The 57,006-nt window shown below is 37.7% G+C and overlaps 1 long non-coding RNA gene across 2 annotated transcripts; it reads left to right on the forward strand.

Moving 5' to 3' along the window:
* Positions 1-19,571: 19,571 nt before the first annotated feature.
* LOC135443080 (uncharacterized) lies at positions 19,572-49,547 on the forward strand. 2 transcript variants are annotated; one of them, XR_010438802.1, is made up of 10 exons: positions 19,572-19,645; positions 20,072-20,154; positions 20,830-20,947; positions 21,882-22,121; positions 27,934-28,045; positions 28,814-28,953; positions 43,227-43,474; positions 45,052-45,221; positions 45,443-45,589; positions 49,354-49,547. It is a non-coding gene; the product is annotated as an uncharacterized LOC135443080 (long non-coding RNA). The 2 variants fall into 2 exon arrangements; XR_010438803.1 differs by lacking the exon at positions 49,354-49,547 and adding an exon at positions 47,970-48,026.
* The last annotated feature ends 7,459 nt before the right edge of the window (positions 49,548-57,006 follow it).

Genomic DNA, 57,006 nt, shown 5'->3' on the forward strand with positions numbered 1-57,006 from the left:
TACAAAATATACCACTTATGTTATGTGCATAAATTTATGCATACTTGGGTGGTTTTCACTTCAAAAGGTCGAGTCTTGGTTGCTACACCTTGAATAAACTATACAATGCAGTACATCTCTCCTTCATGGAGGCCACACTGGCCTATGAAGAGAGACAGAGAGAGCAGTGAGTTTTTGACCACCCAGCCCAGGCTGAGCTTAGTACTTCACAAACCTGATGGGTTTTAGATGTAGAAATGGCATCTGATAGGCTGAAAGAGAGCTTAGCAACAGCCCTGAAGGGTTGCCACAAGAAGCAGGTTTGGACATCTCCTTTTTGTTTAATTCACGGAAAGTAAATATAGCATAAAAATAGTCATATTAGTCTGGTTTACATATTAAATGTTAAACATATGAACATATTACTATAACACATTAAACAATACAGCACCTACTGAAAAAAGAAACATGGCTTTTTCTTCAATTTCTGCTACCTCATGGGCATCACATCTTAATTACTGGGGTTTGGAGGATTATTCTGAACTGAGACAAAAGCTAAAAGTGAACATACTGCCACAATGGTGTGCTAAGAACAGAGTATGCATTCAGTATGTGTGCATACAATTCAATACATATATACCCATAGATTAATGTAAGGAAGCCAAAACTAAAGGGTTTGTTTATGTCTAACTAAGCAGTTTACATCTATGTTTGGTTTTCAGAAGGATACCATGTGCCATTTCAGAAGGATACCTTGTACCATTTGATTTTTTGCTTTACCCTTTTTTACCTCAAACTTCTCCTAAATGTTTTTCTCCTGCTGTGAGTACTCTTTCTCTTTGTGAAAACTTTCAGTAGTTTTGGTTTTGTTTTCCAAAACAGAGTATCTGCTGAAGGGAAAGACAAAATAGGAAAGAGACCTTAAAGGGGTCATGAATATCTGACAGAACTATCTTAGTTTTCCCTGTAATAGAAAATGCATTTATATCTTTCTATGGATATTTTCATGCTTTTAAACTTTTGTCTCCTTTAAATTACAAGCAGTAGCTGACATTGGGGTTTCTCCCCCTTTTAATATGAAACCTGAATAATTCCATAGTCACTTTGCATTGCATAACTCTGTATAGTCATTTATATCGTATTTTGTATTCATCCCCTTATTGCTTTGTCTATTTTTAAAATGTCTCTGATCTTTCCTAAGGACTATTTTTAGTTTGCCAAAAAATGTTCTTGTACAATTAGTACAATTTCATAAAGTCTGGTACATATCTCTATGGAGATTATAACCACAGAATTTTCAATTCCATTTCATGTACAACTTCTTATCCATCCATTCCTCCTACCCTGCCTAGCTGACAATCTGCAGCATTTGTGCTCACCTGGATTGTTGTTGTTTTGGAGATGGTTCAAATTTCTGTTTAAACCAGGATTTCTTCTGGCATCTCATGTTGAATATCAGAAAATTTGTATCTACAAGCCTGTTTTTATGGTGAATTAGTTCATGATGTAGGCAGAACTAATTTCTAGTAATAATAATGTTAGCAGTACTGGAAGCCATCTGGTTTTAGAGGGTTACCTGAATCTTTTCAGGTCACTGAGCTAAATGCTCTTTATTACCATGCTGCTTGGAGAACTTTCCTTGAGTGATCATGAAAAAATCATTGCCATTTGTACCAAAGATGTTCATGGCAGAGAGGTATCAGCAAGCCTTCAAGCCCAGAGGGTGCATGTTTGAATCAGCTGTATTTTGCATTCACAGTTTGTTCTGCCTTCAGCAATTCACAGTGTTTTGCTTTCCTTTCAGAGGCATGTGCACCTCCAGAGCATCTCCTCTTCCTGTGGCGACTTTTTGTATGTGCAGACAACTGAAATAATGCATGTTTATTTAAAGCAAAGTGCTTACTCTATGTACAACTTTATTTCAGGTAAAACTAATGCTGTTGGTTTGAACGTCCAAAATGTTTCACTGGATTGGCATTGAAACAGGAAAGAATTCTTATTTTCCCCCTAAGCCTCAGAAATAAAATAGGCTTTTAATGTGGCATTCAGATAAGAGCAAACAAGACTTGAGGAGTAAAATGAAACTCATTGTGGTCAAGTAACGTCAGCTCCCTTGCAAAGACTGCATTGTTTGCATGGAGAGCCCTTGTGTTCTGCTGTAATAGCTCTATTAAAATGATGTTCTATTAAACTTGCATCTGTATAAAAGCACAAATGCCTCAAGGTACATCTAATCCTTTATAATAGATTGTGGTAGTTATTAGTCATAAGTGGCTAGGAATGAGTTGTGCGACCTGCTGATGACAGCTGCAGCTTTGTGATGGGTGGCATTTTTTCCACCTGAATAGCTCCTACCTGGCATCATGGCTCTTTGATGGCTCTTAGGTCTCCAGTTCCAGAGCTTTTGCTTGCTGTCACAGGTATGGCACAGATGGGCTGATGTCCAGAAACAGTTTTGCCAACATTTGTGATGCTCAGTTTCAGTACTTTTATGAGTACTTGGGAAATATCCCTTGGCAAGTTATTACACCTTTGACTGACAGGTAATAGCTGCTATAAATAGCAGTGCCTGCTTTATCTGTTTCAGGAATTAAAAGTTAAAAGTTTCTTAGAAGTTTAGAGTTCTTTCCTACCTCATAGGTATACTATGAGGTTATCAAGACACAATATATTTCAGAATCTATGTGCATGTAGGTGCACATAAGAAATGGTATGAGTTTAATGGTCACTACATTTATAAAAACTGAAATATTTTTTGCATAACTTAAGCTAACATATTTATTTTCTAGTCTGAAGGGGAATATGAGCAGAACTTTGCCAAAGTTAATCAGAATTTTTCAGCAATTTTTTGTATTCATTTATGAAAGTCCAAACTACTATTTTTTTATACCACGGACAGTGAATTTTTTTTTTTTCTCAGCATATTTTGGCTCCCATATGGAATTTGTTGTTAAAATAAGTGATCAAAAAAGATACAGTCAGGCATCCTGGCTAGCTTAATGCTTTCAACCCTCAGCTGGGAGGCCAAATTCAAGTCTTTGAAATAAGCAAAGCAGCAACTACACCCTCCTATTTCCTGTCCTCTGTGATCACTGATAGGATCTTCCTTCTTGATAAAAAATGTTGATGTGGTTAGCTTTCTTTTCTAAAATAAGCACTTTCCAAGTAGTACCACACCATGATTTTACATGAATGTGGAAGAGATACATTTGTGGTTTAGGACATTAAATTTTAATGAGAAAGTGGACTTGGAATAAATCATCCATGAAACATAAGAGTTATAAAAAAGCTCCTGATATTGTGGAAGTTCATTGCAATCCAAAAAAATCTTTTTTCATATGTTAAGGTGTTCTATTACTGCAACCCAGGCTCTCCACCTAGCAGTGAGTGGTGTTCCTGCAGAAGCAGCTGGCACAGAGAAGACAGAGACCATGGAAGATTTAGGTTGTGCCCTTGGTACGATGGTGAGAATTTTCAACTATTCAGAATACATGGATGATGAGGTGAGATGTTCTGTTAAGCAGTATGGAGATTGTTGTTTAGCTTCTTTTTCATGTGAATTACACTGGAAACTGCTGCTTTCAAGAAAAAGAAGTTAAATATTTTAATTTTAGTCTGTAGGGAGTATCTATAAAGGTTTGGTCCAGACAGGAGCTTTGAGGAATTCAGTCATCTCTTGGTGGATGTATAGTCAGTAGTGGCAGTACAATTAAAGCCTATCTACAATAAAATTGGGAAGAAAAAGAAGTTAGTGTGCTAGGAGTGCTTCTTTGTTCTTTGCAGTCTGTAAATACTGAACCAGTAATATCTTCCTCCAAAGTTCCTCTGAAACTATTTGTAAATAAAAAACTAGATGGCAACACAAAATCATCTGTGTAATGTACTACCCAAAAATAACTTTCTCTTCAAACTGCAGGAATAAATGTGAGTAAATTCTGGTCCTACCAGATTACAATTAAAGTTTTGCTATTGAAACCAGTTCAAGTCCTACCATGTGAGATCATGGCAGCCCTATGGGTGAGAAGTTTGGAGGGATTCAACTTTGCAAGAAGTCTCCATGGTTCCAGGACTTTCCAGTGCTTTTGAGACATGCCTTGTTTTCCCACTGTCCTATGTTCTCCATTTTGGGTTTTTTTACTCAATATTGTCTCCTGGCCTTTTCAAACCCTCTGCATCCCTACTAATCTCGTTTATTCTGTGTTTCCAAAGGTGATTCTTCCTATAGACATGCTTCAGCCACATGCGCTTTCTGGGGCTCTAGTAGTCCAGTGTTTCCTTTCTGAATTCAGTGCCAGGCAGATTGCTAAAAGCTAAAATACCTCTGCTTGCCGAGGTCTAGTGAGTTTTCCTCTTTTGTAAGTAATATCTTTCTTTTAAGTCTTCATTGTGTTATCTTTTTTTTTAACAGATTTGTATTTCTTGATGAAAACGCGACACTGAAATCCAGAGTTGGAATATTTTTATTACTGTGATCCCTGGATGTGCAGGTCAGACGGAATTAAATGAGAAGTTCCCCATTCATACTCAAATATGACAAAATTAAAACTGGTCATTTAGTTCAGCAGTATATTTCTGGATGGGGAAAAAGAAGAAATATTTGGTTTTTTTCAGTAGTAAGAAAGAGCTCTGAGGAATAAATTTGCTGGTTTGTAGCTGGCTTGAACACAAAATTCAAGATCTCCTTTTTGCTAGGATGTAAATTAAGTAAAGATTTTTAATGAGGAAACTGTGAAATTGTTTGGCAATAACATTATTACTTCATGTTCATTTAAAAATGAGATTTAATGAGATATTTTTCATTTGTGTCATTAAAATTTCTGGGTGTTTGTTCTAAAAGTTTAAGCAGTTATATTTGGAAAGAAACAATAAAACCTTTAAAGGTAACCAAGCCTTCATATCAAAGCACTAAAGCTCTCAAAAAAAAAAAACAAACTTTAAAGAAGGCTGGCATTTTTAGCAATGGTTGTGTTGCACTTGGCTTCCAGACCCTGCACAGCTGCTGGCTGTGCCCCCTTGGTCAGTGGCAAGTGCCACCACTGCAGCCTGTGCCTGCTCTGAGTTTGGGCAGTACCTGTCTGTGTTTCTCAGATGCCTCTTTTGTGCAGCAGTGTTATGGAATATTAACAATCACCGGTGCCTAATTAGCTCATTTTGCTTTGAACTCAGGTCCTTGTCAGCTTTGATTGACACTCTTAATTGTGACTCTCTTGAGCTCTGTTTTTAAAAATGTTTGCACACACCAGACATTTGATTTAGCTGACTTATTGTCACCATGTTTAAATACTAATCTGTGCATTTGGATTATGTTTTTTTCCTTCCTTAGAACCTATGCCATGGTCATCCCTGACATTGAACTGGTCTCTGAAATGATGTTGGCTGCTGAGGGGTTTATTGATGCCTGTCTGTTAGCCAGGAAGTTCATCACCTTCCAACCTCTCTGCAGGGAGCTGCTCCCTGAACAGGTGAGGGTTCTTTGGGCTTCTGGATTTAATGCACATCCATTTGCACACACTCCACACCAGTGCAGCTGAATATTGCATGATAGGAGGGATTTATGCATATTGTCTTATCTTGTATTTTAAAGACAGTCTAAATAATCGCGTGTCCATCCTTAATAAATTGTCAGACATTAATTTGGAAAATGTCCTTTCTTCTTACCTTTGGATGTTTGTAATGTGTTCATTTTGCATTAAACAACTGTATATCACCAATTGTATATCTTCATACCTGGGATGACTGACAACATTGTGCTGCTGTGTAACACCCATGTAAAAAACAATCTTCTGGAGAAGAGAATAACAGAATATAAATTATTTTGAAAAACACATAGAATATTGTAATGGAATGGACATGTCTTTAAACTTTCCCCAGTAAAAGAAGTGAAAAAAAGCTGGAAAAAAAGGAGTGGAAAAGCATTTCTGAATAATTTAATTATTATACTAGAAAGAATTCATAGTTAGAAATATTATCTTAAAAATGCAAACCCTAGAAACTGTACGATCTCTTTCCTGTATGCATGCTGTTTTAATAATCTCCAGCTGTATAATTTTTTGCAAGATATTCCTAATATTCATTTTTATCAATGGAATTATAACTTGAAGAACACTTCAACCTTAAACCATAAACAGGGCCTTTATGAAATAAAAAAATGACTTTATTTTCATGCCTGCATAATTTTGAAATTATGTATAAATTTCCTGAAGATTTCCTGGCACATTCTTGCAATTTTCTAGAGATAATGAAATAAAACACACGAGGCTGCTTTTAAGATGCATATCCAGCAACCAACCAACCAACCAAACAAAAACCCCAAAACCAAAACAACAACAGAAAAATAAAAAGAAAGAAAAAGCCAAAATACACCAAAAAAATCCTTGCCTAAATCTAACAAAAATCTTATTAAGCACAGTCCATTCCTAAACTTCCTGGTTTCATTATCAATTCTGTTTTAACTTCCTTGACCAGATGTACCATTTCTAAAGTGTGGAGAATCCTTTTCAATGCAGATAATAGATAAATAATAATTTACCTCCAAATTTTTTTTCTTACTGATCATGAACTGTCCTGAGTTTGGAAATTACTTTTTTTAAAATTACTTTTTGTGCTGTATTTAGTACATTTTATTCACTCTTAGAGTTACCACTGTCATGGAAGAGGATAGATGCACAGCATCTGTCAACTTAAAATTTTGTATTTTTAAGTTGTGAATTTGCTTCTTTGTTGTTGTTTTGGGGTTGGTTTGTTTGGGATTTTTTTTGGTGGCGGGGGGGATTGATAATACTAATAGGCTGTGTTTATACTGAATTCCTAGGTGTGGCTGCAGAATATGTTTTCAAACCTTACTCAGCTGGCAGCCAGTTAAGAATAGGGAATCAAATGGTGGAATACTGAAAATTAAGCAGATATACAGGTATATATATTTCAGCCTTTTATATATTTTAGTCAACCTTTAATGCTGACCAAAAACCACTGAAAGACTACAAGTGAATAAAAATGTCTTTTTTTACTCTGTGTGTAAAATTATTGTTTTCTTCATGAACATTACCACTTAGTTTTATTTCATGTGTTAACAGGATTAGTTAAAATGTCTTTGTAGGGCTGTTATGACTGGGGACTTCATGCTATCAAGTCTGTTCTGGTAATTTCTGAAACAGGGAGATAAGAACATCCCTGAGGACTAGGTAAAATATGTTTCTGGTGTTTTTCCTTTGAATAAAAAGAGACTCCTAAAAAAAATTATTTAATGTTCTTGTGATACATTGTTTACCTTCTTTTTCCATGTGCTTATGTGCATCTTAAGAGACTTCAATTTGCATAAAATTGTGACAGATGATATCCCAATTTTCACAGGCGTGATCAGTGACCTGTTTCCATCTCTGGATGTTCTGAGGATGGGGAACCTACAGTCTGAGCAGATGGTTAAACGGTCTACCCTGGAGCTGTACTTGCAGCCAGAAGAGAACTTTATTCTCAAAGTAAACAAATTCATTGTTGTTAATCATTCCCCTTAAGATTTTTTATCAAGATAATTGCCAATGAGTTGTTTGTATTAGACACAAAGATTATTTTTGAATATGTTAAAACATTGATAAAGTGTCTCTCAATGACTCAGTATTTCAAAGGCATTTCATCATGGCAGTAATATTCCTCAGTATGATAAATATGTCCATTAGGAAACATGTGTCCTGTTTGGAAAAGCTGTGTACAGTGACAATCTAGAGTGACAAAAACGTTTGTTTGTGCATGGTAAGAAGAATTTGTATTTTGTAGTAAATTCGTTTTTGGTCAGATATTTATAGTGAGGTAAGACTAAGGGAACAAAAACGCATAAATAAGAAGGTGCGGATTGGGAATGTGCATGGATACATATGACTTTTTGCTCTGGCTTTTAGGTATAGTATAGTCCATGTTGTGCTATAGACATTAAATACATGCAGGTACATATATGCATGCATGTATACTCACAATAATTAATTTCCCATAATCTAAATTTAGGCACTAATTTATTTTAATTACAGACAGAGTGAAAAGGTGAAACATAAAAACACTGGTTAGTACACAGACCAAATAAAAAGTGTATTTATTCCCACCTTTTTTCAAGGAACTTCCACATCTGCTGTACGTTTGTCCAAGGCAGCACATCCTTATCTTTATTGGAGTATATTGGAAATAACCAAGCTAGTTGAATGTTACTGATCAGAGGATTTATAAAGGATTTTCTACTCTTCTCTCCTATTCCATTATCCTGACAGAAGGGTGAAAAACAGTAAGGTATGCCTTGAGGTATTATGAACTCACAATCAGCCTTCTAACAGAGTATTTGTTTTCCTGCTAACTGAGTAAATCAGAAGACAAGCACTGAGGATCATGAACTTGTTCCTGTCAGACTTTGGAAAATCACAATGAATACTCTTCACTAAAACAGAAATCCACAAGCAGCCAAGCTATTTCTATTCTGTGACTTATACAACTATTTCTTTGGAAGCAATGTATTGCTTTAGGAGACTGATTTTGTATTTTTCTGAATTCCAGCTGTACAACTGATTGCAGAATCCACTCTGCCAAAGCAGTGGCAAAATTGTGGTAACTGTTCGGTGTCCTTGGGTTTCCACAGTCCTGCTGGACTGTGTGGCTGTCTGGCAGAATAGGATTTGTTCTCACTTGCTGAGGTAACTGCTTTGATTCCTTTGCACTAACTCTTACCATTTTCTGAGAGACCGTGTTGCTTGATGCAACATTAGCTTTGCTGAGGCGAATCTGCCAAGAAAGTGCAAGGGTTTTTTTCCTATTAAAGGGAATAAGAATGCAGAGAGGGAAAAAATCTTGTGAATGATTGTGTCTCTGTGATAAGAACCACAGCAGGAGAGGAGAGGTGCTCACTGTGTGTCCTTTCTGTGTGTAAGGATGTTCAGCTGGAGGAGCAGCCAGCAGTGTGTCACTCTGTGTTTGTTGGTGGAATTGCAGGGAATGGGAAGGGTAAGGTACCTGCCTGCCTATGCAGCATGTTTTCCATCTCACCTTGTAAAGAAACTGCCACGGCTCTTGCACAAAAAATTCTTCATGTTGCCTTTGCCTGAGGCTGCAGGATAATAACACACTGCTGAGGCCACTCGGTCAGCTGCATGATGAGCAATAGAAAGTGCAAATGTTGCAAGCAAATTCTACATTTTATGTGCTGTTTGCATGTCCCAAAGGACAGTTAATCATGGCATGAAGTAATGAACATTCAATTTGACAGATAGACTAAGTAATACTTTGTTCTGGAAGGAGAAGCAGGATGTTTTAATTAGACTCCTAGACAGACATCATGGAATGTCCTGCCAAAACACTAGACAAATAATTCTAATACATAATGCTTGCTTATTTATGCTACTAAATGTTGGCAGCTGCATAGATTTTCTTCTCCATTTAACACTTTCCATTAGAATTGAGTGCAGAATATAGGTATTTCAGACTGGGAATCTCCTTTTCTATCCTTAGGCTTAATGGAAATTTGGGGCTAAACTAGCACAGAGACAAGAATAAATTCATGTAAACTGTTGGCTGAGCACAGGGTTTCAGTCCAAGCTCCAGTTCAGAAAAAAGTGAACAATTCCTATTATATGAAAATGATGCTACTAACATTCACCCTGTTCCTTCCCTTCAGGTCCTGAAAGTTCTTCATCACATGTATGCGAACACAAATTCCCATTTGGAATTGACTTTTAATGCAGAAGTTCTGACAGCTGATGAACTGTGTGGTTGCATACACCAGGAAACCTGAGAGTGGAAGGATGGCAAGGAACACATGTGTTCTTGCCAGGATGTCATTCTCAGTCCAAAATGGACAATACCAGAATTCAGAGAAAATATAAGAGATAGAATTCTTCCATTTTTCAGAGGTTTTGATACAGCGGGACGTGGGTGCAGAGCACTGGTGGTTCTGGAAAGGCTTGAGGGCAGGGCAGGATGCTGGTAGACAGAAGATATTAGCCTGCACAGTTCTAATCCAGCTGCCTTGAAGGGCCTGTTATTTTCACCCCAGACCCACAGCACCTCCCTTATATCTCCTGTATCATGGAGACTAATGACCAACTCTCCTGTAATCAAAACAGATCATTATTACATAAAATGCAGTCATTTTGTTGTATTGAGTGTTCACTGAATTTTTTGTTATTTTAAATAACTACCTAATAAAAAAGCAAAGGAAGCAAACATGGGTTTGATGTTTCAAAAGCTTCTTGTTTCAGTGATGTGGTATCTTCTGAAGTTTTAATTGCAGTACAATGTTGTTGTTTGAGGACTTAAGGGATAAGATTCGATTGAAATATAATTTGCAGTTCTCCTGTCATCTTCTCTGAGAGGACAAGCCAATATTACCCATGAGGGGTAAAAAAGGTTTGTTTTAAATAGGGATACAGCTCCTATGTAGACTGAGTCACTCAACACTGTTATGGGTGCTAACAAGGTGAGCCATTGAGACACAATTACAGTGGATTTCCCTTTACCTGTTTTCCCATTTGCTTCTTCCTCTATTTTTCTGGAGACAGTTTTGCACTGTGCATGCCTTTTTCTTTTATTCTTATAATTTCTTTGATTTTCACTATTGCTAAGTAATATTTAATGCCTAATTTACACTTTACGTCTTGCCTATTTGGCATAGAAAAGAGCCTTAAATTAGCCTATGAATACTGTAATGCTGATTGTGCCTCCTAGATGTGAGCTGATGTAACTCGAGAAATCAATGATGAGATTATTGAAACTGGTATTTGGAAAGTCTCTCAGTAAAATAGCTTTAAGATTCCATTATTGAAGTCCTTGCATCACTGTACTATGGTAATGCCTTAAGTTTAGCTTTTATATTTTTCAGATTCTGTGCTGCTTTATTGTGTGGTTCTGAGCTTCATATTAAGTGATGGTAAGCTTTCTTCACAGAGTAGCTAGACAAAACAATTCCTTTTCTAGTCTGAGACCAAGGACAATCAATACAAATTTCAGGACCAAGAGCACAAACAATGGTGGAATGAAGAGAGAAAAACAAGAAGGATGGGACTCCATAACCTAAAGTTATAATTAAACAATTAATTCCAATATGCTAATGGACCAAAACCTTTAGAAATGTGACACCCCATTACCAGTTGTCCATTTGTGAGCATTTTGGGTCCATCTTGGGTGTAGGCCTGGCTGGGCTCTTGTACCACCCGAGATGTGTCCATTGAGGCCTTTTAATAAATACCTACTTTATTCTTAAACTCTATCTGGTCTCTGTTCTAGGTCAGTCTTCTCAAGGCATTGATGGGAGGTTAGTGTAGGAAATCTAAATCAGTCAGTCTAAGCACAGTAGGATACAGCCTTCTTTCCTTCTTATTAGTTATACAGCTAAGCCAGTTTTATGGGCTCTCTGAAATGCTGGAATGTAATGAAATACAAATCTAATATCTGAATGTAATCTTTGGAAAGTGATGAGAGTTTTATGCTTTCCTGTCTTAGAAACTTAAACCGTAGTAATCCTCTGGTTACTCAGCAAGGTGCCTGGAGGGTTGAGCCATATAATCTAACTTTTTTTTGAGAAACAGGAAGTGGCTTTTTCAAGAAACATTTTGGAGTCTAACCTAAATTTAGACTCCTGCTCTGAATTATCTTCTGATTATTTTCATTGACCTTGAGAGAGGTTTTCCCCTCCTCTGCATTTGTCTGCTTTCAGGAGAGCTCTCATTGGCAAAGCAGGCTAGTCATCTTTTAAATTAATTAAACTCTAATAAACTCATGCAAGGTCAAGTTAAACATTTTGAAATTGTCACCCTCTGTGATTCTGGTAAAAAAACTAAGGCATGTTCAAACAGAGTTTGTCTAGGTTGTTCAAGGAGCAGTATATGCATTGTGTTGCAGATAATCCTCTGTGGCACTGTAATAAACATGATTGATCATGTTCTTGTTAAACAACATATCTTAACTTTCTTTCCCTGAAAGGTTTACTGATAATTTCTAGGTTGTGACCCTGACAGAGTCATAGGCACACATTCATTGCTTGTAAATGTGGCTGCTGTTTGAGGTACAAGTTTAAGAGCTGCTGCCCCAGCTACAATATCCAGAGCTGGTATTCATCACCAGAAACCCCAGCGCCTGGAGTAGAACGTGTGAGTATCTGATGATCTTAGTTGGCATTTTTGACATCCAGTTTGAAGATTAATTGGATCAAACTCGATTATTTATTTAAAGCTTGCTTCTAATTTTTATTCTGTTAATTTATTATTCATGTGGTGGCCACATATATCCCCAAATAGGCATTCAGAGAATTTTGTCATCATTTAAGTGGAGTTTTTTATCTCTCTTATGTGTACTGCTTAATCAGAAGAGTAGTGTGGAGGGCTGACCATGGTTAAATGCCAGAAGCCCACCAAGCCACTATTACTCTCCTTCATCAGCTGGACAGTGGAGAAAAAATATGACTCTTGGGTCAAGATAAGGACAGGGGAATCAAATAGCACAGCACACTGTCGTAGGCACAACAGACTCAACCTGGGGAAATTAGTTTTATTTATTACCAATCAAATCGGAGTAGAGTAGAGTCAAAAAAACCCAAAATCTAAAAAATACCTTCTTTCCACTCCTCCCTCCTTCCCAGTTCAACTTCACTCCAAATTTTCTCTCCCTCTTCACTCCATTAGCACAGGGGGATGGGAAATGAGGTTGCAGTCAGCCCATCATTGTCTTTGCTCCTCCTTCCCTCTCAGGGGAAGTGCTCCTTACACTCTGCCCCTGCTCCATCACAGGGTCCTTCCCATGGCAGACAGGCCTCCATGAGCTTCTCCAGCTTGAGTCCTTTCTCCAGGCTGCAGTTCTTCACAAACTGCTCCATCATTGGTCCCCCATGGGGGTACGAGTCATGCCAGCAAACCTGCTCCAGTGTGGGCTCCTCTATGCAGGTTCACAGGTCCTCCCAGAAACCTGCCCTAGCACAGGCTTCCAGCATAGGATTCCAGCCTTTCTGGGCCAGCTGCCAACTTCTCTGTGGGCTACCTTTTATCCATAGGAAGAGAAATTCAGGCTCCAAGGTCATTTAAATCATTAAAAATAATGCTCACGGCAACCGTGCACCTCAAATTGAAGCCTTAACATTTTCCTATGGCCACATTTATGCACAGATAATATTTTTTTGCCAGCTAAATTAGCTTCACACAAACAAAGTGTATGAGATCTAGAGGAAGCAAATCACTTCATCATCTTTCTTCTGGGCTTTTGAACAATTTATAAAGTTAGAGTTGTATTTGTAGAAGACAACTCTTGAAGGCAGTATGATGTATACCTGTCAGTGGATGATTAGAAAGCATGAGCTGTTAGTTGTAATTGCCTCAGTTTGAAGGTATGGTTATTTTTGCACTTTTTTCAGTGTGTTCTGCATAGGATGTTCTCAAGTGATTAATTGTGTTTTGATTGCATTAATTTGTATTGTACAACTTTTTAATGCTTAGATGAGTAGGAATTTTCCTGGGGAGATTAGAAGACTATGGACACAGAAACATGGATTTGATGATCAAAAGATATAATCAATTATCAACTCTGTTGTTGTCTTTGAGGGTTAATATTTCATAAGAATACACAGAGCTTGGAAAAGAAATATTTATCAGACAATTGAAGAGCTTGGAAAAGAAAGATTTATCAGACAAGGAAGCTTTTATGTGCTCACAGTAAGTAAAGCTGTTTATTGCCAACTCTTTGTCCAAATGGTTTTAGGTAAGTTGAAAGCCAGGCCAAAAATTAATTGAAATAATTGATAAATTAAACCATCTTCATCTTTCACCAGTCTTTGCTTCTCTAACAGTTATAGGGAGACTGGTTCTGAAATGCCTGAGATGGAATGCACTCCAGATACAACCAGATTTCAAAAGCTTCCTATTAGAAGAAGTTGAATAAAATTTTTCAAGTAGAAATACTGTGTAAAAAGTAAAACAATTTATTTTAGCAATTCTTTGAGAATTAAAGGATGGTGTATCCTGCTTCATCACTTTTTAGAATTTAGTCCTAGCCAGAGAGAAAGACAGAAATTACAGTTTGCTTTTAAAAGTAAACTGTGATGTGCAAGTGTTTGATCGGGTTTTTTCTTTTCAATTTTAGTCAGTCTTTGTTCACACATTTTAGACTGTACATCTCCAGTACTCTACTGATTTACTAGCAATAAAAGGCAAAGCAGTCTTGCTTGTTGGAAATGCTGGAGTAGGAAAAATTGTGTTTATAGGTAATAGGCTTGGTGCTATCTCTGAAGGTAAGCTCCAGACCAACAATTCATTCAACTACCACGCAACATCAGCCGTCCTCCAGAGTAAGTTCCATACAGATGTTGGAAATTTATCTTCCCTCAACAGCAGTGATAAAATATATTCCACAGTTATTACAGTGTTATCACAACCATTGGCTACTACTTGTCTGGGCCTTGGCAAAATTCATTGCTTTGAGGACTGGAAAACTTTGAAAGTTGTGGCAGGCAAGGGGAAAGGAGGAGGATGAAACTGCTTGGTGCAAACTGGAACTGACACTGTGCTCCCACAAGTTGTTGTCTGATTGCAGATGAGAAAGTTCGGCTTAACCTCTGTTCACAAGAAGCCTTGAGCCAGCTTTGTCCTAGCCTGGGTGTCTCAGTATGGTGCCTGTAGGTGTACTGAAATGGACAGTCAGAAGTTGAGTTTACTTTTGCCAGGTACCACAAAACATTGAAGGAGGGTCAAACCCTGTCTGGTGGAGTTTGGAGTCTCTGTAGGTGAAATGGATGCAGATCAAAGGAAATTTTAATATAACACTCAAATGGAGAGGGCTGTATGTTGGTCAAAACTGTTATACTGGTGGTAGATTTTGCAACAAGAGGAGTCAGACAGTCAAAGCTAAAAAGGCTCATATAAGCTGTCTGTTTTGCTCTTTGTGAAGAACACGATCAAGGTAGAGCCCAGCTGTCAGTGGATATGCCCTCTTTACCATCCCTGTTTTTTATCCTTCCTGTAACTTGAACAGGAAACAACTATACAGAAAAAAATTGTGCCCTCTTTTTTCATGCCATGAAAAGCACTATAAGGTAATACACTGGCTTGTCCTTGTAAATGTGTGGAAGAAGATAGCAAAAAAGATTTTTCAGTTTTAAAAACTTTCTATGATTTTAGAAGTATTGAGATAAAATCTTTATAAGCATTTAAGTGTGTTTGATGTGTAATTTAACTGCTTTTCCAATCAGCTGTCTAATTTTCCAGCCAATCTACATCGCTGCTAATGGATCACATTTTCACCAGGTTTAAAAAAGTAGGTATAAATCCACAAATCTTAATTGAATAAGCTTTTACCCTGTTTTCTCTTTCACGTCTTGTGTTAATTTCTTCTGTATTCACATCAGATAAGCAAAGATCATTTTGTCTTCTTTATACCTTAGTTCATTCTTTGAAGTGTTTCCAAATTCATGTTGACATAGAATCCTGCATTAATAGAGCTCAATCGCCTTTTTGCCCATCAAAATGAATGGAAAGTTTAGGAAAAAAGAAATTTGCTGTGTGTCAGAGTGAGCTCATGACCTGTTGTAAACTGTCATAGCTCCTTTAATGGGGAATCAGCCTTAAAAGGCTTTCAGAAATTCCTCTGATCGAGAAGGGATTTTTCAGGTAATGATTGCCATTCCAGTAGCAACCACAGCTGTGGCTCTAGAGCACAAAAGCATAACACTTTCCATTGCAAAGAGAAGCTGATGAAAGAAGCTCCTGGGCAGCAAAGGTTATGTATTCTTTTTGCAGGAAACTTGTTAAATAAACCAAGGATGTGAAGTCAACATCACAGGGACTTGTTCTCCAAGTATGTTACAGACACCAACAGTCTCGTGGCATTAAATTTGAGAGTTTATGAACCTTTAAGGATTTGCTGTGAAATTTTAGTAGTATTCCTTCACATTTTAAGTCAGTACTGTAAACCATTCACTGGTCCTTCTAAGAAAAATTAAGGCATGTACAAGGCAGTGGCCCATTGTCTGTACCTCTTCCGTCTGTCCACTGCTCTTTAGCCAAGTTCCTCCTGTTAAATGCTCTTCTACCAAGTCCCTCCACTAATCCCAGCAGGTGAACTGCATGACAATCCAGAAAGAAGTAAATTGTGTTCCCTTTCCATTGCATTTACAGCATTGTCTCAGTGAACTGTGATGGAATGATTTTGTACTGTCATGTGTAGATCAAAATGATGGCCTCTTACATGATTTTTGTGTTTGTGTGTACCAATATTTCTTCCTGGTAAATGCATTCAAGTGCTATGCTGAAGTGCCTTCATGTGTCTTAAGCCATCACTCCAAGCAATTATCCGGAACAGTCAAATTGTGGATTGTTTTCATAATGGAAAGAATCATTCACAGCAAACTGCACAAATGAGCAATTTAAATTAAGTCTTAGTTCATAAAAAAGAGCTTAAGAGATGAACTTGTTAAAGTACAGTGATTCAACACTGTTCATTGCTATGTTCTTTCCATAGTTCAGAGGTTAAGATATTTTTCTTACAGATCATATTGCTTTTAATCTGCAGTGTTTTCTGTCAGTTCTCATCTTATCTGTAGCCACATAACATTTTTTGAGGTATCTGCTAGAGTGGGTGAGATTAGCATGTAGTGTAGGGTTTTATTTAGCATTCCCCAAGGCATATGACTCACCCTCTCTGCCTCTAGAACAGCAGAAAATTTGAAAATGTTGCTTGACGGAGGCACGTTTTGATGCAAACTAATATTGGTAGAATAATTTTGGGGTCCTCAATAGTATTTAAGTCTGGAACACTGCTATAAAGAACAAAAATATGCAAATGTTTATACTTGTGAGCATTATTTAAAATTTAGATCAAGAAAACTGGGGTTTAAAATTAGGGGTACACATTGAGCTAAAAGAACAAAATGGTCTTTTATGTAATTAAGAGACTTAAGGCCTTTCGTATGCACATAGTTTCTGCAAGAAGTTTTTCCTTCTGTGGTAAGAAAGAAGGGTAGGTGCAACCACAGCTTTTGCCCCCAGAATTTATGATCATCCAGTTAACAAATATGTTGAGGTTCTCCCTTTCTGTCCTGTCTTCTAGAACACCTCCACTCTTTATCTTCTTGTTTTACTTCTCCAGTCAATAACCATCCTTTCAGCTGACTGTGACTAGACAGAAATGGCCTTGGAAACATTTGTTACCTTCATTGAGCTCACCAGTCAAAATCACCACTGAGGTTTGCAGATGATTCATTTCACTGAAAAATCCATGACAATACTTCCACAGTCCTACTGGAAACTGCTTGCAGTGACGTATTTGCTTATTCTGCTTTGCCCAAGGCACTCATAAGTCTGCTGTGAGTCAGGTCTGTGCCAGTGCTGTGATGTCCAGTCTCCAGCTGTCCCTTTGCAAGTGCACTTTCCATTTCCTACAGGCTCTCATGAACATGTTGCCCAGTTTTTAAATAAGCAAGACAAGTTCAAAACCATATACTTATGTTTTATTCTTTTATTTTGCCTGACCCGAAGTATTTTAATACCCTGTGCGATAGAAAAAAAAACTAATTCTGTAGTCTGCACTTTTTCCTCTTCTATTATTATACATCTATCCTCTATCTATTATTATACATGGAACTCATAATTATTTTTTCATTTTTTAAAAATACATATAGGCATTTCTTATTGAAAAATACTCAAGTCTTATTAAATTCTGGTTTTCATAATCTCAAAATCAATAGCAGGTGTATCCCAAATGCATTACATTATTGACTGGACAAAAAAATTCTGGGTTAGATGTACAAAACTTTTGAGAAATCTTTTTCCTCTTGCTGAACAGTATTGAGTTTGCAGTACATTCTCTGCTGTGCTGTTAGGATTTTAACCACTGTATTCCCTAAATGTTTCAAATGTTTTTGAACCCTTTGGTTCAAATCCCAGCTCCAAGACAGAGAATTTAGGCTGCTTGTTGAAGATGAGAGTCTCAGTGGCTGTGACAATACTGAAGTTTTCCTTGAAGTACTATTACTTCCACCTATTACTGTGGTTTATTTTGTGCAGAATACTTTCTGTGATAATTTGAACAACAAAAATGTATGACCTAGTAAGGAAGATTGTTAGTTTTCCAGTCCTGCTTTAATAAATTCCTGGTAATTTCTGCAGGTTTTTGAAAGAGTGCTATTAGAAATCAAACTTCTGTGCATGATGAATCCTGTCATATATGGAATTTATTCCTGTGGAATACTTCACTAAGTGGCAAAATTGTGGATCACATCGTACCAGAGTTCAGCATCATAATAATGCTTAATGAATGTTGTTTTATTCTGTGTTTTCAACATGACTTAGCAGATTTCTGTAGCTATTTCTCCCTTACACATCTAAGGAAAGCAGTGCAGTTGGATAAAAATGGTATAAACTCAAAGTTTATGTCTCAATAATTTGCAGTTCTGATGAATACATAAGGGTCTTTGAGTTAATTTGTTCACTGTTGTAGTAAATTTGTAACCCAATGGTCTCCACTGACCATCGTGCAAGCACCTCATTTTGGGGAATAGGCTGAAATTTAGTACAATCACCTTAATATTCCTTTGTCTGGGAGATGATATTGCATTAGATTTGTGATTAAATGTCCTGATTAAATGAGATCTATCCTTCATATTTTTGCACTTTACATATTTTGGTAAAGATCTTGTTTAATCCTTCCCAAGAGGAGGAGAAAATAATCTACTCACTGATTAATTTGCTGAGTGTCTGGATACCTGGGGATTTCACATTCAAAGGATGCAGATGGATATGCTGTGAAACTTTCAAAAGCTGTGAAGTAGTCAATCAAGTAAATCAGCAAGACTTTTCTGGAATTCAGAATCCCAAGATGATATATTCTCAAAAACTATCTGTGAGTTTCACTGATTGCTAAAGACTTCAATAGTTTAAAAAAACCCAACCTTGTACATGGTGAAATGTTTCAGAAATTTTAGCCAGCATGATTTTGAATTCTTGATTTTATTAAATTTCAGGGTTGCTTCGTATGGTAATAATTTTTTATGCCTTTGTGATACATTTCAGGGATATTTGGAAAAAATCTGAAGAACATGGTCATACCTATGTTTCAGCAAAAGAATGAGAAACTTTTCTATTTCATTAGTGATTTGAATGTGCCTGAAGTAGATAGATATTAAATTGTTTATCCTCATGATTTTGCAGCATATTGATTATGGACACTGGTGAGCATTTTCTTCTTACTTAATGTTATGATATAATTTTTTTGCTGTGGTCCATGATGGCAACAATTAACAACAGAAAAAACCAGAAAGCTTCAAAATTAATTGATTAAAGAGAAAAGCATATGTTCCTGGGGGGTTATAAACTGTTTTAGAAAAGAGAAGCAGAAATTGAAGGGGCTATGGAGTTTTGGAAGGAAAATATCCTTCAGCTGTTTTTGATGTAGATGCCAGATGTTGGCCCCACTGATTGACTGTAGAGAGCAGGGATGGCTGAGACACAGAAGCTGATTCCTTAAATTGCAGGTGTTTAACCTCTAACCCTCCATGTTTTCTTCACCCGTAAAGACAACAATTTCTTCACCTGTAAAGACATCAGACAAAATCCACAGAAACTTTATGATGCTGCTTCCAATGAACAGTCTTTTTCTGCCATGAGAATAAAAGCATGGAAGATGACAACTGAAAGTAATTCAGTTGATTTGGGAAATTAAGGTAATTACAGAATCACAGAATCTCAGAATTGTTGGGGTTGGAAGGGACCTCTGGAGATCATCTAGTCCAAGACATCAAGGCAGTGCCACCTAGAGTAGGTGACAACCTTCTTACTTTCCAAATGACAATTTAATTTTTTGGCAATTAAAATATATTGTATTCCTTCACCAGAACCTGTGTAAATATAAAGTTTCCAGTCCAAAATCAACAGATTAGTGTTTTAGTTAATTTTTTTACAGGAATGCCAACATTCTGTGTAAATACTTCACTGTTATTATAAATACATATTAGATTCTTGTTCAGATGTCATGTCTTCATGTCATCTTATATGACACAAATACATGACTTACAAAGAAAACATTTTGAATTATCTTTACTGTTCTTGCATCTTTTAATGCAGATGAATTGTATAAATTTTTTCACTAGGTCATACTTCATCCCATGAAGGATTGACACCAGGCATCCGCTAAATATCTTGTTAAGGAACAAGCTCTAAAGATTTAAAAAAAGTAAGTGACTACTCAAATCTGAACCATCTCTGGCTTGGAAAAATTGGTCAGGTCTAACTTGGTGACATGCAAAGCTAACATCTCAATACTCTCCTGTTTTCTTCCCAAAACTATATTATTTTTGAGATAGGAAACATTTTATTCTTTCACAAAGATTTCAAAGTTAAGATCTCAAAATCCCTAGTGCTTTACAAGGGTTGTTGCTTCTTTCTTTTAAATGCTTTTGAATTCTTTTAAAACAAAATCTAGCCAAAATTTAAAATTTCCATTTTTATAAAACAGATCAAATCAAGAAAAGCGCTGACCAAGAAATTCAGGAATTTAATATAACTACTTAAGAATTCTAAAATAGAGTAAAATTCATTGCAAACACAAGGAAAGAAAGAGAATGCATTATTTTATGATGTTCTGGGAAGGGAAGACTTGTTGATTTGAGCAGGGAATAACTGCACTATTCATGAATTTTCCTTTTACAGTATTTCTTTTAAAGGCCTGCTTGTCGTAGTTGACATGTACACTAACATCTAAAGAAACAAGATTCCCTTCCTATTTGGACAAAAAGAATGCAAATTTCCAGCAACTCAGAGCCCTTTTAAAATTATTTTATTTTATTTTATTTAAAATTATTTTATTTTATTTTATTTTATTTTATTTTAATCTCTACCCACTTTTTAGGTGCCTTCCTTTTAATTCATCTGGACCGACCTGCGTCATCTGGAGAGCCAGAAAGAGTATTGGATAATGCAGTAAAGAGAGAAGCATGCCCCCTCATACTCCATGATGATATTTTCTGGTATTTTTCTTATTGAGATCAGCTAATTTTCCTCTAATCTGTGATGAGTGATGTTTGTGTGTATTCTCAAAATGATTTGAACTTATTTTGACCATGCTTTCCTCATCTCCAAGTGTGTTGGGAGCCAATTTCATTACCAAAAAACCCTTTATCATCAGAAACTTTGTAAAAATATGGTATCTTAATTGCAACAGAAATTCTGAACAAAATATTATATGTTAGAAAATGTGTGATTATTGTTAATTTTAAAATGTCAATCCTAATTTGATACTCCCATGGTTATTTGAATTCCAGATTTCCTGTAGGACAGAACTGTTGATTCTTCAACTGAGATTAAGCCTGGAAATGTACAGTGCTTCAGTATTTTGTCACTAGTTTTAATCAAGTTATGTTTTATTTCTCAATTATGATAGGCAGAATGTAACTCTTAAAGAAATTCATAATTTTCAGTATGTTGCCTTTATGAATCTAGCTGCTGGCAGCTTCATTATCAAGCCTAAGCTCCATCTAGGGTTTGAAGTGTCATATTATAGCAATCCTGTATTTAATACATGAAATAATTACTATTAAGCCTTCCACTACAATAGGTAGCAGATGAAAGGGAATAGGAGAAAATATAGTGCTTGAAATTTAGTGCAGGCTGAAAATCTTGCCGTTCTTATACCTAAATGGAAAGAGACACACTAGATTTATTATGACATTGAGAGTTCTCCGAATTGCAGGCTCATGTGGTCATCCACCTGTCAGATGTGCCCTTGGGGCTCATAACCAGACGTGCAACTGCTGTGGGACTGCATCAAGGATGAGGCTAGAAATGAAGTATTTTCTGTGACACACAAGTAGATGTATGCTCACCGGGCTGTCTCGTCATTTAACACTTCATTGACTCTTATCTGCTGAGAATCTTCATCTCTTTTCCCCTTTTTATTTTCAGCGATGTTTTGCAGTATTTGCCTCCAACTTTCTTTCTTCACTTTCCCTGATTACCATCTACAGAAAGATAGCTGGCTTCCACTTCCAGCAACAAGCTTTTGTTCCAGCAATAATCAAGAAGATTTGAACCACAGTACAAGCAGACATATATCTTCAACAGGCAAAGATTCAAAACTTCCCAGCAACTGATATGAGGTTCCACTGCATCCTAAATATGCAAGACCTCTCCAATGGCTTTCAGGTCTATATCATGGGCTAATGTACCTGACAACACACTATTATTGCTGATCTTTGCAATCTAATGATGGACATTGAGTTGTGGACTGGTGAAGAACAGATACTTTTTGTCCAAAATAGAAAGTCCCTTCCCTAAAGTGACCTAAAGATCAGATGGGTAGGAAGCTGAGATGGAAAATGTATTTAGTGGAAATAGAGCAGTGGTTTGCAAAGTTTGTTGTGCTTACTTTTTCAGTTGGTTGGTTGTTGAGAAGAGAAGGTCAACATTTCAAGGGTAAAACAGCTTTTGGAAGACTAAGTAGACCAAAACAGAGATTGAAAAAACTCTGAAACAATAATCATAAAATCACAAATCATTTAGGTAGCAAAAGACGTCTAAGACCAACAACACCAGCCATGTCCACCCTTAAACCACGTAACTAAGTGGCACATCTACACATCTTTTAAATATCTCCAGGCATGGTGACTCAACCACATCCCTCAGTATCTTGTTCCAGTGCTTGACAACCCTTTCCATGAATTAGAGTTTTCAAAGGGTAACTGAACACCAGAGTAGGGATTCAAGACTTCAGAGTAGGGATTCTCCCTTCAGAGAGGGAAGGAATTATAATAGGGTCAAATAATAATAAATAGGGTCAAATAAAAAATAATAGGGTCAGCAATCCTGCCCTCACTCGTAAAACCAAGTAAGTCTGATCCTGGTTTGTTTTTATCTGCTTTTCTGTTCCTTGGAGTGCAGCTCTGTTCTCTTACAGAATATTTTTTTGTCTGCCCAGCCCATGGATCACTGTGAAGGCAAGGAGGCAAGGGCTTGTCAGGTCCTCTTGTACACCACATACCTTGTTTTGGTGGGGTTGCACTGGCCCATCACCCATGTTTGCACCCCTCCTGTCATGGAAGTTTGGAAAAAATGAAGTTTGAGATGATGGTTGAGAAAGTGCTAATTTTGTTATGATAATCTCTGTCCTGTTTTCTTGAGCAGTACTGAAAAACAGGGTTAGTGACCATGGAAGGTCCTGGCAGTGCTGATGTTTCCGTGTGTCCTGTACTGCCCTGTAGCCTCAAGCCATAATGGCCCACCTAAGTGTGCCAGTCAGTGGAGAGCAGACATTTGTTTTAACTATATTTTGCATGTTCAACTGGCTGGACAACTTGCTAATTTTAGAGACATCCTGATTCATGTTCAAAAATATATGGATTCAAGCACTATGTCTACTGGATATCTACGAAGGATAACTAATGTCTTTGCAGAACATATCAGTTAGTCTTCCTTAAGACATCCTATTTTGATGCCAGATGACAATATTACAAAAGAAAATATTTTTTTATCTTTAGGGCATTTTGTTTGCTGCACCCAAATGCTTACAGCAACCAAATGGTATTCATTATCTCTGGTCATGAGTCAGCACATGTCTATGGGGATAAGCTAGTGGAAAGCAAAGATTGTAACTTCTGTTATAAAATGGTGATGGACACTACAGACAAGTATTTTGAGATTTGTTGGTACCTGGAAAGTATTTTGCCTTGTGCCAGCAAGTTAAAAACTGAGTGGTGACAGGTCTTGTTTATTGGAGCTCTACACAGCTGTGGGGAGCTACTTGAGGAGTTCCTGAGGAGCTACATTGACATGCCTGCTTCTGTGAGCCCAGCCTTGTCTGAGGCTGCCATGCAGTGGGTGTAACTGGAATATCTATAAAGGAAACATATAATCCATCGTGATGTTGTGCTTGCATGAAGTCATTGTTTTCTGCTGTTCAGGGCTTGCGGCAGTGCAAACTCGTAACACTCTTGATGGAAGGTTTATGCAGGGCACCATGCAGCAACAGAGCTGATAAATGGACTTTGTTGGTGCCCTCATGGAAGAGCAGATTGTGGCCCAGTGTTAAAAATAACCTCAATTTTGTTTGAACAGAGATTCACTGGGTTTTTTTGCACTCCACAGAAATTAACACCACTTATTTTCTGAGGCTGGAGAGATAATCTATAATGCTGTAGATAGTTTGCCTTATCTTTTAATTAGTTAATGATGTAGCAGGCCTTTCTAAGAAAAGCAATATTTGTCTTTTATTTCCAAGAAAGGGAAAATGCTTTTAAAATTAGATTAGTTCAAAGCAAGGACAATACCTTAAGCATACAGTAAATAATACCACTGCATAGCAGACCTGGAGTTGCTTTGCTGCCCAGCTGCTGTACCTTTTAAATTTAAACAAGCCAGAACTTCTAAGTGTCGTCATAGATTTATTTTATTTACCCATAACATTTTTTCATACATATGCTTACCTTTCCTCAGTTCAATGTAATTTGGTTTTTTCACGTCAGGCAATACCTTAGTACCCATCATGGCTCCAAATCTTAGCTTCTGCTTCTAAAATCTGATTTACTACATTTTCTTTGTTTTCCTGCCCAGAAGAAAACCAGCCAGTTTTCAGAAGATGAAGATTGTGCTGAGTAACTGAGGGACAGACTTCATTATTGTTCCTTGTCATTATTTGTGATCTTTCTTCAACAGATGCCATCACTGTGGTCATGTGTAATATCAGTGATTTCCAGAAAGAGACAGAGGCCCCTGCTGGCAGAGATTAGCTTTGTTGAAGCAGTTTGTATTATTTGCAGCGTCAAATGGTTTAACACACAAACTTTTCTTCTCAGTGAGCTGTACTAGGATTTCAGTGTCATCAGCTTTCACTTTGCACATTATCAGACAGGAGCTATATAAGAGACGGCACTCTTGACAAAGCAATCTATTGTAGGAGCTTTTCTCCAAGAGGATTAAAGAAATGCTTGAATTTCAAAGATAATCATGGGGACCTTTCATAGGGATTGTAGATTTATTTTTTTTTAGGCTGATTTGAAGGTTGATGTGATAATCATCAGACTGCAGAAAGAAGCCTTCTCAGGTATCACCAGTTTTGTCTGAAAATGTTGGTAAGCTATTATCTTCTCTCTAAAGTCTGGTGACTGACAGTGGGATCTCAGTTTGGCAAACAAAGTGGCAGGGTGTTTTAGGCTTACAGTTTGGCAGTCCTGGAAAAGTGGTTGTGAAATTAAATCCTGTAAGTGTTTTCTGCACCTTTTATGGGGTCTTTTGATGGATCCATTGTGAAATGATGAATAAGGCTGAAAAAGTTCTACAGTGAAGTCAAGGAGAATTTGCTTCCAGTAATGTTTTGGTTGCAGAGATTTTTAGCTCTTTATTAGATGTAACCAGATTAGACACATTATCTCTTTATTTCAGAAGGTTCTCATCAATGTTTTATTCAAGGCTTTTTTCAATAATTTTTTCAGTGACGTGAGACATACAGACAATGAAGGGGATATCTCAATGACGCATGTAGCAAAAATTAAGCAAAAAGTCCAACCTGCTGTCTCCAATCTCTGGTCTTTCATCCCTTAGAATCTGTATCTCATGTTAAGAAAAATAAATTTAGAAAATAATTTTAGATGCTTATATAAATCATTAGAATACAAACCACAAGAGATTTCTTTCAATGTCTCAAATGTCTCAAACATAGTTTTCTGTGGGAGAAAACACACATTTCAAAATTTTAGCAATTGGATCTCATCTAATTTTGGGCAAAGTCCTCATCTGGCCTCATTCTTCCCATGGTGTTCTATGATCAGCAAATAACAGCATGCTCTAATTAGTCTGGGAGAGATATTCCAAGAGTTAATAAAGCTTGATGCAAATTTGTCATTAAGTGGTTTATTGTCCTTTGGCCTTTGTGGTGCAAACTGCCACATGTGAAATTCTTATGTGCTCCAACAGCCCAGTCAACCTCCCTCCAAGTTCACTGAGTCTCTCTTCAGAGTTCAGTCAGGAGCCATCAGATTCCTGGTGGGATGCTTTGGAGCAGCTCAATGTAAAGAATGTGTAACCAGACAGCTCTGCTCCTTGGCAAACCTTCAATATTTGATAAAGGAAAAGAATGTTTCTTTCCACTTGCTCGAATATTGCAACCAATAGAGAATGCTGAGATGAAGATAATGTCCCTTTAGGTGTCAGGAGAACTTTATCTCAAAACAGACAAAAAAAAGGAAAGAGGGGAGGGATAGAAGGCTTGATGCAATTAAAAGGAATTTAGGAACTTCACTGAGAAAGTTATTGAAATTATTTTATGTTACTGTTACTTTATTATGTTTTGTCATCAGGCACTGAATCAATCCTATCCTATAAGCTTCTAGGGGTTATGAACTTCTGATTGGAGTAGGTGGTAAACAGAGCTTGTCTGGACTGGCAGGATACATCTGTTCCCTGGAGGTTTTCCAAATTATACAGAAGAAACCAGGGCCTCAGTGTAAACTAATAGATATTATTTTAGTCTGTTGAGTTCACCACTTCAAGAATGTGTTTTGTTGCTGCATAAGCTTGATAAAATCACAGGCAAAACAGTGGAATTTACACTAACAACTCCATGGTTCCTGTGGTTTCCAGCTGTACCTCTTTATTTTTGAAAACTAGGTGGTCAAAATGTATTTTAGTGTCTCTCCCCTTATATTCTTCACAGAATTTTAGTTGTTTCTCCACTTTTGCCAAGGTAGCTGCTTCATATTTTACAAAGATGTGGTTGGAGCTCTGGTGTTTATAGTTAGTGATTTAGTATAAATTTTTGTGCATCATTGAACATGTATTGGTTTAGGGATGTAAAGTTGAAGTGGGTGAACATAGGAAAAAATTTTGTCATTGTTGCATGTGAGCCCCTTAGTCACATAAACTGCCCATATGCAATGATTAGGAATGTAATTGATTGAGATGCTCTTATCAGGTTTACAGACCTTGCAAGGCTGAACCCTATGTGAGCACACAGAAAAGGATGGAACATTTTCGGTTTTGCTCTGTGTGGAAAAGCACCATTTCTGAATCTCAGATGTGGCTGAAGGAGGATCTGATTGTGGCCAAATTTGGTGGATGCCAGTCCCCAAAAAGCCCTTCTGTTTCCTTGGTCCAGGGCCAAACTACCACAGCGTGTGTAGCTCAAGGCTTTCTCAGTCTCTGGTTTTCAGGGGAAGGTAGATGCTGTTCCTGCTTTGAAAAAGGCAGATTGCTCTTCAGTGTGTTCATGGTGTCCAACTTCTTGCGCCCTCCTTCCCTGCTCACATGAGGTGCAGGGTAAGATGTGGATTTACTTAAGCAGTCATTTTCTCCCTGCTGTTTCCAAGCAGGAAAATTTGTAAGCCTCTGCTAAGGAGCCTAAAGATTTGCTTTGCTAGGTTTTGTGACAGCTTGGTCATAACAACCAGCATTGACCTTATTCTGTATTTGAAATGTGGTCACACTCGAATGCAACTGATGTGAGTTGGTTTCTTTCTGAAGACCCAAGCCAAAAAGCATTCCATGTTTATACCACATGATCCCACACCATGTCTCCCTCAGGGCAACAGTGCACACCTCAGTTTTGCTGGGGTTTTTTTGCAGATAAGAAAGATTTCCTAAATAAATTCACTAGGTCTTTCAGAAAAAAACCAGATTTTAAAATGGATCTGATTCTTCAATGCCATTCCCACACATTTTTTGGTATGGTAATGGCTATTCTTGATGGGAGCTTTCATGGTTGCAATATCCCTTTTTAGTACATTTGTGGGGAGAGTTCTTCAATCTTTACCACTAGATAATGTCAAAACTTCAGTGTCTGATACAGGGGAAAAAATGGCAAACTGCATTTCACTTTGGATGTTATACAGCAAATTAGTGATATGTAAATAAACTGAAAAAAAGTAAAGAGAAGTCAGCAATGTGTTGCCACCACAAACATGTATTTCACACTTTTTCTGTATCAACATTTTAACAGAATATGAGTGATTGCCTCCTTTCCTTACAGGTAGATCTTGCCAAGACGGGTGCCAAGAACATGCCCACAGTGTTTTTGCTGACAGATGCCCAGGTTCCAGATGAATGCTTTCTTGTGCTGATTAATGACTTGTTGGCATCAGGTGATTAAAGCAACAAATTTCTTGAAAGATTTTTTCCAATGACAAATGATCTGTGTTTTCATTGAACTTTAAAGAGATTATTTCTCTTGCAGGTATTTGCAGGGGGAGATTTTAGAGAGGCCATGTTAAGCCATCCAACCTGAGCATTGAGACAAACTTGGTTAAGAAAGCATGACCTGTTGAGGAGAAAAATTGCTAAGGTTTACCATGCAAAAGTGTATTGATCTGGGAGGAAATGAGAATGTTCCTTTGACTTAATGTCATTTTTGCTTTGGTGTGATTTCACTAACTTCAGGCAATGTTGCCATGACTGTACAAGTGTAGCATGTAGCAATGAAGCTTCACCCATGTTTCGAAGATTAGAGAATCTGGACTCTGAGTGTGGGGATAAAACGGAAGAAGAAACCACACCTCTGGACACCTGGAGTGCATCTTGAAAGATTTTTTATAAAGTTATATTTACTTTTGCAACCAGACTAGTAAACAATTTAAACAGCCTGTGACAAAAAGAATCATCATTCTGAGGGGAACATAATTTAGAAGTGAAGTTCCTATCAGGGAAAATTCAAAACAAAATTGTTTCTACCCCTTAAAAATTTTAAAAAATTCTTTTAGGAAAAAGACATAGGGAGAAGGAGGAGACTGTTTTGTTACTAGATATATGTAGCATCATACTGTAGCTCTTGTTATGTGCTTAAATCACATTGGGCTAAATACCATGTAGAAAATTATTTGTCACATGTTACCTAGCTCTTTATCTTTTCACAGGAGAGGCTCCAGATCTGTTCTGTGATGAAGACATGAAGGTCACAACTGCAGCAGTTAGAAAAGAAGTCTGAGCCCTGGGCCTGATGGACATCAGCAAACACTCCTGGAGGTGATTCCTGAGGCTGTGGCTGCAGCAGAAAGTAAGGCATATTTCAGGGGCAAGAAACAGTGATGAGCTGATCAAAATAGCAACATATTTCAGTTATCTCATAGCCCAGCATATGTTGGCATACTTCTCTTGAAAGCTTACTTGCTGACGTGTGGCACCGAATTTGCCTCTCCTCTGTCACCCCTGTAATAACCTGCCTCTGTGGAGGTTGGTGTACACCAAGTTTTGCTCCTAGATCTGCTGTTGACTTCCTGCCTGTTCATAGGAAAGTCACACAGCTGCTCTGTGTCTCAGTTTCATGTCTTGGACACTATGAGGCACTTCAGAGAGAAGGTGCTCATGAGGAGACTGTGGTGCTGTTAATGCAATTAGTAATTCTGTACATGTATACTCAACTCTCAAACTTTTGCACAAATTATTGGAAATTCATAGAAAATGTTAATTCTTTCTACTTTTCCTATGTCGTATAAAACTGCAAAAATTATAGTACATCTGTAAAATTGTTTAGCAATACACAATATGGTACCATAATTGCAGCAAGTGTCTCACCTAAACTCTCTTTCAGAGACATTGTTTTGGAGGGAAACTGTAGCTCTCTCCTAAGAGCTGGAGAGCAGTAGCTAGGAAAACTGGTTTTGCAGTGGCATCTTTAGGAACTTTCAAGTTGTGTAGGCTTCAATTCACTCATCATCTGAAATATCTGTGATAAGAAAATGAGAAGTCTGAAAACCATTAACCCTTAAGAATGAGAATGTTTTGGAAGGGATATCTGCCTCATGTCTTTGTATTAAAATTATCTACTTGATTGGGGATTAGAATAGCCTTCCCATAGCAGATTATTCCACAATGATCTTCTGTGCAGGCTCTGTTTTTCTGAGGTGCTTAACCATCACTGTTCTAAAGAGCATTCTGATTTGACTGAGTTTTTGCCAAGTTCTTGTACTTTGTAACATACCACTTTCTTTTTTTCCCCCTCCCTCCTCTTCTCTTTTTCCAATCCTGCTGAAGTTTCCCTCATAACTCTAATTTTGTTACCATTACTTCTTCATTACACAAAATTATTTTGCAACTTAAAGGTCAACGGAGACTCCCGAACAATCTAGTGTGACATATTCTGTATCATTTTCTATTTTACAGACTTCAGTGACATGTTCAGTAGTGGTGCTTACCTTCTGCATTTTTCTTTCTGACAGTGCTATTTGTCTCTGTTTCATTACTATTGTGTTTGCATTTTTTTAAAGAAAGGACGGGGAAAAAATTATTTCTAATATCTCTCTTCATTTTCTCCTTTCACATTTTTACCCTTTATGTTTTCCTTATTCCCACAGAAATTTCTTCTTTTATTTTCTTTTCTTTTCTTTCCTTTTTTTTTTCCTTTTCTTTTTAAGGGCCTTTTGAAAGCCAGGTTTCAAACTCCTTTTACTTTGCAACAATATCGTCAGTATCCTACTGTGCAAATTAGCACTTCTGGAGGCAAGAAAAGGAGATACCTATTCATGTCACAGGGGAGCAAAGTAGTGACATTAAAGTAGTGAAGGAGACATAAATTTCATGAGTTAACACCCTGCTAGATATCCATATGAAATTTTAGTTATTGCAGGGTGACCTATCACCTCCTGATTTCCCTAGATTTGAAGAATAAAATACTAATATAATGAGAAAGAGAACAAAAGGGTGAATTCAGACCGTTTCCTCATGTTAAAGCTCAGTGAAGTCTGATTTTTCCATTTCATTTTAGAAAAATCAACATCCTACATTAAGCCACATTTTCCCTTGAGCTCACTTATAATCTTACATCCTGCTGTTCTGTTTATGCTGAGGAATCTGTAGCTCAGTAACCAAAATTACTCAGTGCTGTTTTTTGAATCTCTTTGGTTTTGTGTTGGTTTTCTTTTGCTTGTTTTCAATCTGGACATTACAATCAATTCTGCTGTCAATGTACTGAGAGCACACCTTGTAGGTGCAAATTTGAGTTGAAAGTATGTCAGTGAAGAAAATCGGTGGCAACATTATAAAATATGGGTCCACAACTGAAGGGTATCTTAACTGAGGACAGATAAGCACCTAAGAATTCCAAAAACTTTCATAGCAAATGATGAAATAAATTATAAAGGAAGAATGATGCTCAAGCAAAAAAAGTAAATGTTAATGTGCTGATGGGTCTAAGGCACACACAGGATGAGGCATCTCTGAAGCTCAGTGATTTACTTGAGTTATAGAAATTTTTAATATCCTAAATCTCTGTGCAGTAATCAGTCTTAAATACTCTGCACATCACCAAAATTTCTTGGAAAAGTAAAGGCCAGAAGAAGTAATTATTTCTCAAAAGCATGAATATGATAAGATCAGTCAGTCTTGCTGTCTCTGGAGCTGCATCTGATTTTACTTTTCTTTACATTACTTTATTGGTCATGGTAACCCTTCAGCTTTTCCCCAAAGATGTGAACACCATGCCTGAATGCCTCACAGCCCTCATGCCCTACACAAGCATACTTTAATAAATTCTTTCCAGTAAGTATACTCTTTGCAGCATTTCATCTTTGCATGTTTTCCAGGTTCTCACTTCAGTCTCCTCGGTGCTCTTAAACATTACTATATATTCCAAAATCAGACATGTTAAATTATTTTCCTTTGAACTGAATCTCTGTTATTCAGTCCATGTGCAGCCAGTTTTCTTCACAAGCTGCTGATGGGTACTTCAAATACTTGCTCCTCCATCCTTGAGCAAGATTCTTTGTAGTGTATTTTCCTCATGTAATGTTTACAGTCCTTCAGTGGTTGTTGTGAAGCCCCAGCATTAAGAACTTAATTTTCTAGTTTTAGAGAAATGTCATTTCTCCAATTTCCTTCCAGCTTGACGTGACTACTTTAGTCATCACATCCTTATTATGGTCTCCGCTTTCTATAGTCCTGTCAGGATTTAGCTAGCTCCCCATTTTCTATGGAATTTAGTAGTGCAGTAATTTCATGCTTCAACCAGATTTAAAGTCAAACATAGGCAGAGTGGGTGTCCTGCATTGCCAAAGGCAATCTTGTCCACATTTTTATGATTACTTTATTTTTAAATTTTTGTCTTTCATTTCCAAATCCTCTTTCATTAGGACAAATTAGACTTTTCCTTGTGGTTTGTCTTGCTACTGACAGAACATCTATTTTTATCTGTGAATCTGAGAGGAACTTGTGAAGCCCCATCAGAGCTCAGTTTTGGCCAGCTGTCATGGTTTTTCCTTTGAGGGCATAAATACACATCTATCTGCTCGAGTGCTTAAATCTCAGCCAAGGAGAACTATGTTTTTAGGATTTATGGTTCTATGTTAAACTAATACTGACCCCAGATTTGTTTTGGATTTTGGTTTGGGTTTATCTTTTGTTGTTTGTTTTGTTTGATTCAGTAGGGAGTAGCTATCGAGGATTTCTAAGTTCTGTAGCACAGAAAACATCTGTTTCTTCTGTTGGCAGGCTCTTACAGAGTTCCTGTTTCTGTATGAATAGCTCCAGGCTTTTCTGATTTGGATGTCAGCCATCTCTTCTTGAGCAGTCAGAGAACTGACTTTTAAGGATACATCTGTATTAGTAAAATTATGAAGGGCATTTTGTGGCCCTGAGGACCAGTAGCATGAAAAGGCTGGTATCCATATGGCTTAGCTTTTCCTGTGCTCTACTCACAAAATGATGGTGGTGGCATAGAGCTGGTCAGGACTAATTCCTGGTCTGTGCAGCTCCTGATTTCTGCCGTAGCACTGCTTAGTTTCATATGGGAAAACCATGAGAGTTCACTAACAGTTAAATGGGATGAGCCCCATCCGACCAGTGGCCAAGTATGTGCCAAGGTGCTCATTAGTTTTCTGTCTTGCTCTGTTGGAAGCACTTAGTGAACCTAGAGGGTCTGCATATTTGAGATGAGCAGGAGGAGGCTGAGCCAAAAAAATGAGTGTAAGGTGCACATCTGTAGTGAGAGTGACATGTGTGAGGCACAAATGGACACTTGAGAAAACAGAGGGGTTGTGTTCTTAGGAGCAGTGAATGCTACATGGAAGTTGATACTGATTTCACAAGATAACAGTGCTTTTCTCCACAATGATCATCTTCATTACTCCATTGCATGTTTAAATCTCAAAAATCCTCAAAGAAAAGGATGTGTCTATCTTTGAAAACTTACTACATCTTTCTATTTCTAGATGAAATACCTTCATTGCGATATTTATATCCTGGTTGTCTTGCAAGACATTCTCCATTTTTTACATGGAGAATTTCCTATTCTTTGGGGTTTTTCCCCTCTGTCAAATTAAACTGTAATGTATGGCTTGGACAAAAGATAAATGTTTTCAAAATAAGACCTTCTTGCTTATGCAAAGATTGTACAAAATATAGTCAGTAATAATTACTCAATTTTCCTCACAGCTCTCTTGCTAGCAGATCACATGGCATCTTCATTATTCTGTGTGCAAAGCAAGCAGTGCACAAGGTCCTTTGTAGTATAGGGAATTCACTGGGGAGAATGCAAATGAACCCTGAAAACGTGCCATATCAAATCTATGCCTCGTGTGAATTTACCAAACTTCACTAAAGCTAAAGGAGAAGGAAGGGTTATGCTGTGGTCAGGATCTGGTTACATTCTTTTTATGACTACCTTTTCAAGTATATGCCGTATCCTATATTTTTATTCACAAAAAGTAATTTACAAATAGATAGTTATCTAATCAGGGTATTATTGTAGCCGGGGTTGTTCTGGAATTTCCTGCCTAACAATACAGTGTAGTGAAAATCTCTTAGCTATGTGTTTTAAGGAAAAATAATGGAAATTTTGAATATTATTTCACAGTTTGAGCTCTAGGGCCAGATATTCCAAGAAGTAATTTATTAAATGATTGAGAAATTGTTCTTCTACACCTCATTCTGTCACAATAAACTACAAAGTTTTTGTGTAAGTAATTCATTTTACCTATTACTACATTTTTATTTGATTTGATAATTTCTCTTCATTTGCTGTAAGGTTCCTAGAATCCAATTTTGCAGAATTCATTTACTTTCTCTCTTCTTAGCCCTTGTAACAGTTTAATTCAATTGTTACCTACTACTTTGTAAATCTGTACTTGTAAGATTGTATTTACACATTTGAATACATCTGCCAAAGGCAAGGAGAGAACAGAGGAGTTCTGGGTATCACTTAGGATATCTAGAATTTAGATGCTAGAGTGAGGTCTAAAGTAAACAATCCTAAAAGCCCAGTATTGCCTTCTCAGGGATCTGCAGTTCATATAAACTTTTGCAGCTCCTTATATATAGAAGTAATTCTTCTAAATCACTTCTAACAAATTACAGTGGATAGGGAAAGCATCCTCTCCCCTAAAGTTAAGTGTAAGATTGATGTAAACAGTAATCATTCCATACAAACAATTTTTCAATAGTCAGGGAGATTAAAATATTACTTAGGATATAAGACAAAAGAAAACACTAAATTCTGGTGGTTTTTGGGGTTTTTTTGGCAAATGGCCCAAGACTTTTATTTGAGCTCTTCTTGCAGTCCAGTACTTAGAGAGTTAAGTCCAAATATGAGCAGTGTGAGGAGCGTAGGAGGGTGCAGCTGATGAAACTTCAAGCAAGTCTGTGTATGGTTTGCAGCTTTGGAGGTGTGATAGATTCAGTTTGGCACCACTGCTACAGCAAGGGCACTTGGAGCAGCTCATCCAAGCAGGGACAGATCTCTTCAGGCTCTCCACTGCTGCTGCTGCCATAGCAGGGATGGTGTGCAGGCCTGAGAAGGTGGCCACTAGGGGAATGAAGAAGAGAAAATTGGCTTCCCTGGGCTTCAAGACTGCTCACCTTGAGTCTTGGTATTACAATTGAGCATAGAATTTTTTCAGAAAATGGGGTGACATGGGGGAGAAACATCTAACTGAAGGATACATAGTGTAACCAAGAACCAAATTCAGAAAACTCAACAGTGTTCAAGAGTTGTGAAACAGATCTAGCAGATTCTTCCCCTACATTTTCTCTTCTTCTCTGATTCAGAATTTTGTGGTAGAGATTCTTGTATCTTTTTGATTTTTTTCTTCTGTGTGTGCCCATCTTTATCATCAGCAGTAAATTCCAAGATCTTTCTGTGTCTTTGTACAGTTTCAGTACAATTTTCACCACTTGGCTGGAATCCTACATGGGCATTTCTGCCATTTGCCTCTTCAAACATTCAAAGTAGATGATTTCTTCTGTACCTTAGGCCCATCTTTGTAACATTCCTGGACAACCTGGGTATTTTTTGTTTGACTTGGTTATACTATCTAGGTTATTTGCATAAATTCTTGTCGTGTGTTTTCTAGTGCAGATACGTATTTTCAGAAACTATGAGACAGTGACAATTCTTTTCCATCTGCTATTTTATCTTCTTTCCAGATGCCATTGAACCGTTTTCCATTGTTAGTATCTTCACATCACTTTATCTCTTCTGACTGCTTTAAAACTCAGTGGAGTATTGAGCCAGGTCAGCCTCTTACTTTCATTGCTTCTTTTTTTTACTTCTTTTCTTTCAATTCTTTGCTCTTCTTCTTTTTAATCCAGTTTTCTCTTATACAAATGTCAGTTCCCAATTATCCTAAATGAAGAATAATCTTGTCACTTCCCTGGCATGCCGGATGGCTCTCCTAGCTCTTGTGGCTGTTGGACAAGTTATAAACTCTTCTGAAACCTTTTGGATGTTTTCTATTGGAATTAACGACATCAGTGACATATGGTTTGAGAGGCCCTGTGCCGTAAAAATAGTTCCTTTAGTAAGAAGCATAGAGGACAGACTCCATTCCTGTCTTAACAGCCTGATGTCTGTCATTTTACCAATTAACCAAGAGCATGTACAATGGCCAAAGCATGTGCTAACTGCAATAAGTAGGTTCACAGAATCAGCTGAAGACTAGAATAAACCTTCCTTCTCAAATGTGAGCTGCTTTGTGTAGACCTGGTCACGACCCAGTCACATTTTTATTTTCCCTTCAATATTTTGGCCTCCCCTTTTCATATATGTCTTTCCACTTTTATTAAGAATAATCCCTTAAAATTCCCATGCAAGCTAAGATCCAAATCTCCTTTTCTTCCTGCTCTTTTAGAGGGGTCACACAGCACAAAAAGAGGCTTGAATAGATTTAGAAACTCAATAACTCAATAACAGAGTTTCTGTCACCATGACAAGCAGAATGTGCCCCTTTTGGCTGTCTGCATGCCAGCCAGTCCCTGTGCCTGCCTTACCATCTATAGCTATCAAACTATGAAATTGATATTGACATGGAGAGAGTTGAAGGAAGCTGCAAAGGTGCCATGTTTGTAAAAGGGGAAAGGAGCAAAACCTATTTGCCCAAGGCTGCTGACTGACAAAGTTTATTAGGTGCCAAATTTGGCTTGGATTCTCAGCTGTGTACTGGCTGGTGCTGGACCATGGTTCACTGCATGCCTCTCTTTGATGGCCTCAAGTTGCCCTATGATCCTTTTCTCTCCCTGTTCCCTCCCTCCTCCCTGCAGATTGTCCTGTGTTCCTGTCCTGGCACTGCCATGCTGTGAGCATGAGCTGGGAACTTCCCAGCCCTAGTTAAGTGCCCTGCTATTGACTGGCTTCCTGAGTGGCCATGGGAAGCCCTGCCCTTCAGCAGCAGGAGGCTCATTGAGGAAGCTGAGGGGGTCGAGGTACAGTTTCAAGCTCGTCAGTTTCCTAAGAAAGCAATGGAGATCACTGAAAGATCAATAACTGAATAAGCTGGAAAAAAACAACACTCATTTTACTCCTTGCTGCATACTTACTGCCTTTGGTGTTGTTCAAGTTCATCCCTGCTATAAATTGAATTTTAATGGTATGTCACTGCCTGATTCCTTCAGATTTCAGGGAGCTGTCTAGCACAGGCAGAGAAGTGAGGAAAAGAGAAGCACATAATTCATAACACTGTCTTTGCAGAATCCTATTCAAGAAGAATTGGAAGGAATCTATAAGTTCTTTTTAGGATCTTATAGACACAGTGTTCATTTAACCCTTTCCAATGCAGTTAAATATAATCACTAGAGCTGTAACAATTAAGGCTGAAATATTACTGTTCACAGTCCAGGTGAACCAAAGACTTCTCCATCTATTCAGCAATTAGACAGGTAGAAGTTTCCCCTGGAAGGGCAATCCATGGCACCACACGGCAAATCCATTTAGCACTTAAATATCTGGGCAATTATTCTCTTCTTGTTGCTGATTGATGCAGAGTGTGGCGTGTTTGTTTTCAGAAAAAAACCCGAACAAACCACATGTATTAGTGAAGGGGAAAGGGGAAGGAATATTCCTTTCAGGGGAAAGGAACATTCTCAGATTCTTCTATGAGTGTTAGCAAGCTGCCTCTGATGTCCTTCTCAGAGCAGGAAAGAAAACCTGTAGCAATCTCCACGCTGGCAGCGAGACTGCTGGAGTTATTCACATAGACCTGGAAAATGCTTTCTCTCCTTCAGAGACTGCCATTGCAGAAGTTTCATTCTGGAGTGCTATTATATTTGAGACCATTTATTTGTAATGGGGGGTTTTAATCGGGTAAGACTGAGGATTTCAGGAATTCCCAAGGAAGTGCTGTCGGGTTTTAGTTGAGTGCTGCACCAGGCAGCTCTGCATTTGCAGTGTTTACTCTCCTTTCAGACCCACACAAAATGCAGCAATAGTCGTGAAAGAGTGGGAAGGGATGTCTGGTGCTGCTTCCAGGGAAGGGGCGGGCTCTGCTCCTGCCCGGGGCCGTGCGGGGCTGCGGGACCCGCCCGCTCCAGGCTCCCGCTCCTGCGGCGCTCCCGCGGCACACGGATGCCTCCTGTAGGGCTGCAGGGGAGGGAGAGATGCTCGAAAATAAACCTGGCATCTGCATGTTCCATCAGCTGCTCCTGCTTTATTTTAAAAGATTTCTAGTGTCATCAGGGTAGTTATTTTTTGTCTCGTGAGCTGGGAGGGGGATACCAAGTGCATTTATTTTTAATGCGATACCAACTTTTTATTTGAAAGAAACAGATGTGATTGCATGGAGAGAAGATGTTTGTTTTGTTGGTGGTTTTTGTTGTTTTTTTTTTATTATTTTTTATTTAAGCATTATGTTCCTCAATAATTCTTTTATTTTTAGTTAGTTAATAAAGATTTCTCTGATCTTAGCACCTGTTAGTGAGTTTCTTCTTTCATTGGTGTTGACGGCTCTGGGTAAGTATCTTTCTTGTTTGATTCTCAGCAAGTGAAGTAAATGTCAACTAACAGAATAACATGACACTTTATTGACAGGGAATTAAGGGGTTTGTGTCATCAATGTACGTAAAGCAGTACTGGGTGCATGAGTCATGTGCAGCCGATGGGAAGACCAAAAAACAAAGAGCAGAATGCAAAAAATAATAGGATGAGGCAGGGCAAAGGTTTTAAAGTGGTGAGAAAAGGGTACTCAGAACCATTGGAGATTACAGAGAAGCTATGTCAGTATTACGGGTCGAGAGAGAAGGGGAGACAGGACAGGAAGAAAAAGCAAAACCAAACCAGAATGGTAGGAGATGTGCAAAGCAAAGGGTCTGAGGAGGAGCAAAAGGAAAGTCAAGGGAGAATGACCAAGTTAGTAAAGGGAGGGGAAGCAGGACAATTGCAGAGATGTATTAGGGTATCAAAAGAATGAGAGAGGCTGGGTGGAAAAGACCATCCTGAAGAAGAGGGAATCTTAGGAGTCTGCCATTCCCCCTCCATCAAAGATTTATAGGAGGTGGTGTTCTTTTCTTCTCTCTAGTGCTGGTGTGTTAATGTTTCATTTTGCTTGCTCTATTTTAGATACCTCAGGAAAGTCCTTTGTTTGTTCTCAGCCCAGAACTCTTGTTAGCTAGTGCTCACCTGTGCCTGGATTGGGCTGTTCCTTATCATTGATCAGCTGTGTGAGGTCTGCTTATTATTTGATTATTATCTGCTTATTATCTGATTATTTTGGCATAACTGACACTTAGCTCCTAATTGTCTTTTTCACACTTCCAAAAAAATTGAGCAATAGTAGTTGATAAAGGATTTTTTTGTTTCATTCTGTATAACAATATTACAGATTAACTTTAGTTAGGGTAGCTTGAAATAAAGCTAATGAGGGGGGTTTTTTTCTCTTAAAAGTTCAATACAAATATGGCATCATGCTTATATTGCTTTAATAAAAAATGGACAGTTTCTGAGTTTAAACGCTGAAGGAAAACCATAAAAAACTCCCAGTGATTATGGGAATTGACAAGGAAGTTTTGGGGGGTTTAGTTTGGGTTTTTCTTTTCCTCTAGCTCTTTGTTTTCAAAAAACAATTGCCCTTCTGGAAGATACAGTTTATCCAGGGAAAGAAGTGGTTTAGGTTGAGCTCAGCAGGGAGATGGTGAGTAGCATGGTCAGTATGTTCTATGAAGGGTGCTGCTGTGAACATCCTTTTTACCCTGGGTGAAAGTGTCTGAACAGAAGGAATAGCGATCCCCCCTAATCGTGGTGCCTGTTGGAAGCAGGCATTGCAAGACTCTTTTCACCTGGAAGGACACAGGCCAAATGTGTGGGTCAATGACAAGAAACAGTGAGTTCAGAGGTATTTGGAGGGAAATGGAAAGTATCAGAAATTTTATCAATTCTGATGTCTTTGATTTCTTGGAGGAGAGGAGAGGAAAAGAGCCCTCTCCTGTTTCAGTACTGAAATTGCTAAGCTTCATTTTAAAGGAGCACAAGAAAAGAACAGGGTGTAGCAGTTCTGAAATCCATGTACTGAGCTTCATGAACTTACAAAGGTGCTTTTATACCTCATTTGATATAAGATATGGTCTACAGTGTTTTAAAATAATCTGTGTCCAAATTCAGCATCACAGGCACCCTCCCGTTCTTACTTTCATCCGGTGTCACATATCACTCAGTGCAGAATAAAAGAATCAGGATTCTTTAATTCACCTCTTTGAAAATAACAACCGTGTACATCTTTATGATCTTTGAGTATTTTATTGTTGCTGTCTTTTATGCTGCTTTTCTGCTGCTTAGCACCCACTGTTAAGCATACCAAGGATAAATTCATTATGCTCTTAGTTCATCATACTCCAAGATACTTTACAACATTCAGTGTGGCAAAAAGGCCACCTGGAGTAAAATTTAGTTTTCTCTCTTTGCCTCTAAAACTCTGCCCTGTCCACCCACTCATGCTTCCCGGTTACCTTTTCCTTCTAGCAAATGTCAACTTGGCTTTTTTTCCTCAGTTTTGATAATTGCCTGCAACATGTGTTAATTTTCAGTGGTATTGGTCTTTTTTGTTCTTCACTTGGCGTGTATCAGCTAGCTCAACCTAACTGCAAAGAATTAAGATTTATATATTTGATAGTAATGACTATTTTACATCCTGAGAAAAGGTAGAGAGAGGAGGCAGGCAAAATTCCTGTATAAACTATTTGTAACTTGCCTTGAGGATTTTTTTAAAGTCAATCAGCCAAGGCCTAGAGTAGAGAGCTTGTAGAAGAATGAGCCTACTTCACCCTCATATTTTCTTTCAAAATGTATATAGGTTTAATGCTCAGTTGTCTTTAGCACTAATGAATGGTTTTGATTTGTACCAGCCTAATCTTCATTTTTGGCTTCAAGCTACTTTATGTTTTCTAGTGAACTGCTGTTAAATCAGATTTTGTTACTGTATCAACTCTTTTTTGTTTGCTTTTTTTTTTTTCCCCCTATAAAGAAGGCCAAATTAGCAATAATAATTTCCTTTGCCTACAACCCTGAATGGGCATATATTGAAAAGTACAATGTAGTATTATAAAAAAAAATCCTGGAGATAAATGAATGGCAGAATAAATAATTTATGCTAATGAAATTACTGCAATTAGTAGTTCCACAATGACCCTTTTAAAAGCCACAGCTGTTAATGTCAGGAAGTGCTGTCACCGCTGACCTTATCATAAGAGAAAGTGACAAATTGAAAATGCAGGGAAGACCAATCCTCAAAGAGGTCTGTTCGGGAACGATTAGTGTTTTCTGAAAACCAGTGTGAATTACAACCAGCTGCTCTCTGGCTCGGCGTGGCTCCCATGCTGTGCCATTTTGTTAAGCTCCATAACAATAGTTATTTTGCCCCATTGAGACGAGTTGTCTCGGGCCACTTCCAGCTCCACCGGAACCCACTCCGTCCCTCACTGATTTACAAATGAAACTGTTGTTAGACGGCCTTTCAGGGCTGCTGAGTAGAGACCTCTCATAAGGATCATGTGTGAGGAGGTTGTCTTTCACTGGGAAGGGCTGTACTGCAGGGTGCGTGTGTGTCGCAAACAATGAAAAAAGGAGAAAAGGGCTGAAATACATTTCAGTTGGAAGCTAAATGCTGCTCAAATCTGCATAAAATGTCTATTCCTGCTGACTAGCCTTGCTTTTACAAACTATTTTCTAAAAGATGAATTTATACTACATTGCTTCCACTAATGATGTTCTGGTTTTTTCCTATTTGTAGAGCAATTTGCCTCTGCTTTCCCTAAATGCAAATCATTCTTTATTTAGTTCTTGCTTTAATTTCTGTTTTACTGATCACAGGTGAAATAAGTATTCTACTAAACTAGCTCTGAAAAGGCACAAGGAAATAATGAGTTTTCTTACTGAGAAAAATGGCAAGCCTTTCTGCATCAACCTGATTGTAATATTAATGATGTAGGCTTAAAACATTTGACTGCATCAACAGCCACTCATGAGCAATTTTCCCAAAGTTCCCTAAGCATTATTGACAATGCTTTGGTAAATTATGTGTGACTTTCCTAAGAGTTGGTGTAGCTCATTTAATTCATATTAATTGATTTTTAGGCTTCCCTTGATTAATTGAACTGGCTTCGTCTTGTAGAGAATGCAATAAATAATCATTAAAATGAGGGAGATGTGACTCCACAAATGATAAAGTTTAAGTGTGCTAGAAGTCATAGAGGACAAAATGAAAGTTAGTTACAGTGATGGAGTTAAATGGGTTTTCTTAGTACTTCCCTTTTAATTTTGCATACAGTACTCTTGTTTAGACATGTATGTGAATTTATGCTATTAGTATATGTGGATAGGGTCCTTTGAAACAAGCAAAAATTAATTCTGAAGATTTCCTATTTGTTTATCCTGGGAAAGCATACTGTAATTCAAAGGACTGGGGTGATGTCTTGTACTTGCTAGTCCAGTTTTCAACCAATTTAGAAAATGGACCTTTGAACTTTGATCCTGAACCCCCTTCTTGCTGTCAGAGGTGAATAAAGACAGGCATTTTATCTCTTCATTTTCCTCAGAACACATGACTCAATGGCCATCTGGAGCTGTTTTAAATGTGCCTGGCCTGTTTTGATTTTTACATAGTATGTGAAGAGAAATTTCCGGTCTCCAGCTGCCTTTTGGTCTCTGTGGTGAGAGAGAAGCCCCATGTGATGCTGTGTGGGACCCACCACAGGGCCACACCAGAGCTCTGGGCCCCCTTCTGCAGTGTGCTGAGATTTGCTGGCAGCTGGGGCTGTGGCTGGTGGTTTGATGCCTGGCTGGCACATAGAGAAGAGCCTCCCCTCTCACAGATTCTTCAGTGAATCTGAACTCCATGAGAAATAGCTACTTTTCTGCTTAATACCCCTTGAAGTCGATAGAAGGTAATTTTAGCACATAAATGCTGCTGATTTTCTGACATTTCATGGTATCTAGAGGCTCAGCTTTAGGGGGAGAACTCCACAGTGGTCTAAGTCCTGCCCTCATTAGAGTTTGTTAGTCTATCTTTCTGAAGCACAGATAAGCAGGGGTGGTACAACTTTGGAAATATAAATTGTGGTGTCCAGTTCTGTTAAAACTGAAGCTGATGGCAAAAATACACTTCACTCCAAAGAGGAATTTGATGATATATGAAGTGTGTGAGGACCAGTGTGATTAGAGCAACCGCTCTGCTGTATTTCTTTAACCTACAGAGAATTTCTCTTCAACAGGAGTTCCAGAGGTGAAGTAGAAAATCCGTAGAATATTAACTCTGCATGTAGCAGTATAGTGAACTGGTTTAATCTCTGTTCCTAGTTTTTGGGAGTGTTTATTAAAAAAATAATAAAGTATGTTGAAGCACTGAGCTTCTGTGGTGATGATGAATGCCAGTGCAAAATTAATTAATTTACATGCAAAACAGCTGGGGAAGGCTCATTTTGCTTTAATGCTTTTTACATGCTGACAGCATTATATTTAAGGTAGATTGAAGGAGAGTTTTGTGAATGAGCCATCCTTAGAAACAACTTCTATAGATAAGTTTTGGACGCATTTCTTTGTTCCTGTGTTTTCATTTGTTCTTTTTCCTTGGGTATGTACAGCAACTCATCCAGAACTCCACAGTTTATGGGGATTTTATGGCTTCTGCCTGCACCAGTGTGAATGTCCTGAGTGCCAAGTACAATAGGCAGTACAACTGCACCACTCCAAATAGTTTTCTGAAGTAAATCATGCTTTATAATGTCCTCCTGGACAAAATACAAAACAAGAGGCTGTCATGACACATGGAACACTTGGTAAAGGCATGCAGAAGCTTTCTTCAGAAAGAGGGAAGCCAGCAGCTTTCCAGGTAAACTGTGAAAGTCACATCATTTTCTTTCATTCTTTATAAATAATCTTTGTTTTATTGCAAATCATCATCACCTTTTCATTAGACTGATTAGTTGTGGAGTGGCATTTTTACGTTTCATTGACACTACCTGATTTTTGAAGCTGGAGTTTATATATATATATATATATATATATATATTTCCCCCCCCCCATTTTTTTTTTTTTTTTAGTAGAAGCTCTTTGAGCTCTTTAGCTGCCTTTGGAGACAGGAGACAATCTATTTAAGCAAGGACAAAGTTTAGAGGTAGGGGGAATGTAGTGGGGCTACTGTAAAATGGTGGGAGGGAAGCAAGTGCCTCAGTAAAAGCTAAATCCAAGAGAAAGAGAAGAAGCAGCTCAATACATGTGAATTTTGAGGGGTAATGAAAGCAGGAGTAACATGTGTGAAGCCTTTCCATGGGGTGCTGTCCCCTGCTTGTGAGGCTAGTGCCTCTGCGCCCCAGTCAGTGCTTCTGCTTAGAGTTCATTGGGGGTTGACCAGCCCACAAAGACAGAAAGGAGAGGAAACTGCTTAGAAACCTTGACCCCATCCCACCCACACACGTGTTCCCTAATCCCCTTTGCAAATTCTGAAGACAAACCATAATCCAGCGATTTCTTTATTAAAAACTAAAATTCTGTGTGCTTTTATGCAAATGAACTGCTCAGCTGCAGGCTTTGCATAACATTGCATCTTGGTGCTGCTGCATGAGGTTAATAATGGGAGCTGGCTGGCTTATTCCCACTTGGTCAGCTGAAGGCCTTCCAAAAAATGGTCAACAGAGAAGAGTGGCTGAGTTTTTAAAGTCTGTTTTTAATAAAGTAGCCCCTGGTAGTAAATTATTACCATGTTCTTTTTTCTCTGATTTCTAATTTGATGAGGACCAAATGGTAATTGGACAATTTCATGTGCTGCATGCTGTTCTGGCTGACAGACCCACAGCTCCAGGCACTATCTCTAGCCAAGCACTTGAACATTGAGCCATTTTTACCCTGCACTCTGGAGCTTTACAGAAGAATATCAAATGAAGCATTGTTTAGTATTTTCCTTAAAGAAAAAGACATAAAGTCAGCTCAAACAAATTGAACAATAAATAAGTGGAGAGATTTGGGATCTCTACAGTCGTCTGGTAAAATTCAGTATTACAGCTCTGTCAAATCAAATGGTCAAATTTTGAAAATTCATTTTGTAGGATTTCAGGAGCCCACCAAATCAGGAGAGTCCTCAACAGCTTCTGTATGATTAAATTTTAAATCCTCTAACATTTGTCTTCCACTTTGTTTTATCCAGATCAGATTACCAAGACTCCTCTGGTTAAAATATATCTTGATTAGCTGCCAGACAAAATGATTGGTAGGTTAGCAGAAAAACAAAACAAACCCAAACCAAACCAAACTCACAGTTATTTGAAAAAGTTTCTTTATATGTGAGGAGATATTGTTGCTGGATATTTTTATATGAGCTTCTCAACTGGCAGGCAATGAATTGCTATTTCAGCACAATAACAGGTAGTTTTTGTTCAGCAGTCTCTGAGTGTGCCTCATTCTTTCATTAAGGCTCTGCTGGAGTTATGTGCTCAGAGTGAATACCAAGCACTTTTCAGGGCATCCCTCTGCCCTTGCACTGGCGCCTTTGCCCCGGGCAGCAGCTGCGCCTCTTTTGCACCGCTGCAATATCTGACTGCAGCCCCAGCCTCAGCAGCAGGACAGACATCTGAGCATCCCAGGTGAGCCCTGGGGTCTGTGGTGGGTGTGCTTAGGCTGCCATTATTAAATCATTTATGTCCACAAAATTCTGTCGGGTACAAACGGGAAAAAACATTAAAAAATGAAAAGACAATGCTGCTTGTTAGTGACCCACAAAACATGAGTTTTGTTTTCAGTTCAGCTTTTGGATCTCAGAACTACTCCTAATGTTCTGAATAATGCATTATCTTTTACCCTGTAGGTAGAAGATCTAAAATCCAAACTTGCTACTCAAGAGGCAGAACTGCAACTGAAAAATCAAGGTACTGAAGCTTTGATTGCTAAGATAGGGTGTCAGACTGAGAAACTGAGCCAAGAAAAGGCCATTGCAGATGCAGAGGAGCTAAAGGTCAGTCTAATTCTCCTATTTACTGATGTTGAGCTATATTTAACACAAAATAAACCTTTTTAGGTGAACAGTTTTGAACAACTTCCTCTCCAGGGAGCATAAGTCTAAAGAATTATTATACTTACATATGTAACAGCATTTCACACCATGATTACCACTTGACCTTTCTTTACATCATGCCTTTTCCTAACCTTTTAGCTGTTTTAATGAGATGAAAGAACAATAAATACTGAACTCATTCAAGCATTTAATGGATGTGGATCTTGAGAATCAGACCTATTTGTAATACAGTAAAGTCAAAGAGTCATATCTTAACACTTCAGGTCTCTAAAGGCTTTGGGGCTCTAGGTAAATTGAAAAACTCAATTGATACAGTTCATTCCACCATTTTACAAGGTATAAACCTTGAATCTTAAGATTATAATAGCATTCCTGACAATATGTGCCTTCAGCATTGACTCTCCTTCTTTTTCTCCCAGTTCAGCCTATTAGCATGAGTTATCAACATCTGTGTTGGAAACTCAGAGGCTCACATGCTTTACTGTTCACTGCAGAATGAACAGAAATGCATAATTCCATCAGGAGTCTAACATTTCCATCTACAGTTGCAAGCATGTCTTTTGAAATAAAGCACCAGTAGTATGGAGTGCTGTAAAGTGAAGTTCCTCTGCCTTTAGAGTTTGGAAGGCTCATTCAAATCTGGGATTTGGCTACAAAATCTCTCGTATGTTGTGTCATTGACCAATAGTGCAGAAAAAAGTTCATAATTGACTTGTAATAGTTGTTAATAGCCTGATTTTGAGATATGGAAGCTTCAAGTTTCCAAAGATTTTGTAGTTTCCAGATATTGATCAGCAGGAAGGATTGTCCTGTCTAAACATTCAAAATGGCCTCTCATTTTCTTCTATTCTGTTTCTTAAATACTTACCACCAGATGATATTTAATGCCTTTCCAAAAACCTTGTGTCTAATCCTAATTTTACTGAGAGAAAAGTAATTTTTGATACTGAGATAAATGAAGACATGATCAGGACCTTTATATTTCTCTGGATTATGCGAACTTCAGCTTTTTGCTGATCCATATCTCGCATAGGACTTAAAAATGGCCATGAAGTTTCAAGTCTAAATGGTGCAATTAATTAAACTTGTACAAATGGGATCCAACAGTTCAACATCCTACCAAGCACTTTCCATGTGATGCTCTTTCTTTATTGGTTCCATATGCTTCTGATAAATTTGGATGTTCAAAATACACCCTTAACACAATTTTAATTACTTCATTAAGCAGCTAGGTGAAACACATAGAGTGATTATTGTGAGATAATCACATCTTTGGGCCACTTTGTTTCAGGGATGAAGTTCAGCGCCTGACACTAATGATTACTGTACGCCACTGTTCATTGCTTTATTGCACTTCTGAAATGTTTTCATTGGAAATGAAAGTGTCATTTTGTGCTACATTAATCTAAAACTGTTTCATAAGGCTAATGATAGTTTCTAAACACTAATCTTCTCTCATTTTTTGTTACCAAAAAAACCCCAGCAAATGAGAATACATCTTAAGCTAAGTAATTTGTGAAGACTCTTCCTAATTGATTAAAAAATGTCACCCTTTAAAAAATTATTTTTGCTCTCCTGTTCTATAGATTTTAAATTGGAGCTTACAAGAGCTTTTTGAGTTTTACAACCTTAAGCAAATAAATACCTCGGAGGCATTGACTTGGAGTGAAGTATTACTTAAAAAGAATAGGTGAAGAATGGAAATCACTTTAGATCCAACTTATTAGGAAATTTAGGTCAGTCTGCATTCCACATAACTGTGGCAGGGCTGCACACCTGTATAGTAATAATGAAGGGTTTTACCATGAAAATGACACTGGCAAGGTTTTAAAATAGTGGGCAGTAACACCGCTGTCATTTTGGTGGCCATTATTGTGCTCTGAATGTTGTCAGCAGCTTACACGGGAAGGTGCACATGCCATTGCCTTTTAAAACAGGACATACCCTTTTAAAGACAAAAAACGTGCAGATCATGGTGTAGGTACATGTGTGACAGTGACACTAGCTGAGGATTAGGAACAAATTATAAAAACTTCATCACAGGAGATGAGAGACATAGTTAACTTGTCATTTGATTAGTAACTTGTCATTTATAATGTAATGCAAATTGATTTTTAATATTTGTTATTCCCACAGACAGTAGCTGTGTGTGTCCTATCAAATAAATGTGAACATGGAAAATGTCCCCAACAATTTTAGAAACAGGTTTTGTAAGGGTATTAAATTTTTACAGAGGCTTGTTACTGCCAATGCAGAGTGCTTGATACAAGTATTAACATCTTGATCACTGTAATATCTTCTTTCTCTGTAATTAAACTAGGTTTAAGCAAGACCTGACAGGAAATGAGTCTGTGAGATGAGCATGAGGTACAAGGATAAGGATGAACCAAGTATAACTGACTTCAGCCTCAGGCAATGTATCTTTAAAAGTGTGCATGTTAATCTTCCAAATACACAATTGCTGATGATACAGAATGCCCCCCAGGTTTACTCTCCCACATAAATTTGCACCAATGAAATCATAATCTGCTTTTAAACAGGTAATTAAATTGTTGCAGAAAGTTGTGGAGGCACTCAGATTTCATGTAAGACTGATGTTAACTGATGTAAAGTCACTGATCTAAGTCACTGTTAAGACAAAATAAGTGCCTTGACAAAGCTGCTTGAACTGATGATTATTCAATTTCCAAACCTGAGATTAAGTACAGTGTTTCCATATAGGATATTTCCATTTCTCCCATTCCCTCCCTTGTTGTGACCTGTGGTTTCAGACTTGAGAAATAAAAAGGAGGCAAATTTGGCAAAAGATGGAGGCTGGTTTGACAAATTTTAAATGTTTTCCTATACCTCAAAACTAGAGTGAATATTTTGCTATTTAGGGAAAGCTCCCGTGCAACACTGAACCAGTCATTGTCTTCTTGGTATTTCCTCTAATTATCTAAAAGAAAACACTTTGAAGGGGAAGAAGGGGCAGGGAGGGAAAAAAGTTGATGGGTCTCAAAATCTTAGCAAAAAGTCTTTACTCTCTTGTTTAGCACCAGATTGTGCATTTGAACCTAGATCATGAAAGGCTTGCAGCTTCCTACTGCAGTGGCATGGGCTACTGAGTTCCCCCCTGTGTTCAGTCACTCCTCGGGAGTAACACACTGCCCTAATATCCCCCAGCTTTTTGGCACAGATACCTGCTCTCCTGCCCTGCATCACTAGGTAACACCCCATCCCTCAGGCACGGCAGTCACACCACTCGCCTTGGAGTCATCTGCAAACTTGCTGAGAGTGAACTTGATCCCACTGTCTGTGTCACTGATTAAGATTTGAAACTCTCCTGTGTCTCCCCCAGCCTCCCATGCAGCCCCAGCCTCACCCGCACGGCAGTACAAAAGGCAGAAAAGGCCTTGGCTCTGCTCAAGCCCTGCTCAGCAAGAACAAAAAATCTCTGCATTATCAACCCTGTGTTCAGCACAAATCCAAAACACATCTCCAAACCAGCCATTGTGAAGAACATTAACTCTACCCCAGCCAAAACCAACATTTGTCACATTAAGGGAAAGGGCCTAAGGATGCAAGGTGGAAAGCCGCAAAACTCTTTATAGGAAAGGGAAATATCAAATGGACATCAGATAATATCTGAGATGGAGGAAGAAAATAGTCAAAAAAGAGAGTCAGAGAAAAAGAAAATAAGTCACATCTTCATTTTCTTGCAGGTTGAATTTAGGGGGAGAAGATTTGACTCTGCATCACTCTTTTCTGTGTACCTTGGGTGACAAACTCAAGCCAGCCTGAGCACCACTGGGATTTATTGAATGCAGAACCAGGAGAAAACGAAAGGGAGAACATTCCATTACATTTATGCAATTTCCCCCTAATTTGCCAAGCAAGACATAAATCACAGATTGTATTTGTGACAGTGAATACTTCTGTATTTTGGGGAAAATATTTTTGCCTTGTACTGAACAACATTTCTAAATCAATTAGCGAGTGCAGGGTTCCAGTTTTACCTTTGAGGTGAAAGTAGGATTTAGCTTCTGCTTCTCAAAAAAATTGCACATTATATGCACTAGAACTTCTCATAGGTTGATGACTCTTGGCAAGATTTAATCAACTATGATAAGGAACATATTTCTCAGCATTGTCTGAAGGTCGCCAAGTAACATTACTTGAAGGATCCACATTTCAAACTAAATTATGTTCATACAGAATCCTTTGCAGCAGGTGGTCTCTGTTCCTGGGCCATCAATACAGTAAAAATCAATGAGGTATGTATATATCAGCTCTTGAACTAGCCCTAGTGGGGGAATTTCAATAATGATTTTTTTTATTATTTTATTAGGCTCAGCTTAATGTTTTGGGGAGCTTGTAACAACCACCAGAGACCAAGTGGGAAGTGTTCAGTACTTGGCAGTATGTATGCATGTATTTCCTTTTATTAGGAAGTGGTAAAAAAGATGTAGCTGTCCAGAATTTTTCAGCTGTCATTACGATGCAACAGTTGGAAAATATTCTCCAGATGTACATGTTTCACTTGAAACATCCATCCTGGCTCTGGCTGTCTGGAGTATGAGACAGGGCTTATCACTTGTGATTCCCTGGAGCACCTGGCAGCAGGATTTCTCCATTCATCCTAGCATTATAGCATGCTCATTTAATTACTGAACAGTAAAGAACTTATCAATTGTAGATAAAATCTACTCAAGTGTAATGACTGTCTCATTTCCACCTGTATTCTAAAATCATGAAAGTGATACCTATAACTTAATTCTAGTTGGAGAGTAGACCCACTAAGATGGCATTTAGTTTGCGAAAAGTGTTCTTCTATAGATTATCATAAAATCTTCTGTAGTCAGTAATGATAGAAATCTTTGCCTGCCTCACTGTTGTGTAGAAAAATGGGTCTAAAACAAAGATATGTAATGAAAGACTACTGGGATTATCTTAAAGTCTTTCATCAGGAATAGTTTGTAATTTTTGTGATAAAATGGGACCAATTTCTTCTCTAATGTACTAATGTGATATGTCTTTTTCAAGGTGTATTGTGAGAGAGAACCAAAATATTGTGCAGTGGCTCAGGCTAACACTGAATTAGCAGCAGCTGTAGAAAAACTAGAAGTCATCAGGGAAAAGCTTCTTGTAAATATGGCTTGATTAATAAACATTCTCTAACACCTCGAGCCCCTTTAATTTCATTAACTTTTATTTATTTATTTTAATGTGTTTTATTTTTATTGATTTTATTACTACCTCGTTCAAATATCAAAGGCATGCTCTCATTAGGGATTATCACTATTTTCCCCAGAAATGTACTGAAGACCATTGTGCAGCTTGGGTGGCAGCCCATGAAGCTTTTTACCCAAAATGACTGAATTTCCTCAAAGCCATCTAGGCACATTATAACTAATAATTGGAATGGTGGTTGATAAAAGTAACTGACTGTGAGTTTTCCAAGGAATATATGCCAAATTTTTACACCAGTAATGACCTACTGCAGTATAGCAATAACATCCAGAAAAGGGCTTTAGAAGCTCAAGCTCATTTGCGTTAACATTTGTCATTAAACATACGATAAAAGCAGCATCAAATCTCCTCTGATTTTCTGAAAGACCCACAAACATGGGTACCCGTGTGCTCACATGCACATAGAAGAGGAAACTTTGTTTAGTCTTTGGCTAACAAGTGTCTTGTGAGTTAATGATGTAATTGAGGACCCCACTTGTCATCAAGTATCTATTGAACTTTTGAGAGGGATTATTTGTTGTGTAAGTACGCATTTAATGGAGCAACTGCAGCACAAAGCGCTCTTGATACAAAGACATCTCATGGTATCTTGGGAGATGGTGGGTGGAAGGAGTTTCTGCTGCAAGCTAATCAACCTTACTAAGCAAAGAAATCTTCAAATGCTTTGAAAGCTGTGACACTAATTAGGTTTAAAAGACTTTGACTTTGCCTCAGACCTTTTTGTTGGTAATATTTAGATCTGTAACCTCCCAATTTAAGATATCAAGCAATAAAGGCTGAACAAATCTGTAATGTGGCATTTATTCTCATTGCTTTCTCTTGAACTGGCATTTTAAAAGAATGACAACATTCCAACATTCACTTTTATGGAAATTCTTGCAAGCCCGTGAGTTATGGTATTTTATAATTTAATTCTTTATTTCAGGAATTTCCTGGTTTTCTTCCTGCTATTTTAATATCCATTGTTTTCTTGTTGTAAAGGAGATACAGTTTTAATGGCTAAACAAAGATAGATTATACCATCTGGCTTTATCTTCTGATCCCTCTGACCCCCACCCAAAAAATCCCATCAGCTGTTACAGCAGGTATTTTTCTTCCATGTGAAACAGCCTTAGCCTTATGACCTTGGAGTTGCCCGTTTACATCAAAATCTACCCTAATGAAGCCTCTGTCTGCACTAAAAGACAGTTTTATGGAAGCATCATGCTTTTTATTTCACACATCTGTACTGATATGGGTCCACTAAGCACAAACACTTTTGGACAAAAATAGCCTTCTAGTGTTGTTTTGGGGAGATTTTATATTTTTTGCCTTTTTTTTAATACACAGCAGTCACCCCTGAAACTCATAGAATCTTTTATTGTTTAAATGTGCTCCTCTGAAAAAAACACTAATACATCTCTTTTCCTTGCCTGACAGTATCTCAAATAACCTTTTCCTGGTTTAGGTGACCTTGCAATCAATCATCTTCCAAATCCAAATCATTCTTTTTTTGCAATTTTTAACTTCCCATTTTTTTTACATTTGTTTACTATACCTTTTTTATGTTTATTTACTTCCCCTTTCCTCTCCTCATGCATTTTTCTGGGGGTTGTTACCTTCAGTATCTCTCACAGCTGTGTTAGTTCCTAATAGGGAGAATTCTGCACTACAGGTGAAGTTGCAATTCCTTTGCATTTGTCTGTTTCCTGTGTCAAGTCAAAACTTGTCATACTGTCATTTACTATAAATATTTTTACTAACCACTTTTTAAAATCCATACTGCATATTCAACCAGGATTCCCTTTACATGGTGGGAGGATGCCATTAAAACTCCTATTTTTATAACTGATTCATATCCTTGCTGATCCACCTGATGAACTTTTGTAAGGAATTGTAGCTTTAATTTTTAATTCTCCAGCAGGTATTACTCATAATGATAATAAGCTCCAGAGCTTATGGGGTTGTTGAATGAATAAATCTAGAGTTGGACAAATTCATTGTTAACAAATACAAAATAACATATTTGAACTTTTTATGAGTACTTCTTGATTGCTGTTAATAGATTCATATCTTAGGAAAGAAGACATGGGGGTTGATCATGAAGAATTCAAAGACAACTTTAAAGTTATTCCTGTATTGAGTTAAGAGTAGGAATGGATTACTCCCAAAGGTCCTTCTAAACTATATCATTTTATGATTCCAAAAATAAAATTGAAATTTCCACAGAAGACTGAATAGGAAATACCTGTCTAGGCAGTGTGTCTTCTGTATATGCTAAGATCTATTTCTAACAATTAAGTAAGTGTTATATAGTAAAATTTCCTGCACCCATCACTCAGGAAAACTTGGTTTTGACTTGTTTCTCATAATGGACTTGTGATTACTCCAGAAATTTGAAGATGCCAAGAAGAAATTCAGTTTTATGAAAAACCTTAAAAAATGTACCCTTACATAATTAATGTCTTAACCTACCACTTCTGTACTGCAGATTATTGGCAATCTTTTTTCTTTTTTTTAAGGCAAATTATTCTTCTTGGGCATTTCTGTATTTGCTTCTTGTGATCCACATGTTGCATTTATCTCAGGAAGAATGTCCAGTCACCACTTTATACAGCCTCAAATCACTTCCAAACCTTCAGTTACAGAGCAACCTTCGCACATGCCAGTGCAAAATATTGTGCATTCAAATGTCTTGCAAATTCCAGATAGGAATAGGATTTTTATCTAACGTGTAATCCTTTCTCCCATTTGTGAGGTGATTGAAGTTACTGAATTCCACAAACTGGTTAACTACATATATGCTATAACCAAACAGCTTCCATACACTTACACCAGCAATCATTTCTCTATTGTACTCAAACCACATAATTTCTCATTAATGGAGAGAAAATGTTAAAATGTTATTTAAAGAAAATATTTGAAAGTGATTGAAGTAACGTAGTTTTAATTACATGTCTAATTTTATGTAATAGCTGTGTGCCAGACTGGAAGTTATCACAATGTCTGTAAGTAGTGTATAACCTTAAGACACATATAAATGACTTCGATAGCTTCCTGAGAACTGGTGACTAGAAGGGAAAAAATTTGCAATTTAGCATGCACCAGAACTCCAAACAATCTATGAAGCTTAGAGGGAATTTTTTTCCAGAATTATAACAAGCTGGGATTGTGACACCCACTTTATAAAATGTTAATTCAAAAAGTTTCACCTATAGGAAATTATATGGCTGAGGGATGTATTTCTTCTGATGGTTTCCTACCTGTGAAATGTTAGAGGATGATGAGAGACTGCTCATAAGAAAAGTTCAGCAGATGGAATGAAGTCTGCAGATTGGTGAGTACAGGTTCTCTTCCTGTCTTTGCACTTTGCTCTCTGGGTTCATCCTTTTTCTTCATGTAAACATGTACAACATGGTCAACAGAAAATAAATTTCTCTGCAGATTTTCATCCCTATTCAATGATCCTGAACTGCACTGTTCAATGTTACATTTAAAATCAGCTCGGCTTCCTCAGCTGGAAACTTGCATTAATCCACATGATAAAGTACATGGTGTGCAGTGTGCTGTTCATGGGGATGACTGTTATGTACAGCAGTAGCATTAACCAGAATTACCTGATGAAAAGATGCAAATTCAGCATGAAACATTGACATTTTACTGTCATCCATCTTAGGGTTCAAATAAAGTGCTGTAGACATATTCAGCAGTTTTCTTTGTCTTTTCTAGAGAGTTTTACATATAGCAAAGTTTCAACAGTTCCATTTTTACAACCATGGTACTTCTTGATCTGCTTGATTTCATTCTTCATTCAGTATTATGCAATGTGGACCCCTGGCCTATGCAACCTGTTCCAGCTGGTTCATGTCAGGCTTTTTTAAGGTAAGATTCACTGTGGAAGGGAGTCTGTGAAATTAGTATAAAGGGAAGGCAAACTTGTATTTTTTTCTGGGAGAAGAAAAAATGAACCGAGCAGGCACTTCTTAGCAACAGGTACTTAGATTTTATTTACCTTAGCAGCTGATAAACCTGTGTAGCCCATCAGCCTGTAAAAAGCTCTTAGTGCTTGACCGAGTTGAGTAAACAACTCAGAGTTGTGTCCATAAAAACAAGAATTTTTCTGATATTAAAGGAAGATCACTCTTTATATTTGGACATTTTTCTGTGCCTGTCTCTCTGGGCTATCAGTCAATTGTATCCAGTCAGCAGGATTGGCCCCTATACTTCAGTTCATTTCTTGCCCTTTTCCCTTTCAGTCATTTATTTGCCTGTCTCTTTTCCATCTTCCTCTATCAATTTTCTGAAGAATGAACTTGAAGGCAGAGCATCAGATGCTAGTGATCTCTGCTTCTGCACTCATGGATATTCTGTGCTCCCTGACTCATAATTCAGCTTCTTTCTGTTGGCAGAGAGAGAGAGGCAAGGGGAGTTGTATGTATTTTTCATATCGAAGTTTTTGTGGCCAGCAATTCTCAGCAGTGATAACCAGTGCAGCTGTTAGTAATCAATAACACACCTTCAGTCTAGGCAGCACATTTGCTGACCTCCTTTCACTTTCCATGGGCTCCAGAATACATCTTTAAATGAGAAATGATGAGGGGGTGGGCTACCCCTGCAGTCAGCTCTCAGACAGCACCAGGTTGGGCAGGAGTGTTGATCTGCTGGAGGGCAGGGAGGCAGAGTGAACTGGACAGGCTCTCCTCCCAGGCAACAAGGACAACAGAAAATAGCCTCAGGTTGTGTCAGTGAATTATTATTTTGCATATTAGGAAAAATTTCTTCACCAGAATGGTTGCCTGGTAGAGTCACCATCCCTGAAGGTACTTCAAAGATTCGTAGGTGTGGCATTTGGGGACATGGTTTAGTGGTGGGCTTGGAGGGCAGTGCTGGGTTACCAGTTGGAGTCAATGATCTTAAACGTAATTGCAGATCAAAATTATTTTATGATCTATGGGCAACATTGTAATAAATGTTGTTACAGTAATCTTTTTTGATGGTGAATATACACAGGCTGGTACTAATAATAGAAATAGACTGTGTAATTCAAATATTTTAAATGTTCTGAAGATGATTAAAAAATATTCTGTGGAGGATGATGGCTATGAATCCTTTCTTGTATGTTAAATTTGTAATATCCCATCAAGTCCAACAATTTCTTTATAGTAAATTGATTACAGTAAATTGAATGAAAAGGTAGTTAGGAAATATCAAAAAGGATCGTTTCTTCACAAGCAAAATTATTTTATAAGTATTTTGAGTGGAAATAAATCAGATTTCAATCATTCATGAGACTTGTTATCTGCTAAAAATATTTGTGAAAATTATGATTTTTACATTCATATATATTTCATAATAAATATGCCTATACTATGCAAGAAAAGAAAAAAAAAGAGAAGCTAAGTTTAGTAGTGCTAAGGCTAAAAAGTTGGGCCAAGCTGATCCTTTTTGCAGAAGTGGTACAATTTGTATTATTTATCATTACAATCATCGCTATTAATATATGAGAGCACTTAAAATATACTCTGTTCCTGACAAGGATTATCCAAGGGCACAGTTCAGCAGGCTTGCTATGGAGAGTAATGGCTCTCTGCTGTGATTTGTGGGGCACAGTTTCCTGGCACTAGCTTCCTTGAAAACAAGTGTATTTAAAATACATGGTTTATCCCATAGGGTGTTGAATTTAGGGTGCTGGGGTATAAAATGCAATATGTATTTCTGCTGATGCTAGGCTTTATTTATGTTGCATGCTATGAAAAGATGACAAAAGGGAATGGTGTGGTTTGTACTGACAACTTTCCTATTCAGAAATCATAGGATAAGAACTGCTGTGATAAAGGAGACTATTATATACCAAAAAAAAAAATCAAATCCCACAGATATCGAGGCATTGCTTACTGTTTGTCTCACTCTCTCATCTTTACTACCTGAGCCTTTGATGGATGATTGTACTTGAGCTATAGGCAGCTCTGTGTTATCATGCAGGCAAACTTGAGGTGTCTAGAAATAAGACTCACCTTAAAAACAGTAGTGAACTGTTACTGTGCTCCTTCTTCTTGTGCCTTGAATGCTGGGTTGATGAAGTTTTACTTATAGCCCATGTCTGTTAGATGCCCTTACTGAGGGTGAGTTCTCATACTTGAGTGTAA

The sequence above is a fragment of the Zonotrichia leucophrys genome, chromosome 2 (genome assembly GCF_028769735.1).
Source record: "Zonotrichia leucophrys gambelii isolate GWCS_2022_RI chromosome 2, RI_Zleu_2.0, whole genome shotgun sequence".
Lineage (NCBI taxonomy): Eukaryota > Metazoa > Chordata > Aves > Passeriformes > Passerellidae > Zonotrichia > Zonotrichia leucophrys.